The 72,089-nt window shown below is 45.8% G+C and overlaps 1 protein-coding gene across 1 annotated transcript; it reads left to right on the top strand.

Moving 5' to 3' along the window:
* The first annotated feature begins 9,923 nt into the window (after nt 1-9,923).
* On the top strand, nt 9,924-35,210 carry SPRY4 (sprouty RTK signaling antagonist 4). Its single transcript, XM_069652469.1, has 2 exons — nt 9,924-10,148; nt 29,790-35,210. Exon 2 carries the CDS (start codon nt 29,827-29,829, stop codon nt 30,721-30,723), a length of 897 nt encoding a protein of 298 aa, XP_069508570.1. The 5' UTR covers nt 9,924-10,148; nt 29,790-29,826; the 3' UTR covers nt 30,724-35,210.
* Nucleotides 35,211-72,089: the final 36,879 nt, after the last annotated feature.

Raw genomic sequence — 72,089 nt, forward strand, 5'->3', positions numbered from 1 at the left:
ATGGAAACATCACAATAATGTACATGAAAAGGGGAAGGCAGCTCAGTTAAGCCATTATTTACAGATTCTCTTTCACTGTACCTCTGGGAGGATGATTTCTAACTGTATAAGTTTCAGATAGGCTTTCCTTTCTTAGGATGTTTAAGGACTTTTATATGAGCTTTATCCACATTAGGAATTTTAATTTGCGAATCAGGCAAATCATAACAACAAAAAGCCATTACATGCTTTGGCATTTGTAAAAGGTTTTTCCCATTGAGAGACAAATACTGTGTCTCATCCCTTGAGATCTCCTCACCACCCTGGGCCTTGTCTCCTCCCAGGTGATTCTCCCACAGAGTGCCACCCCCAAGGTCAGGAAGTGTCTGCCTTTCCCTGGCCACCTGTGAGGAGACTGACTTTAGGCAAGGGTTTAGTGAGGGATCAGTAGGATTCATCACATTGTTAAATAGAAGCATGGATGTTTTCCATAAATCTTCATGCAGTGATGTGTGACTGAACTACCCTCATTATCTGCGATGACGCATGATTAGTCTATGTGCTTCAATTGAATGTGTCACTGACTAATGTGACGTAGGCTACTCTTCAGTGATCTCTCTAGCTCTGGCATATGGCTGGGGAGGTGGGGGTGGTGGGATATTTTTGGTCCTCCTTGATTTCTCTGCTATTGTCCTTTATCTTTGACATTGTCTCTTATTGTGTTTCCTATTTGCTTTTTCTGCCATTGTCCCTTTGTGCCGGTCATTGGCAGTTGAATAACCATGTTTTTAGTTGTTTCGTGAAGGTGAGGTGGTCTTCTGTGGTTCTAATTTCCTTGGGCATTGTGTTCCATAGGTTAGCAATTAAGCGTGAGAATGCAGTTCCTCAGAATTTCCTCTTGTTGTATTGTTTTGTCTCTATTTGTAGATTGTTGCTTCATCTTAGGTCTCTTCTTGGTTGGTAGCAGTTGATCTTGGCTTGGAGAAATTCAGTTCCTTGTCTGTGTGAGGATTTATGGGCAATGCAGAGGGCCTTGAATTTAATTTGTTTTTTTACTGGTAGCCAATGTGAGCTTCTCAGAGCTGGTTTGATCTGGTCTCTTCTGTTTAATCTCAGGAGAACCCTAGCTGCATAGTTCTGGACGCGTAGAAGTTTTTTGGTGAATCTTTCAGGCATTCCTAGGTAGAGACTGTTTGCATAGTCGATTCTTGTTAATATCAGGGATACAATTGTAAGGGCTCTGTGTGGAAAAGAGCCGTATGGGAGCAGCCCCTTGAGGAGTCTCGGGAGATAGAAACACTTTTTTTATTGCGTTGAATTGCAGTTCCAGGGATAGCCCGCTGTCCTAGAGTATTCCTAGGTTATTTACCACCTTTGAAGTTTCTGGTTGGGTTCCCATGCTTGGCAGCCCGTCCAGTTGTGGGTTTGTTGCATTGCCTTCTGGATGTGAGACCATTATTTCCATTTTGGCTGGGTTCAATTTGAGGTGGTTTGTTGTCATCTGCTTGTAGAGGTCTGTGAGACAATTGTTGAGGCTGTTGTTTGGTTCTGGGGTCGTGGCTATCTTCACAATCAGTTGTGTGTCGTCTGCATAGTTGCAGGCAGTCAGTACGTGGGTTCGAATGATTTTCATCAGGGGGGACATGTCGATGTTGAAGAGTAGGGGAGAGAGGCTGGATCCTTATGAAACTCCAGAGAAGATGTTTTTTGCGTTTGAGGTGAAAGGTGGTAGGTAGGTTCTTTCGGTTTGATTTGTGAAGAAGGAGACAAACCACCTTAGGGCGGAATCTTTTATGCTGTATCCCATTAGTCTTTTTATTAGTGTTGTGTGGATAATTGTGTCGATAGCCTCAGAGATGTCCAGTTGTATGAGGGCAGAGTGAGTTTGTTATTTGCATTTATTTTAAGGTCATCCCATATGGATAGGAGTGCCGATTCTGTTCCTATCATTGGTTTGAAGCCACCTTGCCAGTGGTTGTGTATTCTATTTGTTTCAAAGTATTTAAGTAGGGTTTTGTATACATGGAGCTCCAGGATCTTCACTGAGTCGGGCTGGTTGGATATGTGCCTGTAGTTGCTTGGATCTTCTGCACTTTCCATTTCCTTTTTCATCAGTGGTTTGATGTATGCTGATTTGAAGGAGTTTGGCACTGTTACTCTGATTAGCGATAGGTTCCTTAGGTGTCGGAAGTGTGACTCTCGGATTTTGTGGCTGAGGATTTCTTTGTAGATGTCCAGTAGGCAGGGGTCACTTGGAGATCCTGTGAGGTTGGTGTCCTTTGTAAGTGTGGAGAAAATGTCTTCAATTATTGGTTCAAAGCAGGTGAGTTTTGCTGTAGTCGGTGTTTCACCAGTTATCTTTGCTTCAGTGGGCGCTGTTTCAGTTGATGATCTGTTGGATTGTTACAATTTTGATCTTAAGTGGTTGGTGATGTTGTCACATAATGCTTGTGTTGGGATGACGTCTTTGTTGCAGAATTACGCCTTTTCAATTTTTTTGATGATTCTGAAGAGTTCTTTTATGGGTTGGTTGCTGATTAAATTATTTTCGTAAAGTATTTTTTGTTGTTGCTTTGACTATGGTTGATTTGTATAATCTGAGTTGTCTTTGGTATTTTGTTCAGTCTGTTGTAGTGTTCTCTCCATATATTTTCCATTTTACGGTTGTTTTTTTTTAGTTCGTTCAACTCTTCTGTGAACCATCTTGCAGCAAGTTTTTTTGGTGTGGCTTTAAAAGGTTTTGCTGGTGCTACACAGTCTAAGGCCTCAGTGATCCAGGTGCTGAGAATGTTTTCCGCTGAGTCTGGGGTCATTTCACTCAGCTCTGTCGTGTTTGACTGTGTTGGATCTAGCAGATCTGCTAAGGATTCCAGGTCTAGACTCTTCGAGTTTCTTTTCCTGGTGACGTGTGGTATTGCCTTTCCGGTCGGTATCCAGGCTTGGAGTTTGATGTAGAACAGTATCAGGTAGTGGTCGCTCCATACAATCTCTGCAGAAGATTGCGTCCCAGGTGTGTCCAGAGTTGTGGATGGATCATTTACTAAAGTGAATTTGGTGAGGTTTTGTTTTCTTTTTCAAATCAGATGTTGAAATCTCCCAATTTGACTAGGTTGTCATGTTACGTTGATGGTAAGACGATGCAGTCTGCTAGTTTTGTTGCAAAGTTCGAGTTGTAAAATGGCAGTCTGTAGATCAGAAGGAATACTATGTTGGCTTGGTCGTTGAGTTGGATCTTGATGAGAAGGGATTCACATTCTTCAAGGTCAGTTGAGGGGAGTGGTGAGGTGTGGATGTGTTCTTTGTGAACCATTGTGATTCTGTCCCCTCTTTGGTTTTCTCTATTGAAGTGGATTAATTTGAAGTTGTCTGGAATGGTTTTGTGTGCGTTGGTTTTGTAATTGCCAGATAGACATGTTTCTGTGAGGAAGAGCCCATCAGTGCCTCCCTCGGTTAGGGGGTTGCAGATTTCTGTTTAGTGCTTTGCCATGGATTTAACATTGAGCAGGCTGCAGTGTAGTCTATTTTGCCATGTGGCTGTTTGTTCTTTTGTCTGTTTGAGTTAGTGTGGTATAGGTTGGGTTTCCGTTGCTGGTGTTTCTCCCCTGGTTGTGCTTGCTGGGAGAAGTTGTTCTTTGGTGGTCCATCTCTTTGTCTAGTTGTCTGATTAGGTTGATAACAAGGTTGCTTGGTTTTGGTTCATGTCGGTTGGTAAGTTGTTTCAGTGTTGATCTATTGTACCAGTATTTTGTATTGTTGGGCGTGTTGAAGCTAATTGACTCAAGTTTGTCCCTGATTCTTGTTGGTGTGTTATCAAAAGTGCTATCCCGGTTGGGATGGTCTGTTCTTTGGAGTGTTGGGTTTGGCCTCCAGATCGAGTAAACATTTATTTTGGTTCTTGCATGTGGGTTTGTTGCTGGCTGTCCATTATCTCTTGCAAAGGAGTCATATGGGGAGAGGTAGAGAGAGGTATAATCCATGTTTGCTCTTTTCTTGGTCTGTAACATTTGTCTGTTTGGCATCGTCTTCATGGTGCTCTGAGGTGTTGTGAATTCTTGATGCTGGGCTCCTTCCTGTCGAGTTATGGTTGCCCTCCTGTTTCTGTCTACCATTCTTGCTTCTTTGTCTTTCTTGTGGCAAAGCATGGCGAGGAGTTTTTTTTGGTTAATTATGGGTTGAATTTCTCAGAGCCGGTGTCCTCTTGGTTGGGTTGCTTCCTGGTCTCTGAAAGTGTGTCTTCACTTTTGTAGTTTAATTTGTGGATGAGGTATAAGTTTATTGTTAGTTGTCGCTTGTAGCTGATTAATTGTGATTTTTTAAACCAGGGCCACGAGCCCTCGTGGTTCGGTTGTTGCCTGGTTTACCTTTATGTCTCCTTTCGGTCTTGGTGTCCTTTTAGGTTTATGATGTGGTTATTCTAGCATGCAGCACAGTTCTGCCCCGTGGCTAGGTGACAGTGTGCAGCACAGTACAATTCAGGCTAACTTCGGTAGTGAGGCATTGATGGCTGTTTATAGGAGGTAGAGCAGTTTGGTACCCGTTAATTAGGGGAACACAAAGGTTGGCTGCAGGCAGGGTGGTTCGGACATGGTGGCTTAATATCAGGTGCAGCGCAGTAAATACAGTGACTAATTATAGGGAGCAGCACAGCTTGACCCATTGTCCAGCCAAAAGGGCGCAATACAGTTTCACACAAGCTAACAATAGATTAGGAGTGCCAAGGCTGGTTATAGGTTGCAGTGGTATTAAACACAGATGCTGCATCTATGGGCATAGCACAGTTTGAACACTGGGACGGTGCAGTTCAGCACAGTGGATAGCTATAGGGCACAGATTCAGGCAAGCTTATTGTGGGCATGTCAGAGATTGGCACAGTCTAGCTGTGGGGGAAGCACAGTGGCTGAGTTTTGGGCACAGCGCAATTCAATACAGGCAAACTATGGGTCAAAGCACAGTGGAGTAGCTATAAGGCACCACACAGTTCAGCTAAATGTCTAGCCGTAGGGTGCATTATTGTTCAGCACTAGCTAGCTATGTGGCAAAACAGCAGACACATCTGGAATCAGCTTTAGAACAGCAGTGGAGAAACACATTTGATTTGACCCCGGCACAGCTGCAAAGAAAGACTCAGAATCACCCAGCAGTGGAGAAACGCTCTGATTCTACTCTGGTGCAGCAGTTGGAACACATGGAGCCTACGTTAAAGCAGCAGTAGAGAGAGACTCAGGTGCAACTTGGACACCGTGTGACAAGCACCTGGAATTTATTTTTAGCACAGCAGTGGAGGAGCAGTCAGATGCAACTTTGGCCCAGCTTTGGAAAACACCTAGAATCCAATATGGCACAGCCTTACAGAAACACTCAGATTCAGATGTAGAGTGAACAATAATTAGGAGAGGTCTTGGTTCAAAGGGGAGGTATGGCTTAGAGTGCGGAGGCCGCAATTTCAGTAAGGTGAATGTAGTAGGCCCCTATGCAAGATGTGGCTAATGTCAAACGGGCTGAGGTGTATGCTGGGGCTTCGCTCTGCACGAAGTTAAAAAGAATATATGGCTATCTGACACAACAAGGCTAACAACAGAATACGGCTGCCTGACACAATAAGGCTAAAAGCAGGATATGCCTACCTGAAACGATAAGCTAAAAGCAGGATATGGCTACCTGACACTAAGGCTAAACCAAAATATGTCTACCTGACACAGTAGAGTTAAACCAGAATATGATTACGTGACACAGTAGGACTAAAGCAGAATATGGCTACCAGACACAGTAAGGCTAGAAGCTGAGTATGGCTACCTGACACAGTTAGGTTGAAAACAGAATATGGCTACCTTACACAATAAGGCTAAACGTACACAATAAGGCTAAACGCAGAATGTGGCTGCCTTACACAGTAGTAGAAGTAGGGCTAAAGAGAAACATGGCTACTTGACACAATTGGGCTAACAACAGAGTATGACTACCAGACACAATAGGGCTAAAAGCAGAGTATGGCCACTTGACACAATTAGGCTAAAAGCAGGATATGGCTACCTGACAGAATAGCCTAAAAGCAGAATATGGCTACCTGACACAACAAGGCTAAAAACTGAATATGACTACGTGGCTGAAGCAGAATATGGCTACCAGGCACAATTAGGCTAAAAGCAGAATGTGGCTACCTGACACAACAAGGCTAAAAACAGAATATGACTATGTGACATGGTAGGGCTAAAGCAGAATATGGCTGCCTGACACAATTAGGATAAAAGTAGAATATGGCTACCAGACACAGTAAGGCTAAAAGCAGAGTATGGCTAGCTGACACAATTAGGATAAAATCAGAATATGGCTACCTGACACAGTAGGGTTCAAGCATTATAAGGCTACCTGACACAATTAGGATAAAATCAGAATATGGCTACCCGACACAGTAGGGTTCAAGCATAATAAGGCTACCTGACACAATTAGGCTAAAATCAGTGTATGGCTACCTGACAGAATAGGATCAAAGCAGAATATGGCTACCTGATACAATTAGGCTAATGCAGAATATTGCTACATGACACAATTAGGCTAAAAGCAGAGTATGGCTAGCTGACACCACAAGTCTAAAAACAGATTGTGACTATGTGACATGGTAGGGCTAAAGCAGAATATGGCTACCTGACCCAATTAGACTAAAGCAGGATATGGCTACCTGACCCAATTAGACTAAAGCAGGATATGGCTACCTGACACAACAAGGCTAAAAGCGGAGTATGACTAGCTGACACAATTAGACTAAAAGCAGAGTATGGCTACCTGACACAATAGGCTAAAAGCAGGATATGCCTACCTGAAACGATAGGCTAAAAGCAGGATATGGCTACCTGACAGAATAGGATCAAAGCAGGATATGGGTACCTGACACAACAAGGCTAAAAGCAGAGTATGACTAGCTGACACAATTAGACTAAAAGCAGAGTATGGCTACCTGACAGAATAGGATCAAAGCAGAGTATGGCTACCTGACACAATAAGGCTAAAAGCAGAATATGGCCGCTTTAAACAGTTAGGCTAAACACAGAATATGGTTAACTAGCGCAGTCGGGCTAAATGCATGTCAGTATATGTTAATATGTAATAAAAGTTGAGGGGTTTTACTGGAGTACAGTAATGGCTGTAATCCCCGCCCACACCAGATCTGCCAGTGAGAGATACCAGCATTTCAGCCTTATTCCACTCATTGTATGCATTTCCTCTTGCTTGAACTATAGAAGTCGAGTCCACTTGTACTCAACCTTAAACAAACACCCCTACTCACCTGACTGCCTTTCCTTTCCTACCTCTTACTGTGCTTCCTGCTCCCGATTTCTCCAACTCCCCTCCAACCCACTCCCTCATCTTTCCACGACAAACCAAGGTCTGGAAACCCAGGCGTGGGCACAATACACAACATCCACTCAAAACAGACGAGCCCCATCGGTGGGAGTCCTCTTTGGTAGTAAAGGTTGTGGTGTAAATGCCTGCTAAATTCCCTTTGTATGGGTAAGCAGGAGTACCCAGCAGCCCCATCCAATAAATCACACTTGTTCTCGCATTCAGATTGTTAATTTGATAAAAGCCGAATTACCCAACCAGTCGCTGCACCAGCGCATGCTAACCGTAGCATCAGACACGTGTGAAAAAATGTTTAGAAATCCTGTCCTGCACGAAGGACAAAGGGGCCCGATTGCCCCAATCCCTTCTATGTGTGAGTTCCCTTTCTTGGTTTGGGTAGCCACATGCTGAGGAGCGCACCTCCAGATGAGTGAGGGGGTGAGTGGGTCACTTGCATGGCGCACGGTACTAAATTCCTCACTGCTTGGTGGTGGTCAACCCTTGCAGTTGCATTCTTGGCAATCCTGCACTGCCCACCTTAGCTGCCTCTATTAAACCCCAATAAATCAGCACGTTATACTCGAGCTAATAATATCACATCACACACATTCAATACAAGATTATGTAAGATAGGTACCAAGGGCGGGCTGCGCAGCTTTCCACCATGCCCCTACAAGGGCAGACAATTCTTCAGGACCCAAAAAGTGATTGCGCCGTGACTCTCCACCGCCACATGCGGTGACATGAATTCAGAGCAATGCCATCCCAGCGCCATCATCCATGCCCACCTCTGGCACTCAAGCAACACACCTGACATTATATATCTACATTATATATGACTTGTGGAATAAACCCACTGTACTAGCTCAACAGAACTTTGTAACTCTACATACTATTCATAATACTGTGATCATTTATCTTAGCGCAAATTGCCCAACCCAATTTCCAATTCCTCTGCTTGCAATTGTACAAGTCATAATGGGTGATCTGTGGGAAAGGGTATTTGCTGCCGGGTTTGAATATGAGCCATACATAATTGCGAGGGTGGTCAACAGCGCATAGGAACTCAGATGGATCCCACTATTTCTAATTCACCTGACATTATATACCCACATCGGCCAGAGGCCAGCTTTCACACGTGCATTCAGACAGATTGATGTGAATACTTCGAACATTTTACTGCGAATTACCAAAATGTCGAATTTTGTCCCCCCCCACCCCCTTTTAGCCCATACATATGAGTGGGACGAGTCCCTGCGCCTTCCACCCTGTCCACGCCCATTATTCACTTTACCTCACATATATATGGGGTGAAATTCGGATGTCGAAATTCGACGTGTTTGTGTTCGTAGTAGATTTATGCAGAGTGATGGGAGTATACCCATTCAGGCGAGAGTCTGCTCGAATCCCAGAACTGGTGCACGATGTGCACAGCGATGCGCCTACGCCACTTCCAGTGCTGTACCCATGGCAGGTGGGCACCATCCACAGAACATTAAACACCGCTCTTACTCCTCAGCCTGCGCGAGTGGGGACACGAGGAGGGTTGCATTTTATCGGAACTGTCTCCATGCCTTTATTATACGACTGAAAAGAGTGCCGTGTCAGAATACAGCAGCCCCACTGCCGGGATTCAAATTAAAGACCGAGTTCAATGTGTATTCGACACCTCACTCAGGGGTTCAATGCTCTACATTAAGTGTTAAGAGCGCCGCCTGCTCCCTACCCCCGCCCTATTCTCCCCTCTGCTCCCTCGCTAGGGCAACACCCCGGCTCTCCAAGGCCATCTCCTCTCCCTTCCACATCCCTTTACCCTACTGCTCCGAGTCTTTCTCCGCGCCCTCCAGCAATAACCTCTTCTTCCTCAGTGTCACGTCGCATGCCCTCCGTTGCGCACGTACAGGCCCTGGCCTCTTTTTGGGCTCACACATCACCTGGCCACTTCTTCGATAGCCACTAATACTGACCCTTCTTCGTCCCTCTGGCCGCCCCACTACTCAGGTACCCTGCCTCCCCACGCCATTCATTCTTCGTATTGCTTGCTCTGCCCTCTCGCATCCCATGCCCTCCTTGTCCCGGACCTCTCCCCGCTTAAGCGCCTGCTAACCCTCTCTTGCTATCTGTCAAATATCACAGCCTTCGTCTCCCATAAGTGAAATCTGCACTCCCCTCCCCTGCCTTCATCTTCTCCCCCTCGCATCCGCTCCACACTCTCAAACTCCCTCACTATATTGCAGCTTGATTCTCATCCCCATCCCCCTCCCCAGAAGGCGGTGGGGGGTTGCAATGCGCACTGCAGTTTATTCAGCTGTCCTCCATTCATAAAAACACTCCCACTGCCTATGGCGCAGCGGGGCAGCTTCCGGCCCCCATTCATAAAAAAAAGCAGGGCCGCGCATGCGTTCATCTCCACCCCGTCCCTTTCCATTCATGGAAAAGACTCGGCTTTTGGTGGCGCATGCGTTCGAACCACCTTGACCCTCTCATTCACAGAATGGTCCGGCGCATGCGCACAGCATCGCGTGAGCCTGTCCATGGCCACCCATTCAGAAGTTCCCTGGTGAGAAGCGCATGCGCAACAGAACACTCTTGCCCTCCCATTCATAAAAAAAGCCATTTTTTTCCCAAGGCAGTTGCAGGCTGGACTCGGAGCTGACAGCAGCAGCAAGAGCAGCACCAGGAACTATAGGGGTACAGTGGATGCAGCTGGACTAGACGCTGTAGGGGGGAGCAATAGGGGCTGAAGCAGGACGCATCCCTGCCCAGGGACACCGATGTATCCAGTTCTGGGGACTACACACCTGGCATCAGCTGGAATGTTCCTGCCTAGGGTAAGTGCATCTTCGCTATCACCTCTTGCAGTGAAATAAAAATGTATCTGTGGGTTGCTAGGTGAACGCTTGTTTCTAGCGCCCTGAACTCGAGGGAGGGGATTCTGGGTGGTGCCCACGCACGCTCCTGTAGCATAGCTAGCCTTGTTCAAGGCAATAACTCCAGGTAAGGGTCTCGAACCATATAAGCACAATTCAGAGCATGAGACCTGTTATACAATTGCAGGAAACGGGGCTGTACACAGAGAACTGTTAATGCTGGGCTCATACCCCCTCAATTGGACGTATAATGCTGCCCACTAAATGAAGCGTCCGTAGACCACCAAGGGCCCATTCAAATAACTGGCCACTGTCCTAAATCCTTGGCCATTTATACCCCGCCCCCCCCCCATGACATGCTAGGGGCAAAATGCTTAGTGACCACTGGATTGGCACCTCTCATAAGCGATGCTTTGAAGGTTGGGCCATGCTGTGCTTTAAACAAGCGCCCCCAAACCTCGCTGGGCCAAGATGCGAACCATTCGCGGATCCCGGCCGACTAAAGCGCTGTTTCAGGTGTGGGAAATCGCGACAGGTGCCCCCCCCCCCAACCCCCCTAAATGGTTGTCTGCCACATACGCCAGGCCTGACGCCCACGCAGGTGTTGGTGGCAAGGGACTGCCCTGTCCCGCTTCACATGACAGCTCTCCCAGCCAGCTGGCCGCGTCCTCTTTCAGCCCCAGTGCCCCCCTCTCTCTCTCTCGACCCCCCCCCCCTTTATACTGTACAATCCGCTCACGATCTGCTCCAGAGGCTGGCGGGGCTTCCCCGCCCTCCCCGCCGCCGCTGCTGCTGGATGCGACGTTGCCTTGGGAGCGATTTGCATTTCTGTCAATGGGAAACGCGGGCCGCCATCTCACGCGTTAATTCCCACTTTCGCATCCAGGGCCCGCGGCCCGGCCCCGTGCTTATTCCCGGCCATAGCTGCTCATCTCAAGGCGCGTCAGTGCGGACGCATCGGAAGAGACCGCCCGCGCTGTCCTTCGGGGTGTGCGCCCTCCCCTGCCTGCGTGCATTTCCGTGCAATGGGCAGCATGGTCATGCACATGCCTGGCTCGAGTCTCCCGTCTTCACGTTTTCAATTGAACCCCCCCCCCATAGCCACAGAACTCGTTCACGCAGATACGCTGCACCTGCTTAGTTTATGAATATTGCCCGACCCCAGCCCCCGCCCGCCTCCCGTCATCCTGACGTGATGTGACATACATTGGGGGGGGGTACGCGTGCAACTGTCTGGCGGGTGCACATGGCCTGTTCGCCCCTTAGTTCGTAATATTTTGTTTGCGTCACTGCGAGGTTTGGGTTGTTCGCCCCTCCGCAGGGGGGTGAACCCGCCTGCCTTTAAAACGTTTATCAGAAAGTATTCCACGGTTATCATTATTTCGGGGGGGGAATCAGTGGAGGCAGGGGGGATATTTTACGCCACCTCTGTTTGTGGTTTTATAATTAAGAACTGCGCGTCGATATTGCGTACTGGCCTTCACTGCTGGCCACGTGAGATGCAAACCCTACAGGTGCGGCCTGAAATCAGCCCATACTAGGTAATACATGAACCCCCTGAGGGGCGCCAGCCACGCCCCAATACGCTCCTAATGCTCATGTCTGTGTATAGCGCGTCATGCAGTGCCCTTCTGGGTGTATGTTGTGTGGCTTGCCCAGGATCACACGGCGTGGCCAAATGGTGGTCTAAATGTGCCACGGCAGACCCCCCTTGCCTTGCCATTTACTTGCACGTGACATTGGAGAGCGTGCCGCGCGAAGGCCATGCAGGCGAGCAGCCCTAATGCCAGGAGATGGGTCGATGAATGCGCGGGGGGGGGGGGGGGGGGGCGGAAGCCTGCGCGCGGGGAAGCGGATGTATGCGGAGAGTGGGTGGGCGGGAGGCTTTAATGCATTTCCAGGCAATGCCGCTGAGTATCGAGTTGAGACAACCCCCGCCGCGTCCTCCCCTCCCCATACACCACTGCTCGCAATGTCGCGGCGGAAGGCTAAGAGCCCGCCTGTATTGAAAAAGCATTAACAGGCCCGGAAAAGGGGAAGCCGGAGGCTCGGGGGCACGGCCCGTCCGTGGACTGCTGCGAGACAGACGGCGCTAAGGCATATATGCTCCCCAGGGGGTGGGCGGGGGTCGATGGCACGCTCTGTATGGGTCTGGGAGAACCCGCCAGGGGGTCATAGCACACTGGGCAGCGGCGCTGCATGGGCCGAGAAGCGGGGACTGAATTGGGGCCCGAATCGTAGAAGTTTTGCACGGATCAAAGTGACTTGGCACTGCCCACACAAACCCTGATTCATTTAACGGTGCAAAGTGTAATTTTGCAGTGCAAAGTCATTGGGCCCGATTCATGGAATATTTGCCTGGTTCAAAGTGATTCTTGGAACCAGGCAAAGTGTATTTTTGCCGTGCAAAGTCAGTGCAGACATTTTTGCAGTACAAAATGACTTTGCCCGGACGTTGCACTGCATTTGTCCATGTCTCAACAAAAAAAATCTATGAATCGGGCCCCTGGATGTTTGCATTGCGCAAAAAAGCGCTTCAGTAATGACCCCCGAGCAGGAGTGCAGTCCTGCACTGTGGCAAGTGGTCGTATGCAATGCCAACAAGCGCCATGCAACAGTGCGTTGCTTTCTGGGACGTGTTTGGTTTTCCCAGTATAAGGATGGCTTCCAAATGCCCCTCCGCAGTAAGAGACCCCGTGTTCCAAGTCGCCACTTGGCAGCTGTGATAGAGGGCAGCGCGCCCCTCGTTAATAAGGGCGACCAGGTGATGAAAGTGCACAAGTGGGCAAGTCCACTGGCATGACCTATTTGGAATGTATTGTGTGTGTGTGGTGGGACATATTCCGCGGTAGCGGCACCTTCAGCAGAGGGGGCCGTACCCCGAACCAAGGGACAGCCAACCTCATGCGGCCAAGCGTCCTCCATAGTGATTGTTTTCCGCGTGGCGCGCGCACACACACACACACACACACCCCACCCCAGCCCCCCCCCCCCACGGATTGACAGCGGAGTCTGGCATGTAAACCGGGGCAGCACCGATCTCAGCAGTGCGCGCTCAACACACTGAGCTATTTTACCAGAATACTCTGCTGCTTGGTTTAGTAAGGGTCACTCTGCCCACATGCAGAAGGCCTGGAAAGGTCGAGAACGCGAGGGCAGGCGACAGTTGCGTTTTCCTGAGGGCAAAAGCGAACCCGTTACCCCTGTATGTTGGTCATGCGGTAAAACCCGACTGGCGTTCGCTGGCTGGGTTCAGTGATACCAGCCGCTAATCCTTCGGGCTGCACTTGCTGGCCTGCGCTTTTGAGCACTAGCTTTATGAAGCGCCTGGAAACCTCAATTGTGCTTTCTACATATGAGAAGGCGCTGTATTTTTCGCCCAATGGGGTATATAACTCGAGCTACTTGCAGTGGCAGCCAACCCTGGGACCACCCTTCTATTATATTGCGCTTTGTATGGACTAGACCTGATTCGTGGAATTGTTTGCACGTTGTAAAGTGACTTTTCACTGGTTGTACTGCAGAAGTACACTGTGCACGGTTCCACACTGATTCATGGAACTGTGCAAAGTGTTTTTGCAGTGCAAAGTCACTCTAGTGCAAAAATGATTTTGCGCTGCAAAAATACACTTTGCACAGTTCCGTGAATCCGGGCTGCGTGTTGTCGGTGCAAAATAACTTTGCAGCAGATCATGAATCGGCCTGAAAATCTGTACATCTTTTTGGCCGCGCCCAGCGCCGCTGCTCGCAATGGCCAGCCCGTGGCCAGGCTTCCCCGGGTCTGCAACCTCAGCACCTGCTGCTTGTCGCCCGGATGTTACTGTTCCCAGCGGAAGCGACCCTCCCCTCGGGAAGTCCGCATGGAAGCGACACATGAACATCCGTCTCCAGCTGGCCGGCCCCGAATGGGTCTCATTTTGCTCTCAAACGGCAGCCAGCGCTTAGAAGTTCGGACCGTTTTTACAGCAGGACACCGCCCTCTAGCCCCCGTCTTTCACTCTACCTGTACAATGGGACCGTGGGGGGAGTGGACCCACCCTCTACACCCCCCACGTGCAACGTGCCTGGTACTATCTCCGTGGCCGTAATAACATTCCCCCTCTAACTGGGGGATTGTGGTAACAGTCCCCCGCGACTGAGGCACTTAGCTTCGGTCTGGTTGCTCCGTGCTACCTGTTTTGGTTTTTTACATTGCTTTGAAATGCAGAGACACATAACAAACATGAGATACAAAGTTACCTACAAGGAAATGCATCCGGAAGGAGGCCGGGGGGACACGCAGTCTGCCAAGACAATTAATTGTAACACTTGTCAAGAGTGTAGTTGAGGAAGTGGGGTCGAGCCCGTGTGTATTCCCCTCCCCCACGCTCCTTATAAGGGAGGCACGGCTTCTGTTCCCTGAGGGGGCTGAACTTTACGGATGGGCACAATGAGGGTTTTCAAACCTGCGTTGAACAGGAGAACAGGACTTCTGTACAAAGAATTGATATACATCAAGTGGCTGAAGGCACACTTGGGTAAGACATTTGTATTACTAGAACTGCCATTTAAACTCAGCGGACTTCTTAGAAATAACCCTGGCAGAAACATGTGTGATGTTGCTGCTTCATAGAGATACCTCCAGGGTCATATGAGGATTTGTTTTGGGCTGGGACAGTCAGGTAAGGGGGTGGGAATAAGCACAGGGTTTAGCATGGCCACGGGCTGTCAATGAGGGGGTAAATAACCAAACACTCACATACCATGTCCCTCCTCACACGTCATCTCTCTCCTAGCGGCATTCTGGCTTACAGCACCATCTAGGAACCAAAACTAAAGAGGGCCTGAATAATGCTGAACTGTTTGTAGCAAATAAAAGTGGAGCACAACCAAAGAAACTTGAGTGTATATTTGGCTACTAATGAAGTGTTGGCCAACCAAGCACTGGTGATTTGGTGCATGGTCTGTCGATCATTGCTGCCTGCATGAGAATTACCGCCATTTCGCAACCAGATGCAAAGGAGCAACTTACCAAGCATGTGTGTTTTATCTATGCCAGAAGTACCCAGGTAGATCTCCAAGAAAAGATTGTGTAAATAGCCACACCTTTGCCAAGACACCCGGAAGACCCTTGGAGGGTTATCACGGCCAGCGCCTCGTGGTGTATCACCATGGCCAATGCTCTCGGCCAATAAGGAGTCCTACTCTTCCCTGCTACACCCTCTCCTCGCCCCATGGTAGATTGCCTTAGGCCGGTCCGGTACAGCGGGCACACTGTTGAAAGCACAGGTGTGCATCGTGCATGAGAGCAGGTTTGGTTCTGAACACCCATGGAAGGCGTCGGTGTGCCATTACCAGGTGGTGGCAACATCGCCTTGGCTGGTAATGAAAGAGACGTTAGGCAACACGAACGAGATGCTACTGGGGACCAGGTATATTGCGCCCGACCACATAAGATGGATATTGCACCTGCCCCCTTCTCACGCTTGCTTCACCTGTCCGTGCGCGACTGCAACCCTTAGTCTTGCTCGTGTAAGGTGATCTGTCAGAGGGATCTCCCTTCTCCCTGTCAGATGGATGCTTCCATTGTGCCTGTGAGAAGGATATTTGCTCGGCCCATGTGAGCTGGATATCTTAGAAGCAGGGTATTTCTCCCGTCCATGTCAGTAGGATTGTGACTCGTGGTAATTCTCTTGCGTGCTGTTAATCCTCCAGTTCTTGAGACATTGGGGTTCAAATGAATATATAATGCTATAGAGGGCTGGCTCTCTTCTACCCCCGCCCCCATCCAACAGCAAACCCAATTCCCTTTTCCAGGCTCTCGACAATCAATCTGCGCGACGAAGCATCTACACACCCCGACATTGTGCAGAGGATATCTGTTGGTCGTTCTGGAGATGAGACCTCATGTTCCTGTTGCGTGTGACTCTGGACCTTTGCCCTGATCTGCTCTCTAGAATAATTACTAATAGGGGTAACATGCGCGCACACACTAGGGTGAATGAATGTCTTGCATGCGAACAGGCACAATTTGAGTGGGACCAAATTGTGCTGACCTCTGCTCCAGGAAGCTCACTCCACTTGAAGGTGAGAGAAAGAGACCCCTTCTTACCCGCGATGACGCAGGCACACGTGTATATGATCATTTATAGGGTGCAGCACCCACCCCCTACCTCCCAGGGTAAGCTGCTGCCCTTGCATGATCTCGGCTCGGGTTATGTTAAGCGGGGTTATGTTACACAGTCTTTGCGATTCATGATGTCTTCGTGGCCCCTTGGAGTTGATGGCTGTCTGGGACGAGTGACGTTGAGCTGGCTGGGAACTTGGCGTAATATTCTCTACCACGTGAGCACGGTCTCGGGATGTATTTTCACTTGCTGAGGTCTTAAGACCCCCCCCCCTCACTGCCCCCACACCCTGTGTAAGTTGTCAGTGTAGGCTCGTCCACCTGGAAATGGCCCTTACTGCAAGAATATTCAGTGGTCTCTGTCTAACCCTGGGTAGTGTGTGATTCACACAAAAACAATGTGACCGTTAACGCTAGGGAGCGTGCCCCAGGCGCATTCGTCTGGATTCAAGTATGTCATTGATATGGATACTGTAATGTTTGCTATTTGGAAGCTTGTCAGAAGCTGTGGCGTGTCCAGACTCTTTTGACTGGGGTGGCTCAAGTGGGGCACTGATTTATGCAGGGGTGGCATGATGTACGAGCACGCACACCCACTCACACATAGGATAATGGGGTCGACAATCAGATTCCAGGGGTAGCATGTGCCACCCCAGGCCCCTTCCTGGATGCGACTATGGTAGCACATGCATAGTTAACACGTTGGGGGCCGGTTTCCAGATACGTTTCCGGTGGTTTCCCTCCGCAGTGTTGGAACAAACAACTTACTTCAAGGCAACATCTTCTCCCAAGGACAAGAAATAAGGTCTTCATTAACCATGTGCTTCCTACAAGCTTCCACACCATGCTTAAATTGTTTTTCTGCGAATCACAAGCTACCCATGATTATGGATCAAACTGACCAATGAAAGTTCATCTGAATACATAGAATCTTTTAGGCCCTGAGGAAGTTCTTGTTTTAGACCGAAACACGTGTTGGCCAATCCACACCGAACATTTGTGACCGGATGTCTGCAAGGAATAGCTGATCATACGTCGGAACATGCGAGTGAGTAATCTAATGCTCTGCATTATTGTATGGCGGGGAGGAATTGGGCCGGATCGCCTATTTTCCCTTCTGCAGTCTTCCTGTCCGTGTACCTATTATAATAGTGCAAGCCCCTTCAAAACATGGTTCAACCCTAAAAGTGCTACGGGCAGTTGCTGTATTTGCATCGTGACCCCCATACCCCAAGATCTCTACAGCAGGCGCCAAACGGACTGAGCTGCTCTCCCCTGCTGACACTCTCTCGTGTGGCTGCAGTAATTACATCAAGGCGTTTCCGAGTTTGTTTAGACAGGTCCCTTGATTTGAGGTTGTGTGCGAGAGGGTGGGGAGTGGGTTTGTAGTTTAACCAGTAGCTGCTGGGCTGTAAACCCCCCTCATGCCCCCCCCAACCCCCCCCCGCTGGCAGTTGTACGGCAGCTGCGCAGGCCACGCCGCTCAGACACCTGATTAAACAAGGCCGAGGGGGGCATGCCTCGAGTGCAGGTTACACGCCGGTGTGTACTCGCCCACAGGAAGCTGCCTTGGACGGGGTCTGCTGTGATCTCCACAGGAAGCTCGCGATTACCGTGTGCCAAAGCCCTGGGACTCCTGACAATGTAAGTCACACCTTTACACTATGCTAGAGCACTTGCTGTGGTTTACGGAGCTCTCCTTGCTGCGCAGGAGCGCATACGGGAGGTGTGCACGCACCATCTGGCAGGGTAGCTCGGTGGGTTTCAGTGCCCGTTTCAGAGATGCACGCGAGGCACGTTCGAATTCTATCTGGGACAGACTTGCAGAGGCGATAAAGTCATTGCTTCAAGTTATACTCTGGCCTAGGAGATACTATATCAGTGCTCCATAATAACCCTCTCCAGGCCTGTCTGTGGAGTGTGTCTCATAGGAGTTTTGTTCGCGTTTGCAAAAGGCTCGTCATTACGTATCCGCATCGCCCCCACAATGACAACCAAGGAACATGCAGAGTGGGGGGATGTTTTTGTATTTTTATCAAAATAGACAAATCGCGAACATGCCCTTTTTTTGCAAAGCAGGCTGTTTTCGCGTGGTACTCATGTCTTTTGCCATAGTGTACAAGTGGGACATAGTTCTTCGTTGCCTAGCTGAAGGATGGTTGGGTTTTTTTGAGTGGGAGAGCGTTGCACTGGTTTAAAGGAAGTGGGACAATAGGCCGAGTGGTATTGGAACAACACTGGACGTGCCCTGCTATAGAGCGCAGCGCTGCTTCTGCGTCAGGGCCTGCGCATCGCTCGCGCTCTTGCGTCGACGCGCTGGTTCGGCGCGAGCGGCAACTTCCGCTCGGAGCCTGATAGGATGATAGCGCGTCTCTGTTTACATACTAGGGGCGGGCTCTAACACTGCCTCTGGTGTTTCCCTCGCGTGCCCAATGGGCAGTAGGGGTTGCTGGGTGGGACGTCGCTCTGCTTTCTCCATAGGCCATAGCCCCCACAGGTCCTAGAGATGACCGTGGTTACACCGGTTTCCGGTTATGACTGTACCCTACATGCACTCATCAAAGAACAACAGTGGGATAGCAGCGTACCAAATGTCTTCTACTTCCAGCACAACGTCAAACTCGTTTCAGTAGAGCCAGGATGGAAATGGAGGGGGTGGGGGGGCCTGGGAACTCTCTGCTTGGGGGGGGCCTGGGAACTCTCTGCTTGAGGTGTGGACTATAGGAAGGGGCGGGGCCCCGGTACAAGTATCTCTTCATGGAACACAGGACTGGAGATTTGCATAAAGGCGAAGAGCATTTTGGGAACATAAGAATGTTCACAATTTTAGTGAAACATGTCTGTGATAGTGATTCAGCCAGAAACCCTTTTGGGCGAGTAATGGAAGTTTGAGGCTGCTGTTTGCATTGGTCTAAATACTCCTGCTAACAAAGTCTGTCAATTGTGGAACATATATAACAATTTGGCCAGCTTCTGAACAGTGTGTGAGGCTTTTCAGTCTCACGGGCGCAGGCATGGTGTGGGAACACATCTGGGAGCGTCCTCGGTTGCCACTGCAGCCCCCCATCCACCCGTCGCGCCACGGGAAGTAGCAGGTTGTTCCGGCCCATTTCTTACCCTGACTGTAGAACTCAGCTTATCTTCTGGCCTAGCACCTTTGTGCGTGATCTAGGGCACGTAGCATCACGTGATCTGCTCATGAGCAGCTTCTTTGTGTGTTGCACAGTTTCAAGTAAAGATACCCCAACAGTGTTGCAGAAATGGCATTAAGGCCCTGCAACAGATGCCAAGGTCAGCCCCAGAATAAGTGTACCTCTTTTAATTGGACGACCTGCATGGGTCACAGGCACCAGGGAGACCATTTCACTGGCAAGTCACATAGCCGACCAAACACCACTCGCTGCAGCAATGCATGTGGCAATGCAAATCTCTTCTGCGCTGCTGGGTGCTGGTAAGTAGCAGACCGCTGCATGAGGCAATAGTATGCAGTATTTTGATACACAATATCCTTACTATTGATGACAACTAGCATGCAGCTGTAACATATATACTACAGACTACCATGTTTTCCCATCCTCTTGTCGGCCATTGTCTCTGGTGCTTTGAGGTCAAATGCATTCAATTTAAAATGTACTGATAACGTTATCAGATATTTATAAAAGTTCTTCGTTTCTGAGTCCTCTCTTCCAAGCACTGGAATGGTAGTTGTCATTATTAACCATTTTAATGGTACCGAATGTATCAACCACGGAATGGTGAAGGGGTGAGCTGGCGTTGCCAGGGACTACGACTTTCGTAGCGCAGGGCGTAGTGTATAGACACACTCTTATTTGTTGTGCAATGAACGTTGCGTTTATCTGTGTGTAGGTTCCCACAAAGAACACAAACGCAAAAAACTCATACTGGAACTTTGCATGTATGGACCTCTTGAAAGTACAAATGGAAGATTTAGACTGTAATTGCTACAATTTCAAAATGTACTGGGGGACACCCCTCCCTTCTTTTTGGGGGTTGGGCGGGCAATGTGGAAATGTAGAGTGGTGTGTGGAGGGAGAGTGGGGGGGGGGTGCAGAGCTAGGTGTAGAATAAAGTGAGATATCCTGAATCCGATGCTAGCTACTTTACATAAACCAAGTGCATGCTGGGAGCATACAAATGACCACCGATTTGACAGTCTGTGATAGTAATGCAAGCATGCAATCCTTCTGAGCATGTAATGCACACTGGGAGGGGTGCTCCTGTCCTCTGTCGCACTACTGACCCTAATAGTTAGATTTCAGCAAAGTACAAGCCACATATACTTCTTTGGGCCACGTCACCGCTTAGGCCTGGGCTGTTCTGGTGAGCATAGGGGAGAACTTTCAATGTAAATTGTAAATCATCAAATACTGGCAAGTCCCCCGAACCTTGAACCCGTGCACAGAACAAATTGCAGTGAGAGTCATAGAAATGGGGTGGGGTGCCTCGACTGAGAAGGACTACAGCTAGACAATGTCTGCGCTGTCTTGTTCCGGCACCACGTAGAGTTATGCATACCTCTCGCCACAGTCTGGTTATTCTTTGCACCCAATTCACATTATATTACCAGAACATAACAAATGGAAGAACTACCTTTACACAAACAGCACAGAAAGAAAAGAGCCAGGAAATAGGAGAGGGGCCTGGGATTGGGTTTTGGGAAGCTGCTATGCATGGGGGCAGAAGAATAGGAGGTGTGGGGGGGTGGGAGGCTGGGGGCAGGGAGCGAATGCAAGGCCATGGTTGCTCAACACTAGCTGTGTGACTGATAAAGAGGCTTTTAGTGCAGAGGGGAGTGGGCTGAGGTGAGAGGCATATCTCTACATAGTGCTGCAGACAACTTCACACACGTGCTGTACTGAGTTTGTCTGTTATTTGGTGTGTGTGTGTGGGCGGGGGTTACCCTGGTATCTGCCCAGTTTATAACTGAAAACAGTACAGACATGAGCTGTTGCGGCAGCCATACCCTAAAACTCTGTTGTTATTATCACATAACAGTGCTGCAATGACAACGCAATGCCCTATTGCTGCACCATCTTGGCTGGCGCGACTCCTTATATGGGCATTGGGCTAAAAAAGCACCCCATTACGAAGACAGAAAAGTGGAACTCTGATATCCTCGAACTTCTTTGTAGGTTGATGGACAACCTGATATCTGGCATTGGCAACCGCTTTGCCCTTTTTAGGAATATGTGCTCCCTAAGGGTTATAATTACCCAATGTGTTGTGTGGTCCACCTGGGAAGGCTGACAAGTCCCTGCAGGGATTCGAACCTGTGGCCTCCAAGTTGCACAAGGCCATCTGCTGGAGGCACTCAGGGCTCTCTCTCGCTAGGAAATAGCAGAAGGAATTAAGCTGCTAAAGATGGACCCTCTGCTCATAAATTGAGCGAATTAAAGGAAAAGAATCTTCCCTTTCTACAACAAAGTAGCTGGCAAACTCCCCGCCCTCATTCCCTCATCTCCACACTCCTTTCCAGACTGCTGTCAAGAAAGCGAGCGGTATTCCCTCCCCGCCCCCCCCCCCCCCCTCTACGGGTGTACATTCCTAATTTAACCAGGAGATTACTTTCCCGTCCTGCTGAAGGAAGTTCGTGTGTCTGGGAGTCATGTCACGCGACCTTTGCTTTGCGTGCATTCTCCAGGCATCGTTGAACTTTGATGCTCCGTTTTTTGCTAGGGGGCAAACGCGTACTTGTTAACAACCCCCCTCCCCCCACCCCTCTAGAAATCTTGACAGCTGATTTTCTTCTTGTCAAAAACCGGGGACCTGTTAAAGGAGAACTGAAACCAGTAAGCACCATTACTGGGCGTCAACCAGTTGCAAGACGGATCTGGACGGAAGCGGAATGTTCCCACTAGGCCAACCCAAATCCAAGCAGGTGATTCCAGTGGCATTTCAGTTGTAACTGGCTAACCGGTGTCCTCCCGAATATTGCGGTGTACTTCAGTCATCCTGCTGCCCTCTCTGGCCCTATGAATGGCTGCGCACTCTACTGGCACACGGCCTGGAATGGATGCCCTTGTAAGCGAAGAACCGTCCCCACCCGTACTTCCGCCAAGGGCTCAAATCGCTGTTCTTTCATAACATTTGATGAATGACCACTCCACTTGGGTGTCATGGGGGGGTGGGGGGAATATTCCTTCGATGTGTAACGCAGTTGGTCTATAGGGTGCTGCATTTGTTGTGAAGATTAAAGTCCCAATTGCTTCTACTCCCTTGTTGCCCGGAGCAATGCCAGAGGTTATGATTAATTCTAAACCTTCCAGCCCTCACCTCTTTTGTTTTGCCCTTGTGGTACCTCAGCAGGGTCCCCCGGTGTTGGTGAAAAGGTAGGCCCACCTACAGGTAAGTTGGGAGAAATCCTGACGGCGGGTGCTGCTGAAACAATGCTGCTGCTCTGGCAGAATGGTGTGTCACCACAAAACTACAAGGACCTTTCAAAGGCACATGCCTGTCAGCAGCTGTCATAACTGGCTGTCTTTTCTGTGTTTATGCTTGCTAACCATGGCCTCTCTAATTGGTGGCGGTTCAGCGGCCTAACCTAGGGTAATATGCCCAAGTACTTAATAGAATACACCAAGGGCCCCATTCATAGCATTTTTTGCACGGTTCAAAGTGACTTTGCACTGCTGACACATGGCGTGCTGGCTTAAGAAGTCTGCTCCCCCATCTGGGTGCGCAAAAGGCGTCCAAGGAAAGGGAAACCTGTTGGGGTCTGTTAACTAATATAAGCTAAGAAACGTACATGGGGAATGGGTGCCCCATATATGCGTGATTACTGCCCTGCCTAAAATGGCTGCCTCTTGGAATAGCAGTGCTGCCTTCAGTGGAAAGGGCAGGCCAGAAGCACTGTGATTTGATGTGACGGTCCTCATTGCAAGCCTGGACTGGGGTAAGAAGTATTAGTACCTTGCAAGGGCGCAATCAGAATGAAAGAGCCATTCTGATTGGCCCTCGTCGAGTCGTTACCAGGCCGGGAATCCCTCCATCAGAATTCCACGGCCTTTGTCCCCGGCGGGGGGCGTCCAGCCCCTCAGCCAATGAGGAGGCTCGAAGCAGGGCCATCCCTGCTCTGAGCCTCCCCAAGGCTGAGAGGCTACCTTTGCCCCCCGCCGGGGACAGAGGTAAGGCATTTTTTTTCCCTTCCCTCCCTCCTCCGACCTCCCTGCCCTCCCCTCCCCACTTACCTTCTATGCCTTGGTCCCCGGCGGGGGACGATGAAAGCCTCCAGCCGCGTGAAGACTCGGAGCAGGTGAAGACTCGGAGCGGTGCCATACCCGCTCCGAGCCTCCACACGGCTGGAGACTTCCATCGTCCCCTGCCCGGGACCCAGGTATGTTTTTTTTCTTCTTTTTTTTCCCTTTCCCCTCCTTTCCGCCCTCCCAACCCCACTTACCTTCTTTTTTTTCAGGAGCAGACGCGCTGGAAACACTTCTGTTTCCAGCGCGTCCGCTCCCCATGGCCGCCATGGAAAGGGAAAACGGACTCAGTTTTCCCTTTCCATGGCGGCCATTTTCTTTGACGTCTCCAAGGCACCTCTGACTTGAACCCTGTACAGTAAAGTGAACAGGAATTCCTTGAGGTGCAGCACTCTCATAAGTGGTTGTGCAGTCGCAATCTCTTCAAAGCGACCAGCCCTCTGAGGGCTGGCTAAGCACTTTGGGCATGTCCGGGCACTCAAGGATTATGGGTGTGATTATACAGTAGAGGAAAGGGCAATGCACGACCCCCCTCCCCAGCTCATCCCCCAAATTATCCTTTGGAGCAGTCTTTGAGTTTGAAAATGTGCTGCACGTGTAATCTCTTCAGTGGGTCTGCTTCCTCAGATCATGTGATGCAGCCGTAGGATCTTTTTTATGCCACACTCTGGGAGTGAAATAGTGTTTGCGGTTAGTGTAAATAGGGTAAATTACAAATCAAGTCTTTTTTAAAAATGTTCTCTTCTATACTAAAAGTAAAAAGGAGTGTCTCCTTGTGGCAAGTGGTATCATGGAAGGTGGTATTTTGAAGGGGGTCGGTGGCTGAATTTACACCACATCGAGTGGAGACCAGCTTGAGGTCCCCACCAAGAATGCCATGTTCCCACTACAGGCTTCCATGTACATATCATGTTACAGATCTACTTGAGCTTTAATTTCTTCGAATTAAATTGCCCAAAACCACAATTTGCAGAATGTATCAGTTTCTAATTAGAAGCTGGTGACTAGGACCAAAAGGGATTCTCTAGTGGAGGGTGGTCATGAACTCTTGAATCCTATATGGAGGTAGTGAGAGGGTGTCTAATGCACCAGCGTAGACTTAAAGTTTGTCATATTGATTTTTGTCATTTCTGACCATGACTGGATGGATGCTCACGCTTCCACCCGGAGTGATGGCCATATACCTCCTCTCCCATAGATTCTCTGCTCAAGCTTTTCTGGTATTTTTCTGAATTCTTGCATAGTCGCAGGCCTGGGCATCCGAAATATGCAAGTGCTTAGAAAGCGGATCCTTACACAAATGTTGAATGTAGTGACAGTGGAGCCTTGAGTAAGCACACAGTAAGTTGTTGGAACGTGGTCATTATCGATTTTTGAGTTTCAGTGCGCCCAGGGCCTGCCATTTTGTTTTTCTCTGTTGAAACCTAAATGCAGTAGAATTCAACGGTTTACTGTGATTTTACTGAATGAAAGGTTAGAGAAGAAACGTTAACGAATTCGGACCCAGTTACCCTCTGAATTCGGGCCCAGTTTTCTGCCCACCAAGCTGCATAGCAGCACTGCCTCCTGGCAACCCTTGCACTTGGGTCTGTATCTGCAACTCTATAACTGCACTTATCAGACACCGGTTGTCTGCACTTAATTCATGCACTTGCTACCGCACTATCTGTCATTGTTTTGATCACTTGTTCAGCACTTTCCACTTCTCTCCTGCACTTGTGCGTTCGAAATGTCACTGGGCCTAGTAAGATTGTTGTTTTGTCCTCCCTTGTACCCCTCCCTTGCCCCGTCGCACTCTGAAACACTTGTGTATGGGCACGATATAAATAAAATATGATATCATAAATAAGGAAAAAAATAATATTTTTTTTTCTTTTTGGGGGAGTCTCCCCTCAAGTCCCAGTTTCCCCCTTTTTAAAACCCCACACCAGCCCGCTACCCCCACGACATTTAACCGCTTACCCCACCCCACATATATTTTTTTAAAACAAAAATTCTGTATTTTTCGTTATTTATGATTCGATAACATTTCGGTCTCTATTTTATATTCGGTGTAATCACTGGATACCCACTTCAACATTCCTGGAGTATGCCAGGCACGCACCTTTACTCTGCCAGTCTTTGGTTATTGTTTGAAAACCCATCTTGAGTTTGCAGGGGAGTGGCCCGATGCATGATTACAGGGCATTTGGAACTTGTTTTAGAGTCGGAGGGTATGAAATACTTCCGAGTGCCCCAACACAACACACTGGGGCCGGCTAGATATGGACAGGGCTGTGCCATGTAGACTGCAGTTCAAGGCAAGGCTTACTTTGGAAGCTGCTCACAGCTTGGTGGCAGGTCTGCCTAGGCCGCTGCGGTCGAGTACTCTGCATAGGCCTCTGCGCATGTGTAGTCTTTCAGTTCGGTGGCTAGTGGGTGCATAGGCGTCCGCAGAGGTGAACCTAGGGAGGCGATCGCCCTCCTAGTGGCTGCTTTGCCACCCCCCCCCTAACACTGATGTCTAGTGAAGCCACTGAGCGGGAGTCGTGGTAGTTAGGGGCACTCTTGCTACTGAAACCAATAAAGCACCCCCTTTGAAATATCCCCTTGCCCACAAACCAGAGGTGATCATAGTGGCTGTACTGACATTTCTGCCATGGACCGAGCGTGTGTTACCCCGCCAGTCACAGCCCTACCCAACCACCCCCCCCCACTCCGCTCCCCTCGACCCCTCTTTAACCTTCTCTGCATGCAACTTCGACTGAGCACAGAGGAGTTTTCACACATTATAGTTAAACATATATATTTTTTGGTTCCATGTGTTCATATCCCCGCAAAAATTTTGCGATACAAAAATATCGCCATATTTTTGCGGCGATCTTAAGGCATGGAACCTGCGGGGGACACCCGCACAACCCCCATATTATTTTAAAGGGAGCGGGCGACACCCCTGCAACCCCCGCTCCCAATAATCACAAATATTATCCCCACTAAAAATATGGCCTGTGGCCGTTCCGGCGACCATATGTACGGCGATATTTTTGGTGCGGATAATATTACCTGATCGTTTTTTTCACCTCTGCTCTGCCCTTTAGAAGTCTTTCCCTGTAATTCCGTAATATGTTCGTCCTCACGTTTCTCTCTGGCTGCCTTCCCACCCTGCCGGTCTCTTTGTCTATTTTATTCCTCAGTATCTTTGTGCCTCTCCCCTCTTTTTCGCCTGCTCTTTCTCTCTATCTCTTCCCCTGCGGCTGTGGGCGCCTCCCCATATTCCCGTCTCCCTCTCACTCGCATTTTTAAAACATTTTTAAAAAAAAGAATGGATAAATAACGTGAAGGTCAGCCAGCGAGGAAACGGCGCATCTAATAGAAAAGCAATGCGCACTTTCTAAATGTGAAGGAAGCTGTTTCCGCTCTTTGATTGAAGCGGAGCTGCTTCCTGTGGGCTCGCGCCTGGCGCAGCAGTGGAGTCTCTGGGCTGGGCCCAGTGCAAGGCGCGCGCCACGGGTCACTGCCGTAGGTTGCAGCTGCATCTCGTTTGCAGCCAGGTCCATAAAGCCGGAAATCTAGGTGCATGCCCCGTTTATCCTGGATCCCCGGCTCCGACAGCATCTTCGATACTTTTTTTATTCTTATTAAGGGAAAAAGGTTATGTGTTATACCAACAATTTTGCTCATATCTCGATTACCAACTGATATTGGAACACTTGGCTATTTTCTCGCTGCGTTTTTTTTTCACTTGTTAATTTGATTGCTCAAATACACCGCACATTTGTATGTTTTGTTCAAAATCATGGTTATGATTGTGAAATAATACCAAAAGGGGTCTTTTTTTAATTTAATTTTTGTACCAACTGCTAACAGTTGTACTGATTCAGCCTTGAGAAAGAGCCGGATGGTTTGAAACACGTGTCGGCTGATCTATTAAACACATTTTGGAAACTAAGACTACCTTTTTGTACTTGTAGTCATCAGCGTAAGGTATCCGGGGTGCACCTTACCCACAGCATGCTTGCTACCTTTTAAAAATGTTTTTAATTCTTTGTAAGGGGGAAAAATCTAGATTTCCAAAAATCTCTTGATAATGCAGATCAGATGTTGAGCAAGGCACGTCTTCCAGAAAAGCGGGCAGAAATTCCACTTGTAGCTGTGAGAAGCGGTAGAGGGGTTTGGGGGGGGGCAGATTATTCAGTGTCAGCGACACGACAATCTGCCAGTGGTTCGCATTCCTTTTGAAGGCCATGGGTGTTGGGTGCTTAAATTCCACCTGTTCCACTAAAGTGAACTATGACTTCATTGCCCAGAATGCATGTGTACAAAGTAGAGGTGCCGTATGTCCACTGGGATGGTGATTAGCACAGTGTAAAAGCTTGATAACCTAATGAAAGCCTAGGACTTGAAGTGGTATGCGGGTGACATGAAGTCCTGAAACGGCTATGATTGATCTGTGAATGTTTCCACCCACTGCCTCCATCAAAACTGGGAGTCCCACCTCTAGGCCGCAAGACTCCACAGTATTCAACAGGGCAGTTGCCAATTCTATGATCCCATTTGTTTAAATTTGATTTGGAATTTAGGTGGCGCTTAAGTGCCAGGAAATAAGCCGAAGCTATTGCGCTGGAGAACAGGTAGAAGAGGGACACACAGCTGGTGGGCGTTTAGTTATTTACCCGTCTGCAGAATTCCCGTAGCCATGCTAATCCCTATGGCGATTCCCATGCACTACCTTTCCCGCTCTGCCCAAAACGCATTCCCGAGCTTACTCTATCAAGTAGTAACCTCAAACTTTGGCCTGCCAGTGTTCTTTCTGAGCACTCTGCCGGCTTAGAGGTAATGGCTTAATCGGAGCTGTGAACACACTAGTGATGCAATAAAAGCGTCTTCCCCAAGTGGGGTTTCAGCCACTTGAGTTATATCAGTTCCTTGCACTGAAGTCCTGTTGAAGACCAGTTTTGACAAAGCCAAACGTTTTGGCTAGTTTATAGGTATTTTATAGGCATTGGCCATGCACTGCTATAATATGCTCAGCTAATCATCTCACCATCTTCTAGCCCTTGCCCTTTTATGACCAATTAGGAAATAGGGCAGCACCTGTCAAATGCCTATCCCATGTCTACATTAAACGTACAAACTGTTACTTTTGGAAATGCCTGCTTTAAAGGATTACACTTTGGGAAGTAAGAACATGTCCCAAAGTGGTTGACAGAGCAAGGCACCAGTGGTTTAAAAGAAAAACGTTCTGTGGCCACTCAACCATAGGATTCTGTAGAGGCCATTTTGTGACATCTGCAGCAGTGCCACCATTTTAGTAAGCAGTGGTCCTTTATGCACGTCTAAGTCACCCTGTGAGAAAGGTATCAACTTGGGGGTTAGTCGCAGAGCTCTACCCCAGCGTCTCAACAGGTTGTTACAGGTCTCGCAGGCCTCCAATCACTCTCACGTGGCACACACGTAGCCGCTGGCAATAAAAATAAAACAGCCACCGGTCAACTGGTGTTGATAAGCACCATTTCGTCTGCTTCTCAGTGCTTCGGTTTTTTGAGCGAATTCATTTTTAATGCGAATAAAAGTACCAAATCAGTACGCTGAAGTTTTTATAAGTGAATGCAGTTCCTTCTTTAAATTATATTGACCCACTTGTGGTGCGTCATCGACAATTAGAAAGCTCGGAACAAGGCATATATTTCGCCACCTGACTTTCCCCACATTTTTGTTTCTTCTGGTGGTTTTTACTGGTCCACCTCATCCTTCCTCTCCATAGCTCACACTGGTGCTGCACCTTCACCTCATTGGAAATAGAAAGGGGTTTTTGTTCGTTTCTGTGAATTACCGCTTTCCTTTTCCCAAGGAAGCCATTTGTGTTTTGTTTTCTTTTTGGAAAACGTATTTGCGCTTCGAGGGCTCTGCACTCGCAGCAGGATGGAGTTTTTCAAAATGAAAACCTGTGCGCTAATGGCGATGACGCAGGTAACAGCGGCCATCTTCTTTCCCTTTTTTTTCTGGATTACTTGTGTGCCTCTGCCCAACACTGATTTTCTGCAGTGGTGTCTTAAGTTGAGCCTGTCTCTCTGTCCGCTGGAGCACCCCAATAACCAGAATGTCACACATTTGGCACCCTGTTTGGGTTCAGAATCCACCCCACTGCTGCAACCTTTAGTGCTGGTGTAAACTTTGAGGTTGTCCTCATTATGCTCTCTCTTATTTTTGAATCTGTAATTGTTTATTGGGCAGTAGAAAGTATGCGACACTTGGCTGATGAAATGAGTAATTGTTGTCTTTTTCTTGATCTTCCAGGACCTTTGAAAAGCCCATTTCCCCATTGGTCCCAAGCATGGAGCCACGGATGCCGCACAGCATCACAGTCGTGCCGAACACAGCCATGGTGCAGCCTTTGTTGGACAGCCGGATTCCCTATGGGCGCTTGCAGCACCCCCTCACCATTCTTCCCATTGACCAGATGAAGACCATGCATCTTGAGAACGATTACATTGACAATCCCGTGTTGGTCCAGCTCACAAGCCAGAAGCACCCACGCGGCCACCATGAACCCATGCTGATCAATCAGCAGCTGCAGCGGTGTGACCATGACGTCACGCACCCCTGGATCTCGTTTAGCGGAAGGCCCAGCTCCATCAGCAGCAGCAGTAGCACGTCGTCGGACCAACGGCTCCTAGACCACATGGCCCCACCCCCAGTGGTTGAACAGACCAATCCCAGAGCCGTACGGATACAGCCCAAAGTGATCAACTGCAAACCTCTGGACCAGAAAAGCACTGGGGCCCTGGAGTTGGACAAACACTTTCTTCTGTGCGAGGCCTGTGGCAAGTGCAAATGCAAAGAGTGCACGTCCCCGCGGACTTTGCCGTCCTGCTGGCTGTGCAATCAGGAGTGCCTATGTTCGGCTCAAGCACTGGTCAACTATTCCACCTGCATGTGCTTGGTAAAAGGTGTCTTCTACCACTGCGCAAACGAGGACGATGAGGGTTCCTGCGCCGACCATCCCTGCGCCTGCAGCCAGTCCAACTGCTGCGCCCGCTGGTCCTTCATGGGTGCCCTCTCCCTGGTCTTGCCCTGCTTGCTGTGTTACTTGCCGGCTACAGGCTGCATTAAGATGTCTCAGAAATGCTACGACAAGGCCAGCCGGCCTGGGTGCCGGTGCAAAAACACTAACAGCGTAATCTGCAAGGCCCCAGACGGCAAAGGAACTGTGCCAGAGAAGCCTTTCTGATGCAACACACATGTGACATATATATATACATATATATATACATTTGTATATGGAATCAGCATTGTAAGGGGTTGTGTTGTATCCTTCCTTGCCTCCAACGGCACAGCGGACAAACCGTTTTAATGGCGGTTCTCTGAGGCTGTGTCCCATGTTTTTTGGTTTGCTGTTCTAGTTCAGGATATGGTTTAGAAGTTTATCAGCGAGCACGCAGGCCTGGGCCACTTCAGAACATACACAGGAATACAGAGCACTTGATGAACTTCCGAGGGAAATGTGCTTGCTCTTGGCCCACACACCTGGTGGGTGCCGATAGGAATGGGTGTGCAAGTTTCGTGGAGTGGCTTCCGCTGTTCTAAGTGGTATCCTTGCAGAGCTCTGATAAGATAACCCACAGGCACTGTGGAGGATATGTGTTTGAGCTCCCATGTGCGCAGCTATTTTAGAGCCATGCTGACCTACAGGGTATCCTGACATGTCCAGCTTGGGCTCAGGCTCTGAAAGACCCAAATATCTGGTCCAGAGTTTATGATATGTGGCTAGCCCTGGCCCTGCCATTAGGCCTTTGATAGACAGCAGCCGGGGATAGCCAAGCTCCAGCTGGTTTGGCCTACAACTCTCATCAGCTCTTGCCACATTGTCAGTGGCGTGAGATCCTGGGAGTTGTAGGCCACACATCTGGAGGAAGACAGGTTGGCTATTCCTGTGCGGTGATAGACCTTTTGCTTGATTCAGCCTTTCCTGAACCTTTTGGCAACGGAGGGAGCCTTTTTTCCTTTCCTTCTATTGTCCATTGATTTTAGTCATGGATATTCTTTTGAGGGAAAATATCATTAGCTTCAGTTCTCGTCAACCTTATCGAAGGGCCAGTTAAATGCAAAGCCAGTATGTTCTTCGGGAACACCCTTTCTTGTTCTACAAGGGGCACTGTTGGAAGGAACTCCTTAGGCTTGCTCCGCTCCTGGGAACCAGGTGCCCCGTGTATGCTTTCTGCCCACAGATTCTTTGTGTACCTTTTCTTTGTTTTGGTCCTCTGGGTATCTCAGGTGCCATATCAGCCGTTGGAAGAAGACTTTGCCCGTTCTATATTTTTGTAATAAAGAATTTTCAAATGGGGAGCAAAGAACAGGCACAGAGAAATTCTACACTGACCACTTTGAACAGAGCACAACTGCATGGTTTTTGGGTTCACTAGCCTTGGTTGGATCCATGTTTGGGACTGAATCGGATCTTCCGTATATACCTATGGGTGGCTTTTGAAAAGGGAGCATGCTCACCCCCCCCAAGTTGTGGGTGCAAAGGGGGCGTACTGCCGTGCGCAGGAAGCCTTGCTCTTAATGTATTACTGCTGCTGCTGCTCAGTGTAATGTATCCTGTAAGATAACGTGGTGATATCTTTGTAAATATGGAGAGAACTACAAATGTCTATTTTTAGTGTCGTTAGCAGTCACTGGTTGGAGCCCAGGGTGCACTTATGGTGGCAATCTTGTACCTAAATGTCCTGTGCCCGACTGAAGAGTTGCTGCCTTCTGGCGATCCACGCCCGGTGTAAATACCCTCCGTCTTCCGCTTTCGCCTGACATCGCACCGCAAGAGCAATCGGTACTTTGGTGGTTGCCTGCGTGCCTAAAGTAGCCCTTACATTCCATTCCATAGGGCACAGGAAGCAAGGGGTAGGTCTTCGGGTGGTGGCCATGTCTACTAAGACCTTACTATGCCTCTCAGTGGCAGGAATGACATGTCGCCATAATATTTCGACATGTGCATTCTTCCCTGACTGAGGGATTTTCATGTTCCATCACTTTTAGTGGGAGGGGTGCAACTAAAAATCCATTTAGGTAAATAGCCATATATTTTTCTTTTCCATTAAAATACGAACACTTTTTGTATTTACTTCAAATTTGTTGCCATACATATTTATTTGTGGTATTTATTATCCATGGCGTAAATATTAGATAATGGGATGTTGCTCCTGTAGGAATGGGCTACCAATTTGACTAATTCAGGCTGCAGGTATTCATCACTGGGGCGGGGAGGGGAATTGTCGGATATTTCTTTGCACACATTATTACACTGTTATGACATCTGAGCAGTGAGCTATGCTGATCACATGATTTTTCTAGCAGCCATCTTGTCTGTGTCACTGGGGACACATGCCAAAAGCTGTTATTTGATATCTGAATTGGGGGTGGGGTGGGGGAGGGGTTCCTGTCCTGTTCCTTCCAAGGAGAATTGAAACATTTCCCTAGAAGAGCTGAGCAGATCACAACTGTGCCTACAACCATCTCCACCAATCTACCCATGCGTTGTGCACCCTGCTTAGTTTAGCTTCAAGACAACATATTTCCAGATGTGTTCCCATTTAAACACCCTCAAATAGGATTAATCGATGCCCGGCATTGATCTCCGTAGGCAGAGTTGATGCCTCGAGTAGCATAACAACAGGGCCTCATGTTCCTCTGGGTTGCAATCCTTAATTGAAGGCTGGCACTCCTAAGCAAGTTCTTCACATGCGATTTGAACACCCATGCCATTTAGTGTCCAAGTTGATGAAACCGTATACGTGATGGGGGTCCTTTTAGCCTTCATGTCCCTTCTGGTTGCCAATGCCCCGTGACTCCCTGTCCTCATTCCTGATTGGCTAGAGTAGGACTGTCTCCCTTGTTACCCTTCTCCATGTTCTGTGCCCACATTTCCTGCTCAACTCCCGGACAAACGGCTCCCAGGAAGTTATGTGAAGGTTGCTCTTTAAAGGAACAGTACGTTATTTTTTGCTTATGGGTTACAGAAAACGGGAAATGGAGTCAAAAAAGCGATGCAGAACTGTTTTCTTGGTGTAAGGTGTGCCAAAGAGGTAGGGAAATACTTTAATGGCCAAAGTCGACTTTGAGTACTTGAGGTTTTTGTAAGATTCTGAATCAAGAGAGCTGGCCTTTTTTTTACCTTGAAACCAAGCTGTTTCGTATTTGCTCACCTGCTGGTAGTAAGTGTGTATGCACCCTGATGCATGCCATTCTTAGTGACAGAAAAGGGGAGTCAACCGAGGTCCCATGAAACCTTTTGAGAGTCCAAAACCTCCCCTGAAGTTAATATTATCTGGCGTTGTCTGTGAGTTTATTTAATTTGTTTTCTGTGATTCCCGAAAAGCCAACTGATATGGTTTGTGAGATTTATTGCAACATTTCGTCCATCCTTGTGGGAGGATAACTTAATTCAGTAGAACTTACCTGGCCTTCTCCATGCTCTCACATATCAAGGGCGGCGCTAACCAGAGCTGGATTACGTGACTGGTGCCTCCAAACCGGCCTAATGCATAGACCCTCCCCCGCTGGCCTAACGCCCAATCCACTCATGCCATGACAATGAGTGCTGGCCCTCAGGAAGAAGGCTTGGCCTAAGAAGCTACGCTGGCGGCCATATGATGCGGGGGCAGTTTATGGTCACCACAATTTCAACAAGCCCACCCTCTCAAATATGTCATCCTGCGACCCCTCTGCCTCCCTCCCCCGCCCCAGTAGCATTAGTGTACTCCTACCACAGTGCAAGTATACCTTATGCTGACCGCCTGGAGATCATTGGCCTCTCAGAAGTATGTTTGTGTTCTTGCTGGTGGACGGGCGCATCACTCAAGACAAAATGCACTTTTCACCCCTTTGTCGCTTGGGCCGGAGCACCAAATTTGTTGGTTTTCGGCACCATACTCTGAACAGTATTGAAAGCGGACATTGGGGTGTTGCTGGTTGGATCATTTGGGTAACTCTTCAGGTGGCGGGCTGCGTGGGCGGATCTAGCAAGATGCTTATATATTTGTATCAAAGGTACACACCGACTCCATGGAGCCTCACCTAGTCACTGCTCTCTTGAGATGACCTGAGACGGGTATGGGCGCCAAAGGTGCTCCCAATTCATTGTCTTTCAGCCCATGGGACCGTATAATAAATTCGCAAATTTGATGGGAGGGTAGCAGGTGACGCGACGCCAGTTTAATTTTCTATGGTTTTTGTGTGCGCATGTGTAACCCAGGAATTGCCTACAAATATAACTATGCTCTAGTGTACTCAACACTCAAGTGTTACTTTCACCGGTTTTTGGTGATGTGATGCTCACCGGCACAAGTGGCGTCTTCCTTGCCGCCTCCTGACCTCTTTCAAGACCCAGTTAATTACTTCTGTATAACAGTGTAGTGGGGTGCTGGTCCCCGCTCTATTCAGGACTTGCGTTTTGTAAGGCTGTTTGCCAGCACCTGTTCTGATGGAGAAATCATGTTGAAGTTTTCAGCTTGGCCGCCCCTTCCCTGTTGGACAAAAAAAACATGGCTGAACTGAAGGTTTCCTATGTATAGAATATTTATTTTGAAGCTCTATTTTAATAGTATTTATTTTAGAAAGTCCACTATTGTAAAAGCTCTTCTGGTTTGTGAAGAAACATGTTAAAAACTGAATGTACTGATCTAGAATTATATATAAATATATATATTGTTAAATATACAATTGGCTCTCGGCTTTTTTTTTGTCTAATCCTTTTCATCCAAGTCATCAATACAAGGTGTGTAAAGATGAAGGAGCGGAAGGCACAGAGACCAACTCAATTGGCTAAAATTCCACTGTGCTTAAATGGGTGGCGTCAGGACACATGCGCCATCTTGGGTCGGCCACAATCGCCTTGTCTCGCAAAAGATTCTGATGAGCAACTGATGCCTTGTGTTTATTTCTCCTGTGTACCTGCAGGTGGCGCTGCACTTCGGACCCTATGAGCCACACAATTGAAACGTTCGTTGACTTGAACACACATACAGTGTGGGATGTATTTTGTAGCTAGGGGTAGAAAGAAACCCACACATCGTTTATTTTCTTTTAAATATTAATCCCCACAGCCTCCTTTCTGGGTTGTTTTGACTTAACACATTCAGGTTAAAAAGGCAGCCAAATTCCTGGGAATGGGTAGCCTTCCATCCCTTTGAAGTACCGATGGAAGACCTCTTGGGGCTCAGCAGCACGTGCAACATTCCCTCTACAGTTTAAAAGCATCTCAGCCAATGCTGCAGGGTTGGTATTTCTGTTTTATTTGGGGTCAAGTAGAACAATCTAGTCAATGGGAAACCTGTAATTTCATATTTAAAATAACTTTGTGGTTTGAAAGGACTAAGGGGAAGAAAATGTCAACTAGACCGCCTGCCTACCAACAAATGCCGGCCTCATTTCCTCTCGGAGCCGGGACAAAGTACTTTGCTCGTTTAATTCATTTCCCTCCACATGAAGTCCTTGTTCTCATTTAAAATAACAGTTCTAGGTATTATTTTGGTTTACCAAACCTCCCCCTGTACATCACCCATCAAGACCGTCCCACGTTTTGTTCGCCGGTGACCAGCAACTGAATTGTTGCAAAGCTGGAAAAGGCCGCTCCTAGCAATGACCTTAGCCTGTGTTTCTAGTGTAAGGTTCCCCTCTATTCCTGCCCAGCACTTTTCTGACAGTTGTCGCATTCAGAGGACACGATTCAACTTCTTTGGGACAAGGGATAGGTGTGGGGATTTGTCGGTGTGTTCCCGCAAACCGAGGGCTTGAGCTTCAGTCTCTGTGGTCATCCATGGGTCCACATGTAGGCGGCATGCTGGGATCTAGTGCCTGCATAGTAGAGTCCTTAGTGATCTCATAGATGGTTTAGGTACCAACAGTGTAGATGAAGCTCGAGAGGTCTGAGTTGATAATAAGTTCAGGAAAGGAGTTGTGTAAATGTGGACCAGCAGAAGTGAGAGACTGGATCTTTGGGGTACTCTGCATGTCCATATGATATGATATGTTACTTATAGCGCGCTTAATACCCAGAGGTTTCTAAGCACGGACCCAGGGATTGAACCTGTGTTGCTCCGTGTCGTCTTGCTTCCAAGGCAAGCACGTTGCCCCTGAGCTATCCTCCCGAGACTTGTGAGGGGATGCCTTTCATTTATGTCAGTCTGAAATGAGGTAGTCCAGCATCGAGCATTGGCTCTTAATGCAGCGCCCTCTGGTGTTTTCAGTAGGAACTTGTGGATGGTGGTGGTAGAAACACCCAGCAGGATGTGCACCCGGTGTGAGTTAGTAGCTGCGTTATTTCTTAGAACGCCCCATTAGGAGCATAAACGGGATTCCGTTCTCCTCATTGGTCTGAATCCATGTTGTGACTGGTGGAGGCGGCTGCTGTCTGTAATGTATTCCTGTAGGTGCTGGTCGACACATTTCTCAAAGGCCTCAGCAGTGAACTGTGCAATGGGAATTGGCTGGTGCTTTGCCGAGTACTTGGGGTCAGTGATGGGTTTTGTATAGATGTCTTTACGAAGGCTACTTTGATGGCACGCAGATAAACCCCTTGCTGGAAGGAGCTGTTGACTAAGGCGAGCCATCTCTTATGATAGGTGTGGCATGGGCTATAGGAAAAGGCTAAGATTGTCCTGCAGGCTGGTGCTCTTGAAAGGCTAGAAGTGTTGAAGAACTCTTGAAGGTGCCTCTGTCCCAGACCACCTGTCTTTCAGAGGCCCCAGCCTGTCACATGACTACTGTGCATCACAAGGACGCAACTCATTCTAGCTCTCCAATGACAGTATTATCTTCATACAACACACATGGAATGTATAATCTCCACATTATTCCAAATTCAATCCACTGTATGGTTTGCTTGGTGAGTTATTTATCTCTCATTTATTTATGTTTACATTTGTAAAGCGCCTAAACCCTGAGGCATCAGGGAGCTGTTGCAAACCAGTTCCATGATACAAAAGCTTCAGCAGAAATGTGTCCTTCCAGCCTCGACACACAAACAAGGTAAAATACAGATTATTGTGGTACTGATGGTGCTACTTAAATTGGCAGTGATGGTGATGTCATTAAATCGTTCAGTGTTTCCATGTTTCTCAAAAAAACATCTAAAACCTGTGTTCTTCATCAACATGGTATATTCTAATACAATTAACTTCACCCAATCATATACAACCATCGAGTTTATCCCTGTTCTCTAAAATAAGAAAGAATCCTCAGAGAATTGGTCAAACCTTGAAGAATTGGCTATGTATCTCAATAAATGCACCCAGGATTCACTGAGGATGAAAGTAGAGGCAATTCATAGACACATTAGCAGTGACCTACCTACAAGCCTAGGCGACGGCACCAAAATCCTCCAGACCTAATAGTGACCATTTCGAGCATAGGGAAGCATCTTGTGGAATCTGTGGGCATTAAATACATTATTTATTGACATGTGCTGAGATTAGCAAGGGAACATCATGTTCAGTAAATGTGGCAGTAATCAAACTTTTATCTAAAATACAACCAACTTGATTTTACAAAAGTCTGGTGCCACCGTTGAGTAAACTGAGTATGTAACAATAATTTGCTTGAAATGAGTTACGTACAGGACCTAAATGAGATTAAACCACCCAATTCTAACCATAATAGCAGACTATGGGCCTCATTACGAGGAGGGCGGTAAGGGGTTAATGGTGCCGGAGCCGTTAACTCCTTAACCGCCCCATTAAGAGGTCTGCTCGCGGGTCCCGCGAGCAGCCCAGGATGCTAACAACAGGCCTGTCATTAACGGGCCCGTTGTTAGCATCATCCCCATTGAGCCCTATGGGGGCTCGAATGGGAATGGGGATGTACCAGGTCCGGGTTCCCTGAATGGGGAAATACCGGGCCCTCCAAGGTTGGAATGGCCCCGTAATGAGGCCCTATCTCTTAATATATAAGCAATGAACCCAATAATAGTATGTAAACCTGCCGGTATCGGGGAGCCCTTGCGGTGAACGCAAACCAATAGGTTCAAAAGATGCAGAGCCAGCCAGCCCATTGATCAGTCTTTACAAGTGGCCCTGGAAATCCAAGTAGCAGCAGGGGTTTCAGAGCATTTATTGGTCTGGACATGGAAAGGATAGCTGTAAGAATCAATCCAGATTAATCAGAGTGAAATATTACACACTGTATCAAAGTTCAAAATCTCCCACCATAGTCAGTACAATTCAGGGCCAGGTAGATTTCAACCATCAGCGCAGTGCATAGATCACTTTCCACAAACTGTGATGGTGAGATGGCAACAACACGTTCTAATGACTCGATGGAATAATATGAAAAATATATTGTCTGGGGAGGATAGCTCGGGGGTAACGTGCTCGCCTTGGAAACAGGACGACACGGAGCAAGACAGGTTCGATCCCCGGGTCCACGCTTATATACCTCTGGGTATTAAGCATGTTATAAATAACCTATCATACCTTTTGATGGTTGATGTAACTTAGTTCTATCAAAACTTCAGAAAAGGGGAGGGGAAGGAATGAAGTCCAATGATCTCGACATGGGGTGGATGGGCAACTCCAATCATCAGCAGACCATCCATTACCTCTCTTCAATCAATGAGCAGGCTGGAGGCGTGCCAAGAATTAACATTTTGTCTTTTATATGGGAAAAATATTAGCTGCCTCTGGATGCTCACTCAAATGGGAACAAAAAAAATAGGTTGACGACAAATGTTCATCGTTTTCAGCAACAGGTGAGCACTGTGCTGTTGTGTTTATGAAGCAAAGGCTCCACCTAGACAGTCTCGCCAATTACCACCCTGTCATTCACCTTACCTGTGTAAGAACATCAAGAAAGGTCTTCCTCACCGTCAAACGCAAAGCTTTAATGGCCAACTGCATGGCTTCTAATGACACCACCTGATCACTGGCAGAGACAGAGCCCAACAGTGAGCTAGTGTGTCCCACAGCGACGCGTTCTATCCCTAGAAATGTTCATGCACTACATGGAGCCATTGGCGAACTGTGTTAATGACATCCATCAAACGTGACACCCCCAAAACCCGCCTTTGTCGCGTTCTGCTGTCAAGCACCTTTCTGAAACTGCAGCCCACAAAACCCAAGAAGAGCAGCCAAGCAAGCTCCAGTCCAGAAACTACCCCAACAGCTTGTCCCCACAATGTCACACTGAGAAAACACTGAGATTTGCCATCCTCCGTCAATGCTCACATTGCAAATAAAACCCAGACTGGCTTGTGTCAGTTATCGCTCCTCTACAAAATCAAAATGAGATCCCAGCCAGCGCCACTGATGTGAAGGATGTCGTCCAAGTTCTGGTCCTCTCTGTGTGAACAGTGGCAGTCGTCTCTTTGCCTGTGTTCCAGACTTGCAATTCCTGAAAGCAAACCAACATGGCCCAGCATGCCACATCATTGGTCAGATAATATCCAATCCGATCAGGACCACATTATCTTCAAATCACCCAGCATCACTTAACAAGCCCATGACGATGAAGGCATCTTTATATCTGCCAGAAAATGGAACCATTGGAAGCAACAAAATTGCCAGACGGAAAACCAAGAAGCACAAAAAAAGAGAACATGGGAAAACCTGCCTTCTCCCGCTGCGCACCAGGATTCTGGAATAAATGAGCTCCATCAGTCAAGCTGGACACCTGCGTCAGCTCAGAACGGAACCCACGACCCTGCTATTCCAAAAATTACCCTTTCAGACATGGACTGTGGCATGCGCCCCACGTGCCTTATCACTGACTGCCCCCCTCCTGTAAGTAACGCCATACATACCCCCCATTTTATTTTGCATAGTCCTCTCTTGTTAGCCATCTGCGTTTGTGCTATGGACATCCCATACATACATAGGGCCTCATTTTGAGTCGGCTGGCCCAGTCCAAAAGTGACAGTATTCATGGATACCGGCACTTTACCGGAGCGGCCGACTACGGGTTTGCCGGTGGGACACCTGGGTTACTTCCAGCTAAACGCTAGAGGTAAGCCAGGCGCCCTGCCGGCAATAAAAGCCCCCATTAACTGCACCGGCATTGCCGGTGCTGGTAATGGCGGCAAATCCTCTCCTGGAGTTCTGTGTGACTCCATGAATGGGGATTTACGCCGTCTCTCTGGCATCCAATGCTGCCGGACCGGGTGCCGGAAACGCTATCTACATTTGCTCTACCGCCAGGACACCGGCAGGGTCAGAATGAGGCCCATAATACGGAAGTCGACTTCATAGCAATTATTTCTGATTCTGAGATCAATATTTTATTGCAGACACATAGATGTCTGCAATCAAATCGAGACATTTCCCCTTCAGATAACGGGGCAACACAACACTCAGCAAGTGTGGCTCTTGCACGCTTTCCTCATCAGCAGAACAGAAGATTGGTGTCTTCAAAAGTAAAGCCTCAAAAAGGCGTATCTCTCTGGCTAGCCTACTAAGCGCTGCTCCCAGCTGCTGCAAGAGCCACATGGATGCTAAAAAGCACTACAGAAAAGCTCAGAAATTCTACTCTGCCCCTTGGATGAACAAAGCTACAGACCAAACCGCACTACATTCATTAATCACTGAAACTCAGTTCTTAGAACACACATACACTGCGCCTTGTTTAGACAACTGCAATTATGATGTTGCTCCCTCCATAATCAACATCCAGAAACTGCATGTATCTGCTCACTAACCAATCAACACTTTTTCTCTTTTTAGCCAAAGACCTTGACTAGAGTTCGAACGAGTTGCTCGGCAGCTAGTCTCACAGAATGTGTCACAGCACTCGTTCCGGGCATTAATGAGCAGCTAAACAAGTCCCTCCCCGTGCTCGCTCGCCCACGACATGATAAATCTCCATTCTTCTGTATAAATGACTAGCGATCCCAAGAAGCTCGACAACTAGTGACCCAACCCTACCCTTTCCACAAATCAGAAATGTTCCAGACAGGGAAACGTAACCCCACAATCTTCTCCATTACTAGGTAAAGTGTGGCTAGAGTGGGTTGCCTCACTTCCCTAGATGAGTAACAACCACAAATAGTGTTTTAGGCTTAAGGCTCACCTGTGGTTTCCCGCCGGTCTTGTTCTTAGTGTCATGCAAGTAAGGATGGTCCTCTCTGGCCAGTCCTCCAAGGAGAAAAATCCCACATTGGGGAAAAAAACGTTTCCATAAGGTGGAGTTGGAGCAGATACTGCACCCGAGAGGTGTGATGCCAGCGTAGCTGAAGGTATTGAGGCAGAGACCTCCAAGGCAGGCTCAGCAGCGTGAAGGAAGCAGATTCCCAGTAGTTGTCCAAAACGTAAGCAAAAGGCAGTAGATCCCGAGTAAATGCGGCAGCGAGAGCGAACAAGGTAACATGAGCAGAATTAGAACTGAGGAAGAGCAGAGGAGGAGAAGACTGAAGCAAAGAATGCTCTGATAGACTTGAGAGCGGGAGCAGGACACCAACAGTGAGAGCGAGAATAGAATAAAGCGTTAAGTGGCAACAAAGTTGCAACATAAGGAGCCAGAGTTGCGTTCTGTATTTGTTTGAGCATGCAAATGCCCCTACGCCGATAGCATAGGACATGCGCTTTGTGTGGCGGCCATCTTAGGATTGGCAGGCGTATCTCTCAGAAGACAGTAGGAGGCCATTGGATGGTTGGCCACCACAAGGCATCGCAGAGTGTTGTTACTGTTTGCCTTCTAGCAGCACCAGAAGGACTAGACGGGACGCTGGGATGAAACGCAGTGATCCGCCACTCACCTCTCTGCAGCCTGTGCCACGGTCGGACAAGCAAGGAGTCCTTCTTGATTGCTTGTGAGCAGGCACCACCTTTCTTAACATGGATCTAGTCCATGGATCTGCCACCTTCAGTTGCTTTGGCCAATTCCTCCCATCAGCCTTAGCCACCATAGTCAATGGTGAGGGATCATTGGAGGTGTGGAACAAAACATATGGAGAGCTGCAGGTTTTAGACCGCTGATGTAGTCCTATCTCTACACTGGACCGTGCAAGGTGCAGTTGGTCACGCGAATAAAGGACAACCACAATTGCCCTCCCAAATCTCACCACTTCAACTCAGTAACCACATGCTCTTTCTGTCCTTAGTCATTAATCGCTGACACTTGCAATTTCGGTTGTTTAGGAGTGACACCCAGATCAGTCTTTACGTTGGGAGCTGCACAAAGTCTCAAAATGCTTCACTTCCATCATGGTGAAAACAATTATTCTGTTCTTGGAACAGTCCTAAACCCGAACAACTGGAGCAAGGTGACACAGAAGACAACCATGGAGTTATTAGAGTCTTCGCGGATAACGCAAGCGTGCCACTAGCCCCCATCAACTGTGGAGTCCCACAAGGATCCTGCCTCTCGCTCTATAACATATTTACCAAACCACTCTTTGACCTCCTGGGCTCCCTCTGCATAGCCTACACCAACTATGCTGATGACACTCAAATTCTTCTGCCCCTTTCTGGTAATTACCATGATGGCGCTGTCACCTTGAGCACTGTTTACACAACTATCCAAGCCTGGATGGCAACTCATGGTCTGTGTTTGAACGGCGAGAAGACAAAGCTCCTTCTTGTCGGACCTTCAACAGTGCTAAAGAAACTTGCCCCCAGATACTCTGTTTTCAACATCGACAGTACCCAGATTGCTATCTCGCCAGCAGTGAAAACATTGGCGGTATACCTCACAGCCTCACTGTCACTAACTCACCAAGTGAATGCTATTTCCTCATCAGCAGCCTACACCACCAAATTGATAAATGCTGAAAGGCCGTTCCTATCCACAGATAGCTATCTTACGATTGCACGGGCGGTAGTAGATGCCAGGTTAGACTACTGCATTGAACACTTTGCTGGCATGTCTGCACATAACATACAGACACTTCAGACGATCCAAAATAATGCCATTCGAGCGACACTAAACATTCCCAAAACGGAACACATCTCGGCCGCCCGCACAGCCGCACACTGGCTCCCAATCCAAGAGAGGATTACAAGAGTTCAAGACCCTATCGATCACCCATAAATGCATCTCAAAATACACCCATCTTACTTGCCCCAAAAAATCTCTTAAGACCCTCTCCTCTAGGCCCACCATCGTCTGGTCCAGCCTAAATTTAAACGTGCCAAAGCGGGACAATCCAGATCCCCATCCATTGCAGCCAAACAATAGAACTCCCTCCCACATGTGCTGAGAGCGGAAGAATCTTACTGGGTATTCAGCATGGCACTCAAAACCTGGCTTTTCACTTAATCACAAGATCCTACACCTGCCTGTCTCACCGCCCCTCACCTCTGATTGGTCTACTGCCCTATCTGACTTCTTGATCCCGTATATTACTGATTCGCATGTATGTAATTGCTAATCTCTGCTTGTAAACTATCTATTGCCAAATATAACTTGTACGTGCAACAGCGCCTCGATGCCCTCGGATTTTGGTGCGTTTTATAAAGGAAAACATACATAAATTCAGCCATTGTCATGGCTACAGTCCATCCGTGAAAGTGGGCCAAGTACAACAAGTCTGAAAGCTGGACATCCTGTTCGATTCTTGAAGGCGACTCCTTTGTTACAAATTGGCACAACAGTGGAGGGCCTGAATTTTGGACATGGTGGCCCAGCCTTTCTGGCTGGACTACCCATTTTGGGCTGGGGCCAAGACAGCTCTGAGTACAGGATTGTATCTTCTGTAATGGCCAATACGAGCAAAAGCATAAACTTGTAGAAAGCTACTCGGGGTGGGGGAGGGGGAGGAGGGAGTCCATTAGGTAAACTTGTTTCCAAGCTTCCCATCCATCACTTCAGTTGATTGAGTAGATTTCCCAAGTGAACCGGCCCAGGGACCTATTCGCTCTCCTTCCCTCCAGAGAGCAAGCAATGCTTCCTCTATCCCACGCCATGGACCTGGCTGTTTATTGCACATTGTTTGCAAGTGTGTGATAAATCCAACAACCACACAAAACCGGGCGCATGGAATGTTCTTCTGCATGCCAAGCTATTGCCTCCTAGAGTCCATGGTGGCGAGAGGGGTCTGGTCAGGTTGTCTTGCTGGATTCGCTCGCTCAAGGGGAGCTACTCCAGGGCTGTGTCCTCCTGTAGACCACACCCAGTTTTTAAGTCTTCAGTGATCATCGACGTATTCATGCTTGAGAGGGAAGCCAGATTTCAGGCTCCAATTAAGAAGAGAAAAAAGCCAATGCTTAGGAGAAATGCGTTTTACATATGTTGTGGTATGTTTATTTTTGTAAATTTATAACGCGCTCCCGGTACCGAGGGCTTAAGGGCGCAAGACATAAAATACAAAAAACAATACATGAAACAAAAACCAATTATGCATGCACCCAAACACATGGGCTCAACATGATAGTTGTGGGAAGTTTATTTTACATGTTACGAACATCTACACTATGGAACTGGGTCTCCTTTAGATGGGGCCTAAGCAACCCACATCAATGTTTTGTGACCGAGTTTGGAGGAGCTCCTAGAAGGCCATGGTACTGCTGGGGAAGCGCTACATTCCCCTGTGATATATTAGCCGGAGCTGGCTACAGTTGTTATCTGTATGGATCTGGGAACTGGCAAGTAAAAGCTTTTCTCTGGTTTGGACAATATTGCGTTACTTTTTGTATTCCACACGGGGGTTTCAGAGACAGCTCCACGGCAAGGTAATATTAGGTAACTCGACCAACATTGGGGAAGAGTTAGGTGTCCATAGACCCTATGAGCAGCAACCCTGGCTGCATTGCCAGGCAATGGGATGGCACTTATTTGAGGGGAAATGAACACTTGCGCCAGCCCCGAATGGCTCATCCACTAGACCAGTCCGATTTTTGCCAAGTGGACTCCATGAACCTTCTTACTCTTTTGGGAGTTTGCTAGGCCAGCGATGTGTAGCAGGTGGGCCTGGGCTCTCTCTTGCAATCTCGGACTTCTCGCAGTCGCTTGGGAGGAGCAAGGTTCCACCGATGCCCGGCAAGCGGTATCCGTGCCTCCTGTCACCTCGTGGATATTGACCCCACGGCGGGTTGGCGAGTTGATCTTCTGGATGAGGATTAATCTTTAGCGCATCCCCACTTCCACTTCCTGTCTCGGGGGCAAAGTTCTCTAAGGGCAAAGCTCAGTGGCCAGTTGTCAGGAGCAATCTACCTACTGCGGGAATCCTTCCAAAGGGAGTTCCGAGGAAAAAGATTGTGACCACTGCTCGAGATTGGCAAGAGCCCAGAACTTTGCACCTGGAATGAGTCGATCAGTGCGCCAGTCTTACAGCACGAGAAGTGCCTCTTACAGAGACACGACAGTTTGTGTGGGGTTTTTTGGGGGACAGGATGAGTTGAGACGAGAGACCCCTGTCTGTTAGTGGTTGATGAGAAAATTGATGTGTTCTTTTAAAAACATTGAGTGGGCGCTGTTAGAATAAAGTAGCATGGGCGATGCCAACCAAAACAAGGAGTGAACAGCTCAAGAGTGGGTCTGGAAGTTCAGTGTACGGGCACAGTGAACACACCTTCGCTTCAATAGAGTTTTTGTTCCATATAAGAGTCTTTGTTGATAAAAAATGTAAGTCCCAATCATTCTAGACAGGCTGGTGCCTCTGAGCGATCCGAAAAGCCTGAGTAGAGACGGTCACGTGGGAGGTGTTTGGGACAGGCAGGTGCGTGTAGCAAGGCAGGGTTCCAAATTGAAGGGAGCTGGGAACTATTTAGCTCCTGCTTATAGCCTAGAAGAACCTGCCTAGCTTGACAGCGACAGATACCAGAAGCTGTTTTTAGCGCCCCACCCCAAATGATGCCAACAAACCCAAGTATGTAAAGTAAATATAACTCTATGCGTTTGGGACAATCCATAAATAAACATTAGGACACATGTGTATGACATTTAATGCATATGGGGGTCATAAATAATGGACACCATTATATGTTTGCATTTTATGTGGAAGTTAGATTTGTGGAACGCTAAGTACTATCTCCTAGTTCCCCAGTGGTAGCTCCAGGCCCCTTGTTAATGCGGGATACCCAGGAACTGTTTTTAGCTCCAGTTTATCCAATCTTAATTTCGATCCCTGGAAAGGGCAGGGGTCCAATGAAGACACAAATCGGATAATCCTGCCGCATGACTTCAATCTACCCCATCCATTGGGGCATTTCAGAGGCACTGGATTATGAAGAATTATCATGACTTCTCCGCGGGCCATTCTGCTTCTACAGTCCTCTTACTTACTTGCTGCTCCTTACTCAACACAATTCAAGAAGTACTGCAAGCAACACAAATTATGAGGAAGGCATGTGTTTCACTGGCCATATACCCTGCCACTTTTCACCCCATTGGCTGGGCCGGTGCTAGAATAAGTCAATTCCAAGCAGCCACCCAGTACACCCCAAATAAAGGGGTGCCATTTTGTACCTATGAACATCAAATCTAGCCGTAAGTGAAGCAAGGGGAATCGCCAGACTGACAGTAGCTCAAGTATTCACTCCTGTGTCTGCTTAGTGGTCCTGTCCGTGCCTTTCTTTTAGGCAAGAGTGCTTGTGCTAGACACAACATTTCACACTTTCTACCTCTCTGTTGGGTCTTGCAGTACAGGTAATAAGAGTAAAGTCCTTTTATAGAGCAGCGTGTTAGCTTTTTTACAAGTTCATAGCGCAGTGATATTGCTCTGAATGGCCCCAATGCTGTGGTGTGTTGTGCTATGACATGTTGTATTATGTCATTGGGATTTTAAATTCCCACTGCTGCCACTTTCATGGACTTGGGTGCTCTGGTCGATCTGAATTTAGAGGAGGATGGGTAAGGTTAATCGGGGAACGAGAAAATGAAAGATAACTTTGCTGTTGTGTGGACGGTTACAGGCCAGAAGTATTTGTGGGGAGCCTTATGTGCTTGTACTGCTAGGATGCATTTGTCAGGACTGTGACATGTAAGTTGATTGTAGAGGTGTATCATTCCATTGTTGCGGTTTGTTGGATGGGCTATTCAATTGTGCTGTGTATGAGTAGCTTTAGTTGCTATGCATAAAATGTGCTTGAGCGTAGAGATTCCGAATGTTAGTGCAGGGACGCTAGTGAACGGGCCAGTAGGCATCTTGAGCATTCATCCATAGCCGCCATGAGAACAATTTGATAGGACTGCAGCTTGTGTGACATCATGGTCGTGGTGAAATTATCACAATGATCAGACACACTGATGCATTACTCAGTCACTCTCACAAGGTCAAAAATAACCCCTTCCTATATTTGATTATGAAGTTTATTAAGAATAAGCAAAACAACTTAAATTATCTCAACCTGCAAAGATGATTTATTCGAGATCAGTAACTCATAGATGAACAGCAGATTGCTGTGTTATCAAAACGAAATTTAAATCAACAAAAGCTATCACTCTTCTAAATTCATTATACGGAAGAGATATCATCAAAGAAAGAATTTAATCTTTCTCCTAACATTCACTGACAAACTTTGCACATCTATTTGTGGATATAGATAACAGTTCTGTGTCGCATCTAAGCAGTACCACATTAGCAAACTACATTTTCTCAATGGGGTGCTTCCCGTTGACACCACACTATGCTTTTCGGGATGAACTGTCCCTTCTTCAGGTGTAATTGTTATCCATTCTTGTAATCTATACAGCATATAAAATAAAGAATACCCATAAACGGAATGCGTTGTCACTCCAATGTCAATTTTAATGATCCTCAAAGCCAGAGTGCTGACCTGTCTCATCTTGTACTGACCAGTCCATTCGATAACTCCCAGAGTCTATTCACCAATTTGATGAGCTGTAAGACATATGAATATAGTCTCTCACTTTCTGCAAGTACCTCTCAATACATGTGTAACGTGTTTAAACACTTCACTTTTCTCAATGTGTCCACAAAACGAACCTGCTTTAAGAAAGTTTGAATCCTGGATGTAAGTTCTCTACCAAGGTTCTAGAAACCGGCCAGCCCCTCTCTCACCTGTCATCTCTATGTTAAACAAGAAGGCTTTAATCCATTGCATATGCTCACTTTTCTTATGCTGTTAGTACCGCTTATCACTGCTTCCTTTACTGTAAGCGTTCAATATCTTACCTTGCTTAAATTGAGTAAATGCTGGATACAGGAACTGGGATGTGTCTGCGAAAACAGCCTCCCGTCCCGTATCAGCACTTTGAATTATGGCGTCATAGTCACGTGATGCGGAAAGCATGTCTGACTTACCCCGTGACCGTGGACTCATGTGTGAATTAATACTGCGGCCATGTTGGAATGGTGAATTGAATCATTATGCGGTTAGTGACTCTCCAGATACACCCTCATTCTTTGTACCTGAATTGAGGTAGATGAATTGCTAATAAGGACTATGTTCATTGCATGTTTATAACCATATGATATGATCTTAGGGAAAGATCAATCTATGTGTTTGTTCCAGCACATCAGCTCGCGAAGCAGCCCGGGTGCACAAGGGCACTTACAATGAACACGCTGATGAATGGTTAGTTTGCTATCTGATGTATTAAAATCTGCCACTCTGCGTATAGGTCTCACCATATGTATGGCAATTCTTGTGTGAAGCCAATTGTTGGTATGTGTTTGTTGGTACCCCTGACTGATTGATATTCAGTGTAAAGCCACTAATAATCAGTCAACAGAATCTATCCAGACATCTCACTTAATTTTGATGAAGTGCTCATTGCTTGATAAATTACAGAGTACACTCATTACCTCATTACAGTGTATACATTCACATGTAGCCACATATCAATCCCAGCAAGATGTTTACAGAAAGCAAGTCACACCAAATTCAACATTCATCCCTTTGGGATTTAAAGACTCCAGGCGCTCAATCAAATGGATTTCTTTTTGATGTAGTAAAGTGTTCACATTACTTCCTCACTTAGGACATTTCACTTGGTCTAAAATCACAAATCTCATCTGTGCTACTGTATGATTAAATAGTTTGAAATGTTGCGCTACTGGTGAATGTGATAATCCAGTGCGGATGTTGGAATTATGGCTGCCCATCTCAATTTGGCATTTCTTGTGGAGAGACCCACATAAAACATACCACATGGGCATTTAATGCCATAAATGACATTTGTCGAATCACATGTTGTTGTGTGTTGTACTTGGATTTGTTTACCTGTGTAAGGATGATGAATGATGCTACACTTTATCAGAGTATTACAGTCGTAACAAATTGTTGCATGGAAGAGTTCCCTTATGAACAGTACTTGGTTGATTCCCTTCCATCTAATCAGCTCTAATTAGATAACCTTTCACTGCTTTGTTCTTTCTATATGCAAAAGTTGCTATTTCATCAAAGAGTTGTGCCAATAATGGGTCCATTTTCAAAACCTCCCAATTCCTTCTAAGTATCTTTTTGATTTTATAGCCCTGCTGAGAATATGTGGTAACATATACTAACTTCTCCACTTGTGATTTTTGTGCTGGTTTCAAGGATTCTTGTCTTGACATTTGTGATGCTTTCACGTGGGCTCTTCTGACTACTTCTGCTGACTAACCTATTTCTAGAAATTTGTTGTGTAGTGTTGTTTATTTGTTTACAAATTCTTGATCTTCAGATATGAGCATTTTGTACCTTAAGACCAGGCTGTATGGAATTCTTTCAATCGTTAGTTTTGGGTGAAAACGTAATGGTAGCAAAATGTCAGTTGGTTTGTTGTAGATCGTAGTTTCAAGTTTACCTTCCTTTGTGTAAATGCCCACGTCTAGAAATTGTATTCTATCGGTACTATGCTGAGTGGTAAATTGAATCCTCAGAGATAACTGATTCTTGTACTCAAACAATTGAGTTAATTCTTCAAATGTGCCTCTTCACACTCCAATCACGTCCTCAATAAATCTATGCAAACATCTCAAATTATCTTTCCATCTCGGATTGTTTAAAACTAGTTTTTTTTCGAGATTCGCCAAGTAGGTGTTGGCATAATCTGGTGCCATGGCTGCCCCCATTGATGTTCCTGATATTTGTACAAAAAAGCAGTCTTCAAATCCTAAGAAATTATTTAACAAGAGTAAGTTAAGTAAACCTAAGACAAACAAGTTGTTGTGCAACACATTCTTCTGTGGACACAATAAGCCATTCCATTGCTTCAAGGCCTGCTGTGTGTGTTATGTTTGTATACAAACTGCATACATCTATAATGAAGATAATGACCATATTTTGATTGAATTCAAGACCTTTGGTTTTCACCAAGAAATCAGTGGTGTCTTTTAAGTAAGTTCGTGTTGATTGAACTAGTGGTTGAATCGCCTTATCAATATACTCTGCTAGGGGTTCCAATAGACTATCCAAAGCTGCTATTATGGGCCTCCCTGGAGGGTCAATCAAACTCTTGTGTACTTTCGCTAGAATGTCAAGTACTGGCATCACAGGGTGTGATTTGGTAATAAATGGTTTTGTTTTTTCAATAATCCACTCATTCTGCTCTGCCTAATCCAGCAATGTATTGATTACTTTCCGAACTTGTTCTGTAGGGTCTTGAAAAACCTCTAAGTAGGTATCTTGATCTGCCAATTATCGCTCCACTTTTTGTTTGTATTTTGATCGATCCATAGTAACTAGTGCTCCTCCCTTATCAGCTGGTTTTCAAATAAGGTTTCCAATGTCCCAAAGTCGTGATAGTATTTATTGTTTGTGTTTGGTGAAATGTTCAGTTTGTTTCTTCTTGAGTTTACCTAATTCATTAAGGACCTTTTTCTGAAATACCTCTAACACATGATTCTGTATAGGGGGTAAGAAATAACTCTTTGGAGACATCTCGAGTTATTCAGGTGTATCTGTGGGTTGCGACCAGTCTGTTGTTGCAAAAAGCAATTTTAGGTGCATCTTCTGTGTTAAGCGAAAGAAATCTATTTTTTCTTTCAGTAGACTACTACTGTAGCCAGGCACAAAAGAAATACCCCTCTGTATGGTTTTTTGTTGAAAGGGACTCAATATGTATGAGGTGATGTGAATCAATTGGTTTTCTTGTTTGGAAAATTCACCATGCGTGCTGTATTTTTTCTTTTTGCTTAGTCTAGTTTTCGTCTGCCTAAAAAAGGAGTTGAACTGGTACTTGCTGTTCCACCCCTTCCATCTCCCTGTTCTTGATCCTGTGAGGGATAGCTTGTTGCTGATTCTTCCTCTGTTTCTGCACTCAATGCCTCTGATGAAGTTGTCAGTGAAGTTGAATTTCTTCTTGGTCTCGTTGGAAATTGTTGTGTGTTACGAGAATTGTAATAGGCTTTTTAGCTTGAGTACTTCAAGTTTCATGGTAGTGGTGCCCTTCCGGTAAGGTACTTTGATGCGATTGGTCCTTAATGAGAGAAGGAAACAGTGGAGGAGTTGAAGACATAAGGATCAAACAGAAATGGGTACCAAGTGGACAGTGGGTGACAATAGTTCCTGAGGAGAGTTCAGAGTAGGGATTCCAGAGAGGGCAGAGTCCTTAGTCCATAGCGACAACTCAGGATACTGCTTGCTTAGGGTGCTATATCTAGGAGGTTGAAACACATATTAGTTTAGGCATTACAGAGCAAAAACACAATAAGGCATTGCTTCCATTGAAGAAATGTAGTAGTTTCTAAACTGCTACTTAACCACACATTACTACTAAACCAGCAGTGAAATGAGCACAACCTGAATGGTACACCTCCGTGCCGCTTTAAGACATCCTGGGCCAAGGGCAGGCAATACCAGTGACAATGTTGGAAGCCAGCATGCAAGCATACAAACCACAATAGTACAGTATGTAAAGACATGTCCAATCACGATTCTATAAGCATAAGACTTTAATTAAACTAAAAGGACAAACTATTAAAAACACTAACAACCCACCCCTGTAAGCAAATACAGAGGAAAGTAAGACGTCTTTATGGGAGGATAAAAGGGGAATATAGCCTGGCCTAAAACCTTTGGGTGGGGGTGAGGGGGAGGGGTTGGAGAGGGGCACATGGCTGCCTGGAGTAAAAAAGTGCATTTTTTTTAACAAATCATAAATATCACGTCAGGATATTTTATGGTGCGCTGGTGAGGCTGTAAAGCTGCTGCCTAGCTGTTGTTGACAAGTTAATTCCATTGAGATCAAATAAACCTGTGTTCACTATAGTGCTTGCCGTTTGTGCATTTACTATAGTAAAAACTGACTGTGCTATGATATGATATGATATGATATGATATGATATGGCATTTATAACGTGCCTATACACAAGTGTTTCAAGGCGAGACAAGGCAAGGGAGGGGGAACAAAGGGAAGACAGACAACGATCCTACTGGGTCAGGTGTCATTCAGATCGCGCAAGTGCATGGGAAGGGGGAAAGGGAAGGGGGAAAGGGAAAAGAGCGTGGGGGAAAGGAGAGGGTAAAGTACATGCAGTACATGGGATAGTAGAATAAATGAGATAAATAAAACTGCCAGCTGGTGGCAAGTGCAAGGTAAGTGCAGACATAAGTGCTGGTAGGGGGGCTGTAGGGATACAGAAAACAGTCTTCAGGTGCAGGGGTTGCCAGGGAGGCAGTGCAACTGGCGGGGCCTGAGCCCAAGATCAGAAAGGGTGGCCAGGTAACCAGTGCAGTTTCTGTCAGGGATTCAGCAGGGGAGAGGGGAGAGAAAGCAGAAGCAAAGAGGAAGGTTCTGAGGTGCTTCCGGAACTGGAGATGGTTCTCCTCAAGTTTCAGGGAGGCAGGAAGGCTGTTCCAGAGGGAGGCCCCTGCCGAAGAGAGAGATCTACCACCAACTCATTGCTTGGAGAAGCGACTGACCCTGAGGGAGTTGGAGGCGATGAGTGAAGAGCTCGAGAAGGAAGATATTTAGGAAGAGAGAGTTGAAGGTATTGAGGCCCCAGAGGGGCTTGTGGACAATGCAGAGGGTTTTGAACTTAATCCTCGTAGCCACTGGGAGCCAGTGCAGAGATTCCAGTCCTGGAGAGATATGATCCCTGGGCTTGAGGCAAAGGACAAGTCTTGTAGTCCTGTTCTGGATAGGTTGCAGAGGGCAGAGAGTAGAGGCAGGCAGATTTAGATAGAGGCTGTTAAAACAGTCCAGCCTAGAGAGAACCAGGGCTCTGGAGACAGTGAGCTTCTGGGGGGAAGGAGAGGAAAGGACGAATACCTCTGAGGAGGTGCAGCTGGTAGTGTGACTTCTTAGAGATGCCAGAGATGTGAGGAGAGGAGAGTGTGGAGTCGAAGATGACCCTGAGGTTTTTAGCATTGCAGGTGGGAGCAGGAAGAGGGCCAAGAGAGGCCGGCCAGAGAGCTGCAGGGAAGGAGGGAGTGGGTGTGCCGATGAGTAGAATCTCAGTCTTGCTGGCATTAAGGCAGAGGCCATTGGCGGCACACCACTCCTTGATGGCAGACAGACAGTCAGAGACTAGGGAAGGTGACAAATGTCTTCAGTGACAAATGTCTGTCCTCTCACATTCTGGTGAAAGTGTTTAGGCTACTGCCTGCTCTTCCCTTCTATGTAGGCCATTTCATTGGAAGGTGTCCGAGGCAGAAAAGAGACGACTCAAAATCATAGGACTGTGGCAAGATTATTTTCAGTTTCGGTTTTTTGTAAAATTTCAAATGCTCTTCTGCACCTCATGAATAACAATACACACGTATGTGTGTTGGGCTATTTAAAGCTTTAAAATGCAATGCATTGGGAAAAGCCAGATGAGAGTTTTTATGCTTGCATGAATTAGTATTCTGATAATATAAAGATTTTCGTTTTAAATGTTGGGTTATTATTAGGTGATGTGTGTCCTGTTCAAGGCATGTCCACAAAACTGTGTATTATTTTATTTCATGAATGTCAGTCCCAAATATGTTGACCTTGCTTTTTTTAAATTGAATTTAAAGTGCAAATTGGTTAGTTAAAACCTTATACACTATATAAAGTAACAATCAGGTGTGAATATGGTAATTAATTTAATTTCTTATTACAATAGTTCACAGAACACAGATTAAACACAATAAAATAGTAAGGCATAACATATTGCTTTGCATCAGATATCAGTTCATATGGACACATCTACATTCAGCAATATATCCAAGGATACAAAGTTATAAAACCTCTTCTAATATCATTTCATTCTAAGTACTAATACATGTAGATAGAAAACAGGGAACAAGAAAGCCAGGAAACAGTTACCTCTCCCTAGTGCTATAGCCATATTCATGGGGAGAGGTGCATCCATTCTAATCACAGCCCCCTACTCTAATTCAGACCCCATTCTGAAACAATTATTGAAAAATCCACATTAAGTGTTAATAAAATAGATTTAAGAATTAAAAAATGGCACTCTTCAATATATAAAAAGCTGCACCAACATATACCATAGATTCAGCCATGCATATGGTCGACCAAAACTGATCAGACGTTATCGTTCTTAGGTCACTCACAAATTTGCCATACCCCTAATGATACCATTCTTGTAGATGTTTGCACCCAGTGAGTATATGTCTGATTGATTCTACTTCACGGTGGCAGTGGCTGCACAATCTTTCCCCCATAGGTATTCCCGTCCAGACACCAGTATATTCCTTTCATGGTAGAATGTTACACCGAAGAAGGATAATGAATCTCACCAAATAGCACAGATTTTAACCCTTGTAGTGCATATTTTGACCATGCTCTATGACAAGAACAGAAGAACAGTTTGGTCAAGAGCAGAAATTGCACATTGCACTCAAATCTCAGCATCACCTCTTAAATGAAGTGGGTGATCCTGGCACCTCTTTAAACTGTCACTTTTGCTCATCCCCAAATATTTCAATAAACTGCCAGCCCCTAAGAGGGATTTAGTCCTCGGGGTACTTTTAAAAGAAAAACTGGCATAAACTGGCTATAGTGTAGCTTTCTGTATAATAATAGTGGCCATTGCTATATTGTACGCCACAAAGTAATTTGTTGTTTTGCTCATTAACAGCAATACCACTTGAAAACCATGCTCCTCTTCAAGTTTCAGTCGAAGTACTGATACTTGCGTATTTCTGGTAGCTGCTAATTTGTATCCGCTCTCTGTGCTACGGTCTGTGTACCTTTCGCGTTGATTCCGATCTGTCTCCTATATCCTGCTTGAGCACTTTAATATTCTCTGAGCATGCTAATCCGAGTTCTGTGTCTATGCTGGAATATGTGTTCTTTTTTTATACAGCCTCTCATCTGTGACCTGCACTTATATAACAGCCATTATACCTTCCTAGTGCGGCTAGAGTTAAAAGTTGCCCTGTACCCATACTAGAACACGAGTACCCTGGGCCTGAACTGCTAAGGTTGCCCTTGAAATGCCACTTATTTATTATTGCAATTTCAGTAATGATGAAAAGGGCATTCATGGGTGTACCCTTGCCTATAGAGTAATCAGGGATTCTAAATCCTTTAATTTCTTGAGTTAGAGAGGTACCCCAAAGGTGTCTGTGCCCCGAACGCAAACACCTCTTAAGATGGCCCGGACAATGAATGCAGACCTGAGATGAAAGTCACTCTTGGTATTGAAGACAGGGGTCTGCAGGTAAAACAATGTTGTAGAAAAGTCAAACAAGTTCAAGTATCTGTCTTTAAGGTGAAAAGTGAGGTAGTAAATGCCACTGTTGTCTATAGAACAAGGCCAGGGGACAAATCCACTGTTTAGATACCTTATTGTCTTCTTTCAGGAGCTCGACAGTGTCGAGGCAGGTTTTTGAGTGCGTTCTGGTGCGCTGAATCTGATTAGAGCTGGAAACGCTGGTTCAGCAGGATTAAAAAAGATGGTGCAATTCAAAAAGGGCGCACTGTTCAAGGCTTGCAGGACCTTGGCAAAAGTGTTGATGTTCAAATCCAAGCAGTGGACTGTCGTGATACAAGAAGGCAGTGATTCGACTTAATGGGTGACCTAGCTCGGCTGTGTCCAATGACCCGATGCGATTTTTCAGGTGACAATGGCTAAAGGCTCCAAGAAGCTAGGGACAGGCTGGGCATGTTCGGATCAGTGAAGCTCAAAGCAGTTTGAAGATTACAATGCCAAATGCAGCTTAGATGGGTCTTTGCAGTGACTTGAAAGTATTCAGAACATATGCAGAAAGTCAAATCTACTTGAAATGGCTGAGAAAGACAAAGTCAGCTTTCTCTGGTACTGGTGTCAATGTGAGACCCACAAGGGATCTTGGGGCACAGGTAAGTCCATCATCAGCACTTCCCTGCCAGGTACATTGCCAAAGACAATTATAGGGTTTGCCACTTGAGTCCAGGTACCAGTGTCTAGCTGCAGTCAGAGTTTTTCAACAGCATGCCAGTTCAAATGTCCCCATGACGTAGTTAGAGAGAAGGCCTGCACCATCCTTGTAAATCCTTATCTTCAGACCAATGTCTATGGACCCTCTTTACTCCACCAAGGTGCCGTAAAGTCGATTCAAAAACATTCATATAAGGAGGTTTCAGCCTAATCCGCACTGTTGCAGCAAGGGTTACTTCTTGTTATGTCAACTGCTATAGTGATTGTCTGCAGGAAGTTAGGGTGTTCTCTGGAAGAAAATGTGGCCCAGGCCCTTGAAGATGGCTGGGCCCTTCTCCTATATACAGGTCCTATCCCTAGCTATACTATTACTCTCTGTCCTACTGTCTGCCTGATTCCAAAAATGAGACGTAACATTTTGGCTGTGTAAATTTGATCCCAATTTGTGGGATCAACGAGCATTAATGGCGAAGGGATCATCAAGTCATGCCATAATATGTCAACTGATGTCTTCCGAGAATATAATAAAGGCATTGACATGTCGTGTTCTACTATAGCTATTGGTAATTTGTCTGTAAAATGAACCAAACTCATCACCCCAGAGAATCCCTATGCATTCATGGCAATGCTTGACATTGGGTATTTTCTCTCACGGACACAGGAATGAGTTGCTCCAGTGTCTACAAGGAATACAAATGTCTTGCCTCTTATGGTTACCTTGACCCTTTCTTTCTCCTCGGGGTCCTGTGTCACTGATAGTACTGAACACATCAGGTCACTCTGTGTGCTATCCTATTGTGGATATAAATTCATCCCTGTCCCTTGAAAGGATTTCCTCCTACCATTGTCACACTGCCTCATTTAGGTGCAGGTGTTTGTGGGATCACTACATTTGTGTCCCATTGTGGACCATGGCCTGTTGCGTCTGTGCTTGCTGGGTCTGTATCTGTTGTGTTTGCATAGGCACTTACTGTGGTTGCCCTTGTGGCGATTGTAATTGTAATGGAGCTTGCTGTGTTTGCTGTGGTTGCAGTGCATGTGTCATTTTCTGCGTGTGATCTTGGGCATAGTACTCCTGTGGTTCTTTATTATATTGTGCAAAACAGCTCATCCCCCATCTTGGAGCTAGCCAGTTTTGCTGCATGCCCCCTCTACTTCTACATGTTTTGGCTAAGTGTCCCATCCTCCCAAGGTTCCAACATTGTTGCAGCTGTCTGCCATTAAATCCTCCTCCTCCCTGAGGGTATCTTTAATCCACCTCGTCCTCCTCCCCTGAGTTAATTCCCTCATCCCCTTGGCCATAAATGATCTCCACTCTGATCCGTAGGGTATATTACATAACTGTGCTGCGCTGGTCACATCTCTTGTGTCGCCACATCTTCATTACTCGTCAATACCGCTCCCTCTATGGCCAGTTTTGATCATTTTTTCAGAACTAACTTCAATTCCTCCTGCTTTCTACTCTCAACTTCCTTTTTTTCTTCTCAATCGGCAATGATGCATGATAGTCAATTGTATTTCTGCCCACGGCTTTGCTTCCACCCATACCTGTTTCTTCATGTGCCTTTGCGCTGGCTCTGGCAATCCCTAACATAAAATGTGGTCAAATAATGCCACAGTTTTATTCTACGGTTCTCTCATCTCAAGGCACCGTCTCTCTTGAATACCTTGAATAAAGGCAACAGGATCTTCATCCTCACCTATCTTCCTAGACAAAATAGCACCTATATCTGATGTATCGGGATATTGTACTCTGAGCGCCTACCATACATTTATCTATTTTATTTTATTTATTTGTTTGTAATGTGCCGGAGGCAGCATGCATCAGGGCTCAGCAGAAGAGAGACCGATAAAGGATTACCTGGGTCAGTTTCATTGTAACATTTAAGAGATAGAAATTAATCAAACAGGACTGTTTTTAGTCGCTTCCTGAAAGTCGTTAAGCTGCTATCAACACACAGATCCTTGGGGAGGTTATTCCATGCCAGGGCTGCAAAACTGTCAGTACCTCTGGCGCATCTACTCTTTGGACCTATCAAGTGTATCGCATCACTAGACCTAGTTGTTCCCCCGGGATGTAGCACATTGATGGAATCTTTTAAGTACCTGGGTACATGTCCGTAAAGACATTTGTGCACAATGGTATTAACTTTGAAGCAGATTCTCGCCTTTACTGACAGCCAAGGCAGGTTTCTCCTGTGAACCGAGATGGGTTCATGCCTAGGCATCCTCTTCTCAATGTGCACTGCTTAATTCTGTAGAATCTGTAGTTTCCTCAGGCTGCCCTTACTTGCGCCAGCTAACAACACGCTTCAGCAATCGATCCTGGTCATAATCAATGCTCGCACCAGCCTGCTACAGTTTGCTTCCCAAACATAAGGTTTGACCAGTCGTAATAGTCTCAAATTATATTGAGTTTTGTTAATGACATTGTGAACGTGAGCGCCTGAATTCAAAGAGGATTCAAAGACAACCTCTAAAAATTTAGCCACTGTGATGACAAGGTGATTATCAATGGAAACGCTGGAATACTGGCTGTCGAGCTTAGAGCAGACTTGAGAAAAACTGAAAATCAACAGCCCAGTTTTGGCCGCATTCAGACACATTCCATTAGTCGCCATCCAGTTTTGAATTGATCTATAGATAAGGGAGATCCTCTCAGTGTATTGTTTGTACTCTCCACTTAATCTATAATAAACTGGGTGTCATCGGCAGAGTTGGAAGAATGCACTCCTAATTCAACCAAAAGATCACACAGCGGGCGGCAGTATACATTAAATAGGGATGGAGAAAGGCAGACGCCTTGTGGCACTCCGTAATCCAACCGCTTCAGTTTGGAGCGGGCCTCACCCCTTTAAATTATGGACATCCTGTTGTGGAGAAAGGATTTTATCCAGACAACTACTTCTCTAGAGCAGTTTACTATGTTTTTAATCTGTCCAGAAGCTTCTCATGGTCCACAAGGTTGAAGGCTGCTCATAGATCTAATAACATCAGCAGCCCGCCTTGCTTTTGTCCATGATTTTTAACATTTCTTGCTGCAGGTCCAGCAAGGCACTTTCGTACCATGAAAGGACCTGAGCCCAGATTGCCTAGGGTGATAGGCTTCATAGTTTTCCAGATGTTCCTGAAGTTGTATCGTAGCCAATTCGTTGATGATTTTCATCAAGAAAGGCAGGTTTGTGATGAGCCTATAGTTGGTATAAACTATGTGATTCAGTCCTGGCTTCTTGATTAAGGGGATCACTGACACATTTTTTAATAAATCTCGTATTTGATTATCCCTAAAAGTTAAGTTAGTAAAGCGAACAATAAATGGGAGAAAAAGCTCACTGTTTTACAGGATAGATTTTGATGGAAGAACCTCACCATGACATGTGGTAGGTCTCATTTTATTCAGAAATTTGGCCAGAATTTCTTTAGAAATAGCCTGGAAGGTACAAGTAGTTTTACCCCGCTGGACTGTATCCTCCGTAGCCTGTGATGTTACTTCATGGTCGACATTACTTAAGTTGTACTTAATTTGAGCATGTGAATGCCTTCTGAACTGCTTCACAATCTACAGCTGTTGGAGTAAATTGATGGAGCATTGCCTTAGGTGTTCCAAGTCTTTGAGAATCTCAAAGAGTTTCTTCGAGTCATTTTGTGATGTAACAATGTGTGTGTCAAAGTAACTTTTTTTGGCATGCAGAATATCTCTATGATACAGTTTTTCCAGGAACTTTCACATCTCCTTATTTGCCTGTGACTGATCTTTTTTCCAACTTCTTTTGGCTCTCCTTTTTTGTTGTTTCCAGGGGGTCAAAGCAGGGGAATACCACTTCTGATCATTTGTCCCTTTTCTAAGAGTTTTAGTCTTAATAGGCACCACCCTGTCTGGTAGGCTGGTTAATGCCTTCCCATATCCCAAGGCCAGAGAATGCAGTGAGTCAACGTCAGAGGTGGAGTCCATAAGTCCTGCAAGGCAATGTTCCAGGTCATCATGATGAATCTTGTTGTAATTCCTACTTATGACTCTCTTCAGGATTTTCTTTTTCTGAGCCACGAAGATGGGGAGTGGAAAGTTAAACATCACAAAAAAGTGATCAGACCAAAGACAAGGTCCAGTACACAATGAACTGCACACCAGGTTCTTCATGGCAACCCAGTCTAATGCGTTACCCAATATGTGGGTTGGTTCCTTACTACAGATAGTAATCATTAATTCTAAAAAGCTGTTCTAGCTGGATGGCTTCATTTTCCTGAGTATTGCCAAACCACCTATTTAAATCTAATAGTAGAGTTGTTAGGTCTATTCAATGATGCCAGAATGTCTGAAAGTTCCTCATGAAAGGAATGTCATTAGGTGGGCGGTAAATACGTACGATATTCACACAATTATTTGGGGTCGGGGTGATTTTGAGCAAGGCGATTTCACATACCTTGCATGCAATAGGTACTTGAAAAAATGTCAAGTTTTCTTGTGCTGAAATTGGCACACCCCCACCCTTCCCACAATCTCTATTTTTTCCAAAGAACATGTAGTTCACCAGCATAGGCAATTGGATATTAGCGCCACTGGATTCCCATAACCATGTTTCCGTGAGACACATATAATATCTAATTCATGGTCCATTATGTAGTCCCTAACATCCATGGCATGCTAACTAATAACCGAGTATTAAGTAAAGCAACTTTAACAGAAGTGTGGCTAATCCCGCTAGAGATGTCGATGTGCGGCTTCAAAGTCTTAACGGTTACTATTGCTAGTGCCGGCCAGTAAGGAGTCATGTATGGTATATTCTAGGCAAGTGGGGGTATACTCTCTGGGGACCAGAATAAGTACCGAACTCTTCTGGTCTACCATCCCCCGAATTGCACCCTGGGTGCCCTGGTTATTATCCAGTACCAAACCAGGGGTACAGCAAATGAGAGATGAGGCCAGCGGTAATGGCAGTAGCAAGTCCGCACTCACTGATAAGCATTTTTCGACCATTGACTGCCTCTGCGCCCTTTGTACATAATATAGCGTTTGCAATTGTGTTAACATAGTGAAAATGCAAGCACAATAGAAACACGTCACAAATCTCAATACATAGCAAGACCGCGGACAAAGGCTTAAAAAATCGTTGACAGGTGTCAGCTGCGGTGCGTCCAGTGCTGACTCGCGCAGACTTGCTAATCCCCGATGCGCTGGCGCTGCCGCACCTGACAAGTGATTAAATGAGCCTGTGAACTACAATTCCTCTGGGGATTGTAGTACATAGCGCAAGCAGCGTCCTAAGGATCTAGCCGAAATACAAGAGGTGCGTGCAGTGTCCAGGCAAGATATGTTAGTCGACCAGATGTAATGCTCAAGAAACGAGTATTGTAAAATAAAGACTATTTCCTACAACAACTAAAACCAAGGAGATGATAATAAATCAAATCTAGATGGAAGCAGAACCTGAACGTTCAACTCGACTTTATGAACAGATATAACTAAGCAGACAATGTAGCAGCTAAAGAACACAAGCACAATACAGAATATATCTGCTCTGCAATTATTTAATATTAAATGGTGCTCCATCATGTCTTGTGTTTTGTGCAGTCGCTCCCTCATTCCCTGCTCGCTTCTAAATGTTGTCAGCCCTCTCCCCTAGAAGGGCTGCTAGCAGGCCTTATGTCACCTATGGCTAACGCCATTCCTGATGCCATTATCTCTAACTCATAAATCCATTTTCCGACACCTGAAGTCAAACTATATCATTTACATTTCAAATAATCCTTGTCCATTTGTGGCAATGGAATATATTGTGGTCATCCTCCCCCTTTCTCCAATAAAGGGAATTGTGAAAACCCTGATCCATAATCATACCCACCTACACTCCGTGATTTCCAGGTGGGGTTTGTCTTGCCCATTTGTCTCTGTACTGGTAGTGACCTTAATCTGCTTACATATAGCTGTGATACATCCCCTGCACTGTGCGATTACTTGTGGTCGTTCAGTGTATGGTGTCGGTTCTGGTGTTTTTTCTTTAGGGTTCAGTAGGTCTGACCATTGTCCCCTTTCTTTACACTCAAATCTTTCAAACAAACAGCCGGCACCCTCTCATTTTGTTCCCTCTCTTAGTCTGACATCATTATGCCATAACTTGTATGACATTCGTCCCTTTCCACATCATAAAGATCTAGTCTACTTAAAGACAACGCTCTATGTTCATCTGTTAATGTGTCTCCTGTCCTTCCTCCTGTTTCCCTCGCTAAAGATCCTTCAACATTCTCTTGGTTTTATTTCCATCTTTATCACTCATTTGCCTATGTAAATCCTCAATACTCTTCCCTATGTTTTCTGCTTCATGCTTGTCAGACCATCTATGTATTCCCGGTATCCGTTGCAGCTCCCTGCAAGGCTATTATAACCCTCTCTCTTCCTCAAATCATTCTCATGCTTCGATCAGCACTATACTTCTATTGAATAGATGATCTATCTTATCATGCTTTCGTGCCCTACTTCTGTTCATCTCATCTTCCCTTCTCCTCATCTTTCTTTTCTCTTTCTCCTCTTGGCTACTTAGGAACCTGCATACTTGAATTTTCTGAATGTCTATCTCCTCTTTCTTCATCTCTTCTGGTCTTTATTTTTCTTTCCTTGTCTCGTACCTTCATCATTCTTTCTTTCGCTTCCTATCTTTTTCCTTCTCTTCCTTATATGCTCTTGTGTTCTCTCTTTCTTTTTCCCACTCTTCTCTTTCTCGAACTCCACCAATGTCTTTGTCATCTAATTTGAGTAATATCTGTCCTCCCATCCATTCATTCTGTACTATCGTTACTCCCTTAGCCTTGCCTTCCACTTCCCTTTGCCGCCTTTCTTCTTCCTCTATCTCCATCTGTCTGTCCTTTCTCTCATCACGCGGTTTGCTTTAATCTTGTGTCAATATATATTTGCGTTCTTTACTTTTGCTCTCTTCAGCATTATCCTCACTGTTATAAGCGGGGGGCTCATATGTCGGATTAACATACCCAGCCGCTGATTTCAATTCCTTTAAAGGATAAAATCCCTGTTCCTCAGTATCTGCGCTCTTGTTTTAAGAAGGGGAAAGAGGAATTTTTTCAGGAGTGGAAAGAAGAGCGAAAGGCGTTATATCCTCCTCTTTATGCTGATTAAGCATCCACTCCTTCTCAGGCGGATCTTCTTTCAATCTCTAATACATTTTCCACAACTCTAAAATGGTCAATCTTTTCTGTAATTTCTTCCCTTATAGGTAGCATGTAAGTATGTTGTCATATGTCGCAATACTGTTTTTGACAACAAACCTGCGTGCCTCTGACCCACTCTGCATGATACAGTCTTATCTTTGATGTATATCTCAGCAATGCCCTACATAGGTGTGAAAGAGGAATGTCCCTGATGATGACAAGTTGATCTCGACTGTCAATACTTACCACATTTTCTATTCTTTTATTTATTTTATCAAGTATACCACACTGATTAATTTGAGAAAGCACCATCAATCGCTGCTTATTACCATTACCAACAAATCTATGCAATGATGTTCTTTTTGTTCCTTTCTTTACTCTATCAGTTTCTACTATCTCATTTTATTATTGATGTTTTAAGACTCTCTTCTTTACTTATTTATTCTTTTTCTTTGATTTTTAACCTCCTGATTGACATCAATGTCCTGATTTAAAAATCTGATGATCACCTTGATATTTTACTATCCTTTTATATCTCCTAATCTAGACACAATACAAGTTTTACACTGGCCTATTTATTTATTTATTTATTGATTTATTAATTTATTGACCACTTTATCATTTCAGAACAGGTTATACAGAAGAAAGACAACATCAACATATCCATCACATCAGGGATTTGCATTAAAGTTACAAAATGTGTATATATATAGCTAACAAACAAATATAACAGTATTAAAATTCATACAATAAAGCCCTTAATAGCCTACTACAAATCTCTAATCCACAACAAAATACCTTAAATCTAACTACGACAGACAATACAACATTAACAAACACAACAAACAACACCATACAGAAATCTCAACAATCCCCCAACTATGTCATATAGAAAATAAGGCATGTAATTAATGAGAATAACCTGTACAGTTCATTAACGGAACCCCAGATTCGAAGATAATGCTCCTCCCACTTATGTTTAATTAACATTACTTTCTCATAGGAAGACAAATTACGAACATCTAGCAGCCAATCATCTACATTTGGCTTTTTCCTTGACTTCCAAACTTTTAATATTTGCTTAGCTGCCACTACCAATAACCTACTGATCCAATCTGTTCTCACGTTGTCCTTATCACATCTCTCTCTGCTTGATAACAAAATTGTAGAATAATATGTACACGGTAACAACTCCTCCAGCCAATGTCCAATCTATTGGAGACGTCATTCCAAAAGGAGGATATCCTAGAACATATCCATAGCATATGGCATAGGGTACCCCAATGATTGCCACATCCCCAACAGATGTCATCATCTAATAATCCTAATCTAGCCATTCGAGCAGGGATCCAAAACAATCTACATAGAATCCTTTGCCTAACGTACCTTAGGCCTAAATCCATTTTTAATTGCAACCCACATGAAGAAAACTCTCCCATTCTTCACTTGAAACGTCTGTACCCAGTTCCTCCACCCAAGCCTGACGAAGCTTTTTCCATGCTACCACATGAGAGTCTTCCATCGGCATTAGTCTCATGTACGTTAACACAGTACATGCATAGAACAGATAACCACACAGATTGTGGGTCTCTCCCTCATATGATCCCCTAACATTCCCTGCCGATCCGTCAAAAGAATCTTTAGTTTCCTATAACGTGCATGTTCTCTACCCCCTATCCCAAAAGATACCATAAGACGTTCAAAGGAAATCCTATGACCACCTTCCCAGACATCACATATTCTCAATATACCTTTGCTGATCCAGCTTTGCCAACGTAAGGTCTTGTTAGCTATCTGCAGCCCTGTGTTATGCCATAGAGATGCATCGTAGTGCACCCAAATGTTTTCCCCTCTGGCTATCATAAAATTCTGTAAAGTCCCTCTTGTAACATTCACGGTTGGTTATCCCACCATAGAATTTGGCATTTTAGACATAGAGTACATGTCAAGTAGAGCATAAGGTGAGAATTGTTCGCTCTCAATAATCTGCCAAAGGGGGACATATTCGCTAACTTCAGAAAAGTTGAGTGTCGATTTTTTTACAACAAATTCAGTGCATTAATTCACCAGAGTAGGGTACCCAAAACCCCCCTCCTTCGCCGAGCGGATTAAAATGTGTTTGGGAATTTTAGGCCTATTACCCTCCCCCCCCCAAGGGAACTCTTGGAAGACCTTATCAACACTACTGATGTACTTCTTGGAGAATTTCAAAGGGATGTATTGAACAATGTAGAGCACTTTTGGTAGAAGAACCATTTTAATAGCATTAATATTTGCCCAAAGTCCCAGCGTCAAGGAACCCCATTTTGATATGTCTCTCTGGATTTTCTCCAAACTCTGTGAGATGTTATATTCAGCCATCTTTTTCAGATCACAAACCAAGTAAATTCCCAAATATTTCATTGCCCCTGTCTCCCACTGACAATTCCAAGAACCCATATCACTCCTCGGATGTCCGACATCCAAAGGGAAGACCACTGTCTTTCCCCAGTTTATCTTATGTCCAGACAATGCTCCAATTCCTCAAACAACTTTATGCATCCTTCCAGCGGGTTTGTCAAAATAATAGTCATATCATCCGCATAACACAGGATTATAATTTCACTATCCCCAAATGTAAGTCCACAAACGCTCTGCTCCTGCTTTATGTATGCAATTAATGATTCAATAGCCAAGTTAAATAGATATGGGGACAATGGACAGCCCTGTCTAGTACCTCTTCACAAAAAGAACGGGGAAGACATAACACTATTGACCCAGACCCTAGCATTAATAGATGAGTTCAGCATTTTGATAACTTTCATGAAGATATCCCCAAAACCCATTTCCCTGAGGGTGCGATCTAAGAAAGCCCAATTGACCCTATCAAAGGCCTTCTCCACGTCCATAAAAATTTAAAGCGCATTACGAATCTTTTCCTTCGGGAGTCCCATAATATCTATTAGCGTCCTCACATGATCGTACCCATATCTGCCCCGCATAAAGCCAACTTGGGAGTGACTAATCAGGTCTCCAATACACCCGTCCAGCCCGTTAGCTATTATTCTAGTGAATATTTTGAAATCAACGTTCAATAACAAAATAGGTCTACAGTTTGGCCTATTTATAACCCCATGTGCACTTTTAAATTTTCTGCGTACGCCTTCCTTTACTATCCATAGTAAATGTATCTCATCTCACTTTTTACCCCATTTTGGAGTTTGATACGCACTCTTCTTTTTGGCCTGGCCTGAGGAATCTTTAATAGCCCTACTTGGAGTTTTTGTAGTGCGTACCGTTCCGCCGCTCTTGGAACCAGCAAAACAAGGTATCTATTTCTCTTTTTTCTAATCCCCCAAAATGTTGTTACTTCTATACATATATTTACAATACAGTCCATCCCATTATTTTTGCCACCTTTGATGTTATACTTACATCCGTGGCTCAGCTCGAGTCCCTCAGCATCGACTCTTCCCCAATCAACCAGTTCTATTTCCGTCCGTGTGGCACCTGCAGGGGAGAGGAATTTCATCAAAGGGGCACCTGCCTACCAATTCTTCTCACACGTGTGTTTTTGCGCACCGATCTCCAGAGGAAGCTCCACAATCTTCTCCCCAATGCCGTAAGCAATCAAGAGTCCGAGAGCCTAGATCTGGGCCTAGGTCGTTTAAACCAGAACCATCTGCACCGCTACCAAAATGTGCTCTAGCCCCTTGAAGTGTCTCATGTGTTAGATGGAATTACCAATAATGATCTCAGACCCAAATAACCAGACTGACTCAAAGAATATGGCAAAGTACTCATTTGTTATTAGCATGACATAAAGTAGGGCTATCTGCGGAGCAACAAGCAGTAGTTCACGCACTCACAACCAAATGTATACCCCAATTTGCATCATCTATGACTCCAACCACTTAAACCTTATGCAACTTGTTAAAATGCTGCTTAATTAACACTCGTTCACTAGTGAAACATGCTACTGAAATATTGGATATTATTTCAGAGCAGAACCCTGATGTCTTACTTCTTACCGAGACGTGGATGCATGAGACAGTACACCACGCCATGGTTTTGGCTACCCCAACAGGCTACTCTTGTCTCCACATTGATTGTGAGGAGGGCAAGGGGGGAGGAGGGGCATTTTTTTAAGCAAGAGTTGAGGTTTTATTCTTAAACTATTCCAGAACTAGATCAATGTGAAGCAATGCCGATAAAATTAAATGTCATCCTACCAACTCCCTTAGTATTGTATTACTGTATCCTCCACCTAGACCAACGCCGCTTTTTGAAGAGCAACGTTTAGCTCTTATTGGCGGTGCTTCTAAAGACATTACTGCTTTTATTATTTTAGGGGATTTTAATCTATGGGCAAATAGTCTTTTGGATCGGGAAGGTCTGTCTTTAAGGCAAACCCTTGGAATCTATTGGTTTTGTCCAACATGTTTCCTCTTCAACTCATATTGGGGGGAATATTTTGTACTGGCTTCTAACAAAAAATCAGAAGACGACTATAAATTCTGTGGAAGAATGTGTATGGTCAGACCATTTTCATGTGTGTTTTTTTTAAGTCTCTCTGCCTCCCACTTTGGACAAACCTTTAAATGTGATTAGACCATCAGCCCTTAATCAGAACTGCACGATAGTGTCAATTGAGGCTTTCAGCGCTCAAGCACTTCCTCTGTTACCATCCTTGGAAGACTCTCTGCCACTTGATGTCTTCCTTACCTCCTTTAGAACTGTAACAAATCAGGTTGTTGACTCTCTAGCCCCACTAAAACCTGTAAAAGCGAACATAATTATTAGTCACAATCATTGGTTCTCAACAGAGGTCTTACAAGCTAGAGGAGCTAAACGTAAGGCCGAGCGCTGCTGGAGGAAACATCCAACAAATGAACTGGCCGTTGTCTACAAACAAGCAGTGAGAGCTTTTAAACAAGAAGCGTTTAAAGCTAAAGCAAACAATGGGTGGAGCAGGCAAAATCGAAAGCAAAGGAAATCTTTACTGCATTGCAGGAGTTAAAAGGGCCACCAGTCAAGGCGACTATGCTTGAAGATAACGAGTGGCGTCAGGCTATCCACAATAGCTTTACTCAAAAAACAGCAAACCATCAGCAGGGTATTAGAGACCAGGTTAGTATGTTTCATAAGCCAATAGGCCTTTGATGCCACCAACTACCATAGACATTACTAATCTTGTTTACTTTGCGTTTAAAGAAGTGACTGAGAAGGAGGTGGTGGATATTATACACAGTATGAAACCCACTCTGTGTAAAGGGGATATCTTTCCAGCTACACTGTTTAAGGATTGCGCAGAGACACTCGCCCCATGGGTTACTCAATTTATGAATCACTCTTTCCAAGAGGCGTGTGTTCCTGAAAACATTAAAGAGGTTTGGATAACCCCCTTGATTAAGAAGGATAACCTTGATCCTGCTGTGCCTGGAAACTGCAGGCCCATCACTAATGTCCCGTTTATATGAAAGATAATCGATAAGATTGCTTACACACAGTATCAAAACTTTGTGGAGCAAAATGACATCTTGGCTGTTGAACAATCAGGCTTTTGCAAGAATTTCAGGACTGAGACAGCTCTTCTAGATCTACAGTCAAACACTGTAGGCATTATTGAAGAAGGTGATGCAGCTCTGCTCCTATTGTTGGACCTTTCTTCGGCATTTGATCTGATTGACCACGCTTTGTTGGCAAACAGATTATTTGAGGTTGGAAAATGTATGCCTCATGCTGCTAACTGGTTCAAGTCTTTTCTAGGACCAAGGATGGCCACAGTGGTCAAAGGTGGTCAAAGGAAATGCTTTTTCATCAGGAACACCTCTGACATGTGATGTGCCACAAGGTTCATGTTTATCCCCACTGTTGTTTAATGTATTCTCAAAACCCCTGTGTGATCTGCTTACTGGTCTGGGTGTTCGATTCATGAATTACGCTGACGACACCCAGATAGTTTTTGAGCTGACTGGGGTGTACAGTGAGGATGTAAAAAGAGTCAACAGAGTCTTTGAAGCTATACAGATATGGATGGCGGTAAACTCTTTGGCTCTAAATGAATCAAAGACAGAGTTGCTGGTGGTGGGCACCCAACAAAAACAAAAAAATCTTGATTGTCAGCATAACTGTTTTATGGTGAATGGTAATATCATTACAGTTTCTGAAATGTCAAAACTTTAGGATTCTTCTTCGATTGCGACCTGTCATTCAAGAAGCATATTTCCTACCTAAAATCATCCTGCTCCTACTATACAAATGCACTCTGGCAAATTCAACCGTACCTATCAGAGGCAAACAGAGCCTTGATTGGTGATGCAATCATAAACACAAAGTTGGACTACTGTAATAGTCTCTTGATGGGTACATCCAAGGCCAAAATGAAAAGGCTCCACGTGGCTCAGGAGAGAGCCGTCCGAGCAGTCTTTCTTTTTTTAGGTGGAAGTTGCACTGGCTTCCAGTTGAGCAACAAATCAAATGTAAGGGTGCTGTTTTGGTGTATAAGTGCCTCTCAGGTGATTCACCCCTCTACCTTTCCACCAGGATAAAAAAAGCTCCTGTAAGGAGGAGGCCCTCGCTCAAATGATAATCAGTTGTTGTACCAGCCGTGTGTGGTCATCAAGAAGATTGGTGGTGCCAGTTTCAATGCCTGGACACCAACTACTTGGATTTCTCTCCCTCCTGATCTTAAGAATTGCGCTTGCATTTCTCTTTTTTAAAAACAGCTGAAAACAATGTTGTCTGATGGAGGGACGTTTTAGTCAATACCTTTCTCTTTTTTTGTTACTGAGACTCTATCCGAACGCCTGCCACTTTATGTTCTTTGTTTGTTTGTCTTTGTGAGCGCCCTCAGGCCAATGGGCGAGTGGTGCAATATAAAAATAATATAGATAGATAGATAGATAGATAGATAGATAGATAGATAGATAGATAGATAGATAGATAGATAGATAGATAGATAGATAGATCATCCTACATGGCAAACTGTGAAACCTATTGAAAGGAGGGATTGGTTAATGGAACATTTCCACATATATATTATGTAAGTATTAACAATATTACTGGATGCCCCGAATCTGGTGGGCACACCTTGAACCATCTCTAAATACGTATAATGCTGATTATAGCAGAAAAATGGTAGCGGGTTGGCCTTAGCAACAATGTATAGCATGTTGCTACATAGACCCTCTGATTGGTTGGCATGATTTCCCAACCTTGGACTTTCGGTGTGTTAGCAGCATGTAAGTAAAACGAAACTCAGGTGCCAAGAGTAAAATCAGACTACTCCCCACTTTACCAATTAGTCCGTCATCTCTCATTGGTCTGGCCCTAAGCCAAGGCTTCTCCTTTGTAGTTGACCTCAAAGCCTGTTCTCTGTTCTGAGACATTCAAGGGAGTGTAGGTGCACCATTATCTTTGTTTGGGCTTAATGAATAGCTCTTGTTTTCGACTTCTGAATCACGTATGAGGAGACAACAAATGTGTCCATTTCAACATTCTTTTTACTGCTATTTGATTCAATTGAGCTGGGTGTCATTACCCTCCTTGGTCTCTGGAGACTTGCTAACTCCAATTGCATAGGTTTTCTGCATCTTTAATTGTCTAATACTTTGCTCTTGCAGATGTTTTCTTCTTTGCTTAATCTAACAGAAATATGTCTTACGTGCATGACTTATCCTTTTGACTCCCCTTGCGCCTTGCAATTATTCCTTAAAGTAGCATCCTTGATCCATGCCAATAGACTCCTCTTTATTCCTCACACAAAGCTGTTTTTCCAGTGTCTCCTGACTCTGCAGCCCTGGTCCATCTCTGAGGTAGCTTGATTGGTTTCAATATGAGTCTGGCGTTCATCTTTCCATCATGACCGCTCTAGCCACGTTATGTTTTCCTCTGCAGCAAGCTTCTATATGTCTTGTCTACCTTGATTTTCTATGTATATACACTTATTAGCCAGCAGGTTACTTTATCTTCTTTACATGTATGATGTCTTTGTATCTTGATTATATGTTTCTCTTGTTACTTCAGAGTATTTGCATATCCTTTCAGTGTGTCTCAGTATCTTTCCTCCATGATGTCATTTTGCCCTTGTCAGATTTCCCTTATAGCTCTACGATGTCTAATGTGTGCGCAGACATCCTTCCACCCTCTCAGTGTGAGGGTACATTCAATAAGGCTGTGTGATTGCATATGGTCTCTCATACACTCGATGCGCTTTTGGGATGATACCTGGTGTCCCATATAGGGCTCTTCTCCTGTGTTTCAAATATGACAGAGGTGAGGGGGCAGGATTT

Source organism: Ambystoma mexicanum, chromosome 3p (genome assembly GCF_040938575.1).
Source record: "Ambystoma mexicanum isolate Mex_15411 chromosome 3p, UKY_AmexF1_1, whole genome shotgun sequence".
Classification (NCBI taxonomy): Eukaryota; Metazoa; Chordata; class Amphibia; order Caudata; family Ambystomatidae; genus Ambystoma; species Ambystoma mexicanum.

Coding starts and splice junctions, on each gene's coding strand:
- SPRY4 (XM_069652469.1), top strand. CDS start 29,827: ATGGAGCCACGGATGCCGCACAGCATCACAGTCGTGCCGAACACAGCC.